We start from the raw sequence: 72089 nt of genomic DNA on the forward strand, positions 1-72089 counted from the left end.
AGCTTGTACTATTGTACTTGTTTGTTGTAGTGTTTTGGCATTAACTAAAGTGCTGAAGATGTACATAGCCAAAGTATACCTCTTATCTCTGTGTATGTACTGTTGTTTGCAAATGTGACTTGCCTGTTCATCAAATGACTCTTACATGCCCTTATGGTACAGAAATCTAAATCTTTGTTATCTGCCTTTCCTACCACTATTCTCCAGCAGCGTAACAAGTACATACTCATGCTATCTTGATTGAAGATATGCATACTGGCTTTTAAAAGCACTATGGACCTGTCACTATTAATCTGAATCGGTGTTGTGTTTGTACCAAATATCTCCTTCTCTTTGCATCTCAATTGTGTGAGTAGTTCCTCTATAGCTGATTGAGTATGTTCTTCAGAGATCATGAATGCAACAGGAGTTGATGAATTAAATGAACTTACTATAATTTCATAATACAAAATCCTTTTCTCTGTTAGTTTAGTCTTAATGATCCCCCCTGTGGCATCCCATGATGCCGCACATTGTGCTGTCGCATTGTGCCACAGTTTCACTCCTGCTTCACTAAAACATATAACCTTAAGGGGACTAACTTTAATAACTTGAATGAATCCTTTTACAACAACACTGTCTGTGTCTTTATCCTCCCATTCTTTTTTAAGGTCCATCAAAGCTTTGATCTCACTGTTATCCTTCCATCCTTTTTTCCGCTGTTCATATTTGACCTGCCTGTACAAAGAAGTGTCTTTGCCAACTCCGCTACGATTTCCAGCTATTAAAGACCTTGGGTCTGCAATGTTCACTGCCTCAATGTAGGCATTATGTGCAAATCGGTTCATCATTGATCTACCCAAGTTTGCACGCTCTGTGCTTCTAATGTATCTACCTCTCAATTTGTGATTCATCTACGCTGTCTTCCTCATCTCCATCGTGCACAACAACTGGCTTTATAGGCTGCTCATGAACACTGCTAGCTGTGAATTTTACACCTCTCCCGCTTAGCGGAGAGTGTGGTGTGGTAGAGGACATCTCCCCGAACGTGCGGGTATGTCCAGATAGTTGCCTCGCGGAGCCGTCTTTTGTCCAGTGTCCATTCTGGGTCCGGAAACGGTACTTTTTGTCAGCCTTGACCACAGTAAAAGGTCTGCTGCTGTGAATTTTACACCTCTCCCGCTTAGCGGAGAGTGTGGTGTGGTAGAGGACATCTCCCCGAACGTGTGGGTATGTCCAGATAGTTGCCTCGCGGAGGCCTCTTTGTCCAGTGTCCATTCTGGGTCCGGAAACGGTACTTTTTTCAGCATTGACCACAGTAGACGGTCTGCTGCTGTGAATTTTACACCTCTCCCGCTTAGCGGAGAGTGTGGTGTGGTAGAGGACATCTCCCCGAACGTGTGGGTATGTCCAGATAGTTGCCTCGCGGAGGCCTCTTTGTCCAGTGTCCATTCTGGGTCCGGAAACGGTACTTTTTGTCAGCCTTGACCACAGTAGAAGGGCTGCTGCTGTGAATTTTACACCTCTCCCGCTTAGCGGAGAGTGTGGTGTGGTAGAGGACATCTCCCCGAACGCGTGGGTATGTCCAGATAGTTGCCTCGCGGAGCCGTCTTTTGTCCAGTGTCCATTCTGGGTCCGGAAACGGTACTTTTTGTCAGCCTTGACCACAGTAAAAGGTCTGCTGCTGTGAATTTTACACCTCTCCCGCTTAGCGGAGAGTGGAGTGTGGTAGAGAACATCTCCCCGAACGTGCGGGTATGTCCAGATAGTTGCCTCGCGGAGGCCTCTTTGTCCAGTGTCCATTCTGGGTCCGGAAACGGTACTTTTTGTCAGCCTTGACCACAGTAAAAGGTCTGCTGCTGTGAATTTTACACCTCTCCCGCTTAGCGGAGAGTGGAGTGTGGTAGAGGACATCTCCCCGAACGTGTGGGTATGTCCAGATAGTTGCCTCGCGGAGGCCTCTTTGTCCAGTGTCCATTCTGGGTCCGGAAACGGTACTTTTTTCAGCATTGACCACAGTAGACGGTCTGCTGCTGTGAATTTTACACCTCTCCCGCTTAGCGGAGAGTGGAGTGTGGTAGAGGACATCTCCCCGAACGTGTGGGTATGTCCAGATAGTTGCCTCGCGGAGGCCTCTTTTGTCCAGTGTCCACTTTATAAAGTCCATGCACTCCAGTGAATAGCATTTATCCATTTAGATAACTTTTATTATTATTTAATTACTTATTAGTAATTTAATTACTTATTTTTACACAGAAACATAATGTGTGTCTTTACAATAACTGTAATGTAATAATAATACTAATTGTTATAATAGGTGTATTATTTCTTGATGAAATAGGAACCTTTATTGTTTGGATAGGAACCTTGCTTATACAAGTGCGTGACGCACGGTACGCACGGTGCCTGTTGTTGGTTGCACCTCTCGCACGGTACCCGTTGTTGGTTGCACTAGACTGAGCTGACAGGTTGTTTATTACTACTCTTAGCACGGGACCTTATAATAAACTATTGCCCGGCTGGGCTAAACTACAATCCTTGTTGGGTGATTCTTAACGAAAAGAACACACTTTTACACTAATAATGTAACGTAATAGTTATTTAATTAACGAATTAAAATATTATTTTATTCTGAAGGCAACCGGATGTCTTAAATCTGCTAGCTCTCAGAGCGGAAGTCTTAAATTTGCTCATTAGACGGAGCCTCTTCTACTATTAGTACTAACTTCTATTTCTTCTTTTGTATTTGTTTTTATGGACGGTAGGGCAATGGCATCTATAGCTGTTGCACTACCGCCATCTACTGGATTGTGATGTCTTCAGTCCATAACCCAAATGTTTGAGTTGGTGGTACCCAGCTAATATACTTCCCTCAGGCCTCAGGGTAGAATTATAATTAGAACGTCTCTTGACTCATGTCCACATTTATGTTCAGGAATGTCATGGCTGCATTCAACCCCAAATGATTTCCAATTAATGCAGTGTGTACATAATTTCTGATGAATTGAAAATGAAGGACCTGGCTAGCCCCTTTCGGCACCCTCGGTTACCTTTTCTGAATTTTGGACGGCGGTACCCTAGGGTCCCTGGCCTGATGTAAACAAGTCTTACAGCTTTTCATGGTTTCATCCTCAAAGTAGCAGTTTTATATTGACCTGTGCTTTCGTTTGAAATGTACCCAGTCTAGCCCTAGAATGTCTGTGATCTACTGATCTTGCATACATTTCATGTATTCCATAATTGCATACATTTCATGTATTCCATAATATTATGGAATACATGAAATGTAAGATCACAGACATTCTATTCTACATACTGTGAATAAAACAATCAAACTACACTGTGCACACACACACACACACACACACACACACACACACACACACACACACACACACACACACACACACACACACACACACACACACACACACACACAATGATCTTCCTCAGATCCATGTGTTGCAACACAATGTAGCATTTATTCGTGGTAATAATATACAACTACTATAGTTTGAATGCTGACAACTGCCATGATTTAAAAACAAGGAAGGTAAAGAAATGATAAAGGCAAACTAATTTCACACCATGCAAAGCCTGTTCTTAAATATACATGAACAGTTTATATATTGGGCGGCTGTGGCTCAGGAGGTAGAGCAGATCGTCCAATGATCCCTGGGTCGGCGGTTCGAATCCCGGCTCCTCCTGTCCACATGTCGAAGTGTCCTTGGGCAAGACCCTACATTGCCTCCAATGAGTTGGTCGGTGTGAGCTCGCCACCATGTGTGTGAATGTGGGAAGTGAGGACGCTGGCGTCGACTGTTCACCGCTTCACCTCCCAATGTATGAATGAATGAACCATTGTAAAGCGCTTTGAGCACTTGGAAAACCGCTATAAAAATGCAATTCATTATATCCCAGTAAACATTGGATTATCAGAAATTTCATTTAAAAACAACAATTAGCCTACTCAGTGCTGTGTGTTTAAAAGTGAACATTCAACCAAAATATTTCCCATAACTTGATTCTAATGTTGCTGTACATGATTCTGCGACCCAATATCTCCAGTGACCTGCGTTTAGGTCCCGATTGACAGTTTGTGCACCACCAAGGGGACAGCTAGCGGGGTCTTCAGCCTTTAGGTAGAAATGATGATTAGAATTATCCACAAGGAAATTTGTTTTGTTCAGGAGAATGCATCCGTACAAGACAATACATAAATATATACACCCAAAGAATTACTAAAATTCTATAAAAGGTAAGCTAATTCAAAATGTTAAAGCGTGTGTGTGTGTGTGTGTGTGTGTGTGTGTGTGTGTGTGTGTGTGTGTGCACAAAAGGTAAGCTAATTTTAAAGCGTGTGTGTGTACGCACGCCTATATAACAACCAGTACAATATTGAATTACAATTAAACATTGAACACAGTTACTATAAGCCTCAGTAACAACTATACATTTTATCTTTTCTTTTTTTCTTTTTTACACATTTCTTACTTTTCAGTGTCTATTATCATGTTGACCCATTCTTTGTGTGGAAAACTCTCCTCTTCAGGTCTTGGCTAAATGAAACGGGAAGCAGTTCCTCCACGGTCAGCTCCATATAGGATCCATCAGGTTTGGTCAAGAAGACAGACCACTGATCACCAAACTGTAGTGGGAAGTTTGAACGGACATCAGACAATATCCAGAGCTTCAACCGGCCATGGTAAGTCGTTTATTTTATTTTATTACTTTTAACACCAAAACGGACTGGGGACTTGTTTCTGTTGTGGTCCTATGTATTCAATTCATCAACATGGCAAAATAAAACTATACACTTTGTACAAAGTTTTCCTGATAGATGTTCTTTCACAGGCCAGTTTAGAAAGAAACCAGTGTTTCAGGGTGTCGGTGCATTCCAGATTTTGGTGTCACAGTAGTAGAATGAGAATTCAGCGCTTAAGAACGGTTGGCTGAGTGCAGGGGTCAGATTTTGTACCTCTTTAGACACCACTCAGCTCTCAAAGGACCAGGTCCTTTGCAAATGCAGTCTGTGCCATGCGATGCTGTGTAGGTTACTGGCATGGAAACCTGGCTTAATGACCGTACAACCCTAAGGGTCCTACCCCCCCAAGGAACCCAGAGGTTGCAAGCTTTATCTCAGAATGTTGTTCTGCATTGATTGATAACCTGATCTTGTACCTGCTCTACCACCTCTCGTTACATGTAACAAAAGGCAAAACTTACATCAGTTTTATCATTATAAGCCATAGACATTAGATATATTACCTCTCTCATAAACTGCCGGCAACCACCACAAGGAGAGATGAACTGTTCATCCAGGTCACTGCAAAATTGGTTTATTATTTTTTATAACATACTGTGCTCTCTCATCTATTCCAGTTAACACAAAAGTAATGCCATGCAAGCTGCAGTGCTGCAATTTCTAATAAGAACATTAACTAGTCTGCAGATGAGGTAGATTAATTTATTTTCAGGGCAATCTATTCCTTGCAAGTCCTGAGGGAAACAAAATATTTCTCATTCACACCACAACGCCATGTAAACATCCAACAACAAGGAGTTGCTGCAACAAGGAACAGCTTCAGTTTAATTAAAGCCTGAATCATGATGGGAATCAATATTAGACGCATTGCTTGAATCCAAAGGCAATGGCATACAGTATATTGTTGGTAAAAGTAGTACCTGGAGATGGCAATGGCTTTATAACTTCTGTATCCTTCAGACACAGCCTTGGCTATAGCTGTCCTTTCTGCACACAGACCAAGATTGTAGCATGCATTTTCAACATTGCAGCCTGTTGGCAGAGCAGAGAATTGAGTTTTTATATGAAACGGAAGAGATTCACACAGCCTCCATAAAACATAATACATAAAGTCCATAACTTTCTGTTTTTTAACCTTGATACAGATATACGACGTACGTATTCATTTACTAGATGCCATGGGTCTAGTAAATAAATACTGTGGGTCCACTCCTGGTTCAGTGAGACGTGACATTTTAGTGATTGCACCAGGTGACCTTTACTGTCTCTGGAATAATACCAAAGAGGAACAGAACTTTGAAACGGTAGTTTGGCATGTAGTCATGCAATACTCAGAAAAATCTCAGAATGCAGCTTAAACAACTGGTCTGGAATTGGCTGTGAGATGAGATATTGTAATATAGGCTACAATTACATATGTTACATGTGTATATACTATATAGTATATATTATATAACAATACAGTATATGACAAATTACAATACAGAGATTTGTGTAATGTTGAGTCTTAAGCAGAGGTTGTACTTTACCTGTGAAGACTGTGCCATCATTTGTCATAAGGGCTGCTCCTACACTGAATTTGCTGTAAGGACAATACGCAAATTCTTTGGCCTTCTGGGACTTGCGAATTAGTGGTTCAATCCAATCGTCCTTCTCAATGGTTAGCTTGCCGACTTCTGTCACTGCCTCAGTGACTTTGCATGCACTGATTTTCAAGTTTGCCATCCCATTCATTGTAAATGAAAAAAGTAAGGGACAGAGTGAGAGAAAAAGAGAGAAATATTGGGAGAGAGGGAAAGGATACAGTGCAGTGGAGAGATGAGTTTACAACTGGGCATAAACAGTTTTTTTTTTGGAGACACAATTGCTGTTTTTTTGGACCTGCCCCCACAGCTGGGCCACACGTGGTCTAGAGGGAGGCCCACACGTTCTTTAGGGTAAGTGTAGCGTGTGTAATGAGTTTTAGAGAGATGCTGCTGTTTTAAGCTGTATAAGAAGTGTGCTCAGTGGCTCATTATGCTCTGCTGTCATTGTGGTAGATGTGGTTGACGGTTGTAAGCATACAAATAATCCAAAACCCAAACATTAAAAAAAAATGATTTATTGTTGCTGAATGAACATCTGATATTTTGCTCATTGTGCTCTGCTGTCATTGTGGTAGACATGGTTGTAAGCGTACAAATATTCCAAAACCCAAATATAAAAAAACTGATTTATTTTATTGTTGCTGAAATTGAGAATCTGATATTTAGCTCATTATGCTCTGCTGTCATTGCGGTAAAATGGTAAGCATGTAGCCTACAACAAAATCTAAACCCAAACATAAAAATCACGCCTATGTGAAAACTGAGTGGTGCAACTATATGTTTATGTGATAGTTACTGTACTGTACAATGCTCTGTACTGTACTCTACTGGTACTCGTACTGTACTACTCGTACTGAACTGTAGTACTTGTAGTACTTGTACTGTACTATACTACACGTAATGAACTGTACTGTGCTGTACTTTGTATTCTACTACTTGTACTGTACTTTCACATGTTATGGGATTATTTTGCTTTGTGCACAATAGCATATTTTCATAGTTTGTGTTCTGTTCATAGTTTGTGTTCTGTTTTATGGATTAGTCATGACCATTTCCGATTAGTAGTGATCAAAGAGACAGCCGACATTAATAGCCGATTAGAAAATCATGAATTAATGTATTATTATTTTTTGTCAAAATATGCAGTATTACATACTATACCCTCAAATGTTCTATCAAATGCAACATTATAATCCCATAGCTCCCACATTTCTTATAAACTGAATTATAAATAAAACATGACCCTTTGGAATTTACATAATTATTGACACAAAGAAACTGAACATGTTTGCCAAATTAGTTTTCTTTTTCTTTTCAAAATCTTTTTCAGTGGCCGAAATCTCAGCGGCAGGCATACACAATGACATTTGTGATCTCAGATCCCCTTTTTTTTTCAAAAGTAAAATGATTTTTTACAGATGGTCAACCGGTAACCTATTATTAGTCCTATTAGTCCTAACAAACAAGGCAGAAAGACCCTGCTGGTTGGTCAGGGACCAATCAGAAGGCTGACAAATGGTGAATTCCCAGTTCCCCTGCCTCTATGAATGATCACAAATGTGTTTTCAATAACTCCAGAATGCATTGCACACAGGTGTTTTGTCAAGGTTAGTGTTGGTTGATTGTTGATTTGATCAGCTGACATAGTTCCTCACTCTGGTGTACACTTCAGGATAGTATGTGCTGTCACAACTGCTGCCCCATGAGACAATGCCCTCAAATTTCCCATTGCAGACAAGTGGACCACCTAAGTCACCCTGCAGAAAACAAGATAAATGATACCTGATGAACAAAGAGGTCTTTCCTTTTGTGAGATATGTACACACACCCTAAAGTACTGTTCTCGCTACTCCAATGTCAAATGGCACTGCTCATTTGACGGTGAATTCCTTATTATTGTTCTCCATGACAGTGATGGGATATTGTTTCAACACATTTAAAGGTGCGCGTGCGACCACAATAATTCATACTGGGGCATAAATAAAGTACTGCTGTGTGTATACTACTGTACTGTATGCCCAGATTGACAGCAGAAAGAAAGCCTGCATCACGTGTTTCCCTGAATTGTTTCCTATCTCTTTGATCAACCTTTTTCTTTGTTTTGTCAGAGCAGAATAGTAGATGTTTCAATTGTCCATTTATTTTCACTCCAGTCCTAACCACAGCTAACCATTGTCAAAACATTCTATGACATGACTCCATCAATCCTATTGCTGTTAACCAGATCATATACAAGATTACCCTCATGCCCCTTTTCCACCAAAAGAACTTTGGTTCTAGAACTGGTTAAGTTCTTTATTTGGTTTACTAGTCCTTACCTGTTCTATATCAACTACATGAACGGGTGATTGTGGGAAGTTGGGATGGGAACAAAAGTACATGGGACTTACATAAATACATCTGTGTGTGTGTGTGTGTGTGTGTGTGTGTGTGTGTGTGTGTGTGTGTGTGTGTGTGTGTGTGTGTGCCAGACACACACAGATGTATTTATGTAAGTCCCATGTACTTTTGTTCCCATCCCAACTTCCCACAATCACACACACACACACACACACACACACACACACACACACACACGTCCCAGAATTGGTACCTATGGAACTGACTAGATGAGGAGTTTTCTTTTAAAGCACACATAGCAAATTTAACTAAGAAAATCAAACCTAAAATTGGCTTCCTCTACCGTAATACATCATGTTTTTCTAAAGAAAATAGAGATGAATTCAAGCAACAATCATGCCATTGATGCCCATATTTGATTATGGTGATATTTTATGCATGCCACCGACAGCATTTTAAAACCCTTGGATGCACTCTATCACAGTGCACTTCACTTTATTACAGGAGCAAGTTTCAGAACTCATCACTGCACACTAATGGGGGTCCCTGCCATTATCTCTTCAAAATGTCGTAATTAGTGTCAATTCGGGGGTCCTTGAGATGAAATTGCGGGCTACAGTAGCCTACAATACAAGGTCTGCTAAAGAAATCACACCCGTGTGAAGTGAGGGGCACTAATATATTAAACTGAACTAAATGTTGATTAGCTGATGTAATCATGATGTCAAACAAATGGTGCAATCACAAACATTAAACGCCATTAACAATCCTCATATGACGTAAATGACACATTATGACTTACATTTTCCCTTCATTGTCAACGCGTTTACAAAACAAACATTGAACTAAACCTGTGTATAGGAGGGGCTAGCACCCCTCAAAAATAAAAGGATGAAACCAAGCATCTCTGCATGTTTCCATTTCATGTAGTCAATTCATGAAAATAAAAAAAACATTGACAGACAAATATACACAATACTACTTTGCAAAACCATCATAACAAGTAGGAAACCAACAACAGAACATTCATAACAAACTCGGGGGACGGGGGAGGGCAGCTCCCTCTGGTGTTTGTTTGTGGACTATTGATGTTTTTGAAGTTAACAAACTAACACAGATGGCAGTGCTGCTGTCATTAAACAAGCATATGAAACCTAGGAAAAGGTTTAATCTGCAACACAATTATACAAAACGTTCATTCCCATATGCCACTAAAATGTGGAACACCCTACCAACAGCCATTAAGAAATGTGAATCCCTATAGACTGCTATCAATGAGCACCTACAGACGGCTAGCTGCAATACAAAACTGGCCCCTGTAAAAAAAAGTCAAAGCCCCCCCCCCCTTTTTCCCATACTGTAGGCTCATAATGTTTTTCCCTTTTTTACTTTCTTTATATATGATGATTTCCTGTTTTTCATAGACATATAGGCTATAGAGCGTCGCAGTCCCGCCCCCTACCAGGGCCCAGGAAATGATTCTCCGTTCATTTTCCTCATAGACATTTCAAAAAGTATTTATTTAAAGAGGTTTACGCCGCGGACAAAGCCAACTCTTGTCGTGACAAATCATGACAACAAACAAAAAAAATTGGGCCGAACATATAATTCTTCAAACTGTTAATAAATCAATCAATCAATCAATTATGATGCCCTGGACCATGTTATAATTAGTACTCACGGCCTCCAGCATTGGACAGCAGTCACCACCCACTGCCTGTGGACCAGGGTCCCTCCACAGTAATGTGTCCACACGCCTTTTTGCTCAGACTGCAGAGAAGCCTGATATCCAATTGAGTATGGTCTAGCCTCGATACCCAGGCTTTCATTTTGTCTAACCTCCTGACCACCAATGATCCTTTTGTGTCTCTTTGGGCAACAAGGTCAGAATAATAGTCAAGCATTTGAATACATCTTTCACATGAGTTCTATAGATTGTTGTGAATTTCCAAGGAAAATTGTCTTTGGTCTATACGAGAATATCTAAAATAACTGTTACATAAATGATGTAATACTTTTCAATGTTTCCCATCTGATTTCAAATGTATGAAGCATCATATGTACCCGACCACAGTCACAGCCTATGTCAAGTCTCAGGTCAGGTGATATTGGTAAATATTTTACGCAGTCTGTGAAATGTGTAACATTTTGTAAAACAAACAAAATGCAAAGGAATCTGAAAAGTTGTGGTAAAAAGAAAAAAACATTCAGATATCCTTTAACCTGGGCGCCCGCTGGCCAAGTGGTCCAGGCACATGCCACATATAGGCTTTTTTCCACTTGCACTATTGTAATATAAGTAAGTCAAAAAGTGTAGGCACTATATAAGCTAGGAAAGTACAGGTATTCTCATAGTTGGCATTGGGTGTTCGAGTCCGCATTGGGTGTTCGAGTCCGCATTGGGTGTGCGAGTCCCGTTCATGACGACCTTTGCTGCGTGTCTCTCCCCTTCTCTCTCTCCCTCTTTCCTGTCCATCTTCACTTGATACTTTCAATAAAAGCAGAAAAGCCAAAAGAAAAAATTATAAAAAAAACATATCCTTTAACCTATTTATTTTCCTGTAACTGATAGTTAAATCCATATCATTTCATAACACCCAGTAAGCATTATGGAATCAATATCAGTTTCTAAGTACAACCAGGAAGCTTACCTGTTACAGAGAGAGACAAAAGTAGCAGCCAGCAATGAATACCTTACTGTCCGTGTCCGACCCATTTTTCACTCCACCCTGTAACATACAGTATAGGCATGTAGCAGCTGGTACAGGTATAGATTTACGACATGACAAAATAATGCATTGCTTTGCGTTAGATTATCACCAACAACCTGATAGCCCATCATCAAATTACCCATCCTAGATTTCTCAGCGACACCGCAAAACGTTCAATCTGATAGATGACATATTCCTCTTCATATTTGCTAGTAGTTAGTTTAACACCACTAATCAAGTGTAACAAAGGTCCCACAGCACAACCTGTACAGCTTTGTAAATATTACTACCTATATTCCAGCACATGTATGCAGCAATCTTCGGGGCATCTCCAACTGAACCAGACCAAAAGGTTCCTTATATAGTGTAACTGCATCCTTGCCTACTTTTGTTAAACTATCTTTTATCCCATAAATGACATCCCAAAATTAACAATGAAGGTGACCTAGTATATGACAAAGCCATGGTGTCACACACCTGTCTATTTCTAATCTTTTAATGTTCTGGTCGTGTCTTTGGATATATTGTTTGACTGTATCGGTAGCTGTAAACTGGACACCACAACATGCCCATGATATGAGCAGGTGCATTTCAAAAGAAATGCCCATAAGAATGACATTCTGGGGCAGTAGGCATTGTTTAGCAACACACACACACACACACACACACACACACACACACACACACACACACACACACACACACACACACACACACACACACACAAAGAATGAATTCTTGGTAAAAGTTCAATGAGGATCTTTTCTATCATGTTTTTATTCATCTGCTACACCTACATTCCACTGGCAAGTCGACCAATATGGCCAAATATGGAGAGTTCTCATTTCTGTAGCATATTTTGGCTTACGCAATTTTGTTATAGGATATTTATCAGATAAATTGGCTGTATTCCAGTCATCATGAATCAATGTGTACGTCTTCCCTCTTTCAATGTTTTTATTGGATTTTCTCAATTATTGACATACATTACATTACAAAGACGTACATAAAACAAAAACAAAAAACAGAATCAACAACATGCCAGCAAATAATAATACAGAAACAGGTAGCAATCAAGTATACTCCCATCATACAGTTGAACTCATACTATTCCATTCCTCTTTTAAGAATCTTGCAATAGGTGACCTATAGGTGTACGTCTTCCCTAATAAGTGCATCTCCCTTTGCCTGATGAAGGCACATTTCATTGTCTTGAATCAAAGACAAAGATTTGATGATTTTGGGTTTGTTTGTGCTGTCAGGAAAGTGTGCTGAGGGAGTGAGGTGGTACATTGACCTCATGACCTCAATTACACCAACACAAGTTACCTGAACTTTGATCATTCAGTGGGCTTTCTGTGGTCTGGAAGCCTTTTGAGCTGCAATGAAAACAGGCAAACAGACCTCGACATCTGCTGGCAAATCCCATTGACATATATGGGATTTGTGGAGTCTTACATCACAATCTACAGGAAACTCAGAGCACTTGTTTGAGCCAGAAAACCACAGAAAATCTACTGAATGTTAAAAGTTCATTTTTTTTTAATGTCACAATCCCTTTAATGGATTATCCATGGAATGGATTTATTGATTATTTATTTATTTATTAACGTCTTCATACAAGGCGCTTTACAATGATTGTGCAAATGTGCATTTCATTCACCCATGCACACACATTCATACACTGATGGTGTGGTGGAAGAAACCATGCAAGGCACGACCTGCTCACAGTGTCTTGCTCAAGGACACTTCCACACTAGCCTCGATACCCAGGCTTTCATTTCGTCTGCGCGAAAGATGAAAGCCTGGAAAAGCCGTGGGCTGAACCAGTCTAAAAGTGGGAGTCAACCCTTCCGGGTGGGCGTCGCTCTAAATGATGTGACGTAGCGCTGCACTAGGGGGGAGAGGAGGGGCCGGGGGTGACGGACAGATCGATGAGATCCAATCAGGGTGCGCGCATTTCTGAGGCGCGACCCGCCCCTCTAGACCAGAAATGTCTCTGCTTAGGTCAGGCTACTTCCACACTAACTCCGAGGGAGCCCGGGATGGAGCTGGGAACCTTCCAGTTTCCTAGCAGCTGCTCTACCTCCTAGCCATCAATTGAAGCTCTTACAAGGAAGAAGGAAATTGCCTGCTGTACCCATTAGTTGCCCAGCAGATGTCGCAATTTCACCTCCCACAATACACCCCATCAAGTGAAGAGGTTTTGGCTGGACTTTACACTTGATTTTATTACCATACCTTTACCTTCACAAATACTTTGCTTTTAATCGCTAGTTTAAAGTTTTTTTTATTTTGTATTATTATTTAGTGGAGGAGCATAGGCATATTTCGCGCAATTTATAAAGCGCCAAATTCTGCACAGATCTAGTCCAGGGCATGCTCGAATGATTTAGCTAGGGCGCCCAAACTGGTGACCTTTGGTCACCACAGTGGCCAAATCCATACCGCCACCATTAATTATTTCTATGCCAACTATGAGAATACCTGTACTTTCCTAGCTTATATAGTGCCTACACTTTTTGACTTACTTATATTACAATAGTGCAAGTGGAAAAAAAATATATATAAAAATAAATAAAATAGAATAAACTTTTTCTTTACAACAGGCAAGCAAAGGAATACAATTGGTAGAATCATATGGAGATGGAAATGATGCATTATAAAAGGTTTATGATGATGTTTTATATTTTTCTACTATATTACCTTTAAACATTTTCTTGGAATTTATAGATTGAATTTTTGTGGTCATTATCACAACTATTCCATATTTCTGCTGCTATTACAGATGGACTTCTTTTTTTAATGTTAGTTCAAACATCAGTACACTTACTTTCGGTTGGAACAGCTTCTGAATGCAGTCAGGGAGCAATTTATGTTGCGCTTTGAACGCCAATAAAGCTGTTTTCTGGGTTACTATATCGTTGGATTTTAGTGTATTATATTTAATACAGAGTTTATTGGTAGGTTCATAATAGTCAGATCTGGCCCGGTTGCTAGGCAACACCTTGCATAACCCCAGCACCAGGAAACGTGTGCGCACATCCCTCCCATATAAGTACAGTAAGTAGCCTTGCCGAGCCATGAGGCCCATAGGGCAGGAGCCTATCTCCTGTTTCTGTAGCCATGAGGCCCAAAGGGCAGGAGCCTATCTCCTGTTTCTGTAGCCAAGAGGCCCATAGGGCAGGAGCCTATCTCCTGTTTCTGTAGCCATGAGGCCCATAGGGCAGGAGCCTATCTCCTGTTTCTGTAGCCATGAGGCCCATAGGGCAGGAGCCTATCTCCTGTTTCTGTAGCCATGAGGCAGCTTGATGTAGTACAAGTACACCCCCTGGACATGACGCTAGTATGTCACAGGGATTTACCCTCAATCCAACCCTTGATGCTGAGTGTCAAGCAGGGAGGCACCAGGTCCCATTTTTAGTCTTTGGTATGACCCGGCCGGGGATTGAACCACGACCTCCCAGTCTCAGGGCGGACAGCTCACAGTCATTCGTCAAAGGACTTCTGACCTTTAGATCTCTCAATTATATGATTGTATGAATTATATGATCCACTCCTCCTCTATTCATTTGTGCAGAAGAGTCTGGACCCTGCCTGATTGGCTGACCCCTTCAGCCAATCGGTGTAACAAAAAAGTGACATCTTTATTGCTTTTATGGCTTGGCCCCGTCGTATTGCTGCTTATGCCTACTGTGCTGCTGTGACACCTGACTTTCCCTCAGGATCAATAAAGGCCTATCCATCGATCATACAGTGTGCTGTATAAGACATGCAGGTCATTGCAGGACTGTTCATTGGAATGTCATCACTGATAAATTAGGATTAGTCAAGTGTACAGCTGATTTAAACTTGCATACACAACAGTCATGAAAAAATAACCACATTTGCTTCAGTTTATATATTTTACAACTGACTTACAACCATCAATACAAACAAACCAAACAAAAGGAATTCTTTAAAGGACCACTTCACCACTTTTCAACCTATCTTCATATAATAGGTCCTCACTAATAATCATGATAAAATGGCACGATTGTTTTCTACAATAGCTAGTGGATAATAGCTGGTGTTTGTTACAATTCTGGCTGCTGCGTTTTGGATTAGTTGTAGACGGTCCGTGGTTTTTTTGGGGCAAGCCTGTATAAAGTGTGTTGCAGTAATCTAAACGAGACAATACAAAGGCATGGGTCAGTTTATTGGCGTCCTCCAATAAGAGGAAAGGTCTGACTCTTGCAATGTTTCTTAGGTGGTAAAAAGATATTTTTGTGACATTACTAATTTTCAAGGTTTAACTCATGGTCTAGAATGACACCCAGGTTTTTCACAGTTGGTTTAACCTGTGAGGACAAGTTTCCGAATTTGTTCGTTATTGAAGTCTTTTGATCATCTGTACCAATGATGAGGATTTCAGGGTTTTCTTGGTTTAGTTTAAGGAAGTAATCTCTGTACGTATGTAATTGTATGTCTTTAATCCACATATCTCAAAAACGATCTGGCTGGTCGATGTCAAACTCGGCATGCGTGTCCTTGCCTACCCGAGGGAATGCCGTATACCCGGTGTTGAGTCGGTCAGATAGGTTGTCCAGAACCGCCAGAAAAGGTTCTGGCCATGGCCTAAATGAGCCAATTCATTGCCTTAGCAACCCCAGCCTAAGCTTGATTTGGCAAATTCCCCAAACCTGTCGAATTCCCCAAACCTACCATTTGATTACTTATTCAGTCCACGTTCCACAGTCGGTTGCACTCTTCAGACATTCTCAACACATTCTCAACAAACATTTACCACTGCACAGGGATTTTACAGAACCGCAGATACCCCGATATGGTCATAAACGGATAACTTCATGGATCTCCATATAGGGCATAAAGGGATCAAGGACATCGTTCCGAGAAGGACAACAGGCACCAGTCTAGTATCAGTAATTAGGTGTGTGACTGAATTATAACACAAACGTGTACTATGTCCACTTCTTCCTCACTCGACTTAGATTGCTATGCTGTTGCCAGCATGACAATTGTGGTCACTTGATTGACCTACTGTATACAATGGCCTGTGGACCTTCATATATAGAAAAAAAGGTTACCTATGTAACCATTAAATGGTTACAAATGTTTTTATTTATTTATGTCGTTTTAAAGCAGTGGCTCATTCTCCTCTGCTGTTGTGGCAGATTGTGGTATACAGTGGAGCCAAAACAAAAACAAACATATTGTTGATGAATGCTTACCTTTATTTAATAAAGAAAATCACAAAAACAAAGAAAATCTTTTTTAAATGCTTTAACATCAAAATAAAAGTATTACCAGTCTTTTGTACACAGAGTTTGACAATCGGCTACATTTGTCTAATGTTGTTCAATACAACCACAGATCACATGACAATGCTAATGTGATTTAAAACCTAATAGTGTCAAAACCTAATTGGCATGCTATTAGTATTAACTAACATAACTAACAATGACGATTAGAAAAAAATGTAATGGTGAATCAACTTAATGATTAAAACACCTAGTGAAAACCAAATTTGAGGTCCTTATGTCTTACATTTATAAGTGTGAACAGTTTGTGAACTTGTTGGATGTATGGAGAGCATTCAACAGCATTCAACAAATGTTGGCAACAACATTCAGGGCTAGCCTACTGATGATCATTTCCTCCAATTTCCCGAAAATCTCAAGTTATCTTGCTAATAACAATTAAACACACACAAACAGGACCAATTACAATACCCTTTCATTCATTGCTGTGGGCAAGTAAAATACAAAAAAGGAATAAAATCTATACGGGCAGTTCGTTATGAATATTAACATATTGCCTGAATCTGGTTCGTTATAGGTGTGCTCAGCAGGAAGCCATCAACTATTTTAAATAACATAAAGTAACAATGAAAGACAACCTAGTTCTGTTCTGAATCACCATAAATCACATCTCTCTGCTGTCAGGCAGAAACCACCTAACTCCCAAATGTTCATTTTTCAGGAAATGAAAAAACAAAACATCCAGCTCGTGGTTAAGTGGTTAATATCATGAAATTTACACAATTATTGACACAAAGAAACTGAACACATTAGCCAAACAAATGTGTTTTCAAATAAACATTTAAATTCCAGGATCCATTCTCTCACTATACCATCTGGGTGGAGCGGTCTCTTTATTAGTTGTTATTCGTTATTCATTGATTATCGATCAGCCATCGCATCCAGCTGACGTAGTTCCTTACTTTGGTGTACACGCCTGGGTAGTACGCACTGCCACAGCTGATGCCCCATGAGACAATTCCCTCTATTCTTCCATCGCAGATGAGTGGACCACCTGAGTCACCCTGTGGAATACCAAGAGATGATAAGAGACCTGATGAACAAAGAGGTCCTCCCTTTGTGAACAAACACACCCTAAAATTACTAGTTACTATAGTGTAATTTCGAGAATAAATAAAACTTAAATGAATGAAGCAGTGGTTCCAAAACGTTGTAGCTCGGGGTCCCAAATGAGTGAAAACAGAAGATCTACAAGCTCACAACATGGCACGAAGGGACGTGTTGTGAGCTTGTAGATCAGCTATTTGCATTACTTTAGTACTTGTTGTTTTATAATTTATGGATTTATTTTAATTTTTCTTTGGTTTCTTCTTGAAATTACTGAAAGAAACAGACATTTGTTTTTAATTAATGGAATATATATATATATATATATATATATATATATATTTTTTTTTTGGGAATGTTTTTTTAAGTAATAATTAAAAACTAATTTAGGAAACAAAAAAATAAAGGGACACATACAAATGTGTCCATGACCCACAAATGGGTCCCGAACCAGTGTTTGGGAATCAGTAAGTATTGTTCTAGCTACTCCAATGTGTTTTGCTTCTCAAAATATACATTACATGCATACACTGTACATACTCGAATTGAACCCTTGTCTTTTGTTTGTTTTAGGGAAGAATAGGAGCTGTTATACATTCTAAGACAGGATTTCATCAATCATAAATGCTGTTAAAGAAATGGTTTCTGTACCTGGCAGGAGTCTTTGCCTCCATATGCGGAACCAGCACACAACATGTTGTCAGTGATCCTGCCCCAGTAGTAGTATTTGCACCAGGGCCTGATTTGTACGTTCACAGCACGTAGAGAGGGAGAGAGGTAGTAACTGTAGACATGCGTAACACCCCAGCCGCTCACGCTGCAAGAGCTTCTTGGCGTTAGCCTGGGGGTGCTGTCATCAGGCAGCAAGGCTGGCTGGACGTTGATATTGTACTGTGCTGGTTCACTTAACTGAAACACACCAAAACAAAGAGGGCTCACCAATGAAATGCGAAATGAATCTGACTGAAGAGAGTGTGTGTGTGTGTGTGTGTGTGTGTGTGTGTGTGTGTGTGTGTGTGTGTGTGTGTGTGTGTGTGTGTGTGTGTGTGTGTGTGTGTGTGTGTGTGTGTGTGTGTGTGTGTGTGTGTGTGTGTGTGTGTGTGTGTGTGTGTGTGTGTGTGTGGTCTTAAAGGACAAGTTTAGTTTTTTTCAACCAATGTTTTAGGTTGTTATTAGAGAAAGTAAAAGATCAGTGTTAGAAAAAATCATTTGCTGCTTTCTTTCGTTTTAGGGATTTTAGCTGTTTTTGACAGGGGGGCGGGGGTATTTGAGCATGGGGCTAAATATGTATTTTATTTTACATCATTTTATAGCGATTTTTTTTAAACAATTTATTTTGATTTTTATTGAAGAATAAATAAAAAAACATATGTGTACATTTTGTTGTATCCGACATGTAAATGTCCCCCCCTCCCCCCCAATCAAGGTCTGAACAAGACAAATAAAACAAAAACAGACAGTACAAGACAGTAAAAGTAATTAGTAAACTAGTTTTGAAAGAATGAACATAGTAAGAAGAAGAAAATAATAATAAAATAAAATAAACAGCATTTTCCATCAGGGTATGGTATCTAGGTTACATACATTGTATACATCTTTCAGTTTAGATAGTAAATTGCTCTATATCCAACTGTCTACTTACTGAGGGCCTCTAACCAGAGGTCGCCCAATGTCAGGTTTGGTGTGAGGTATCAGATTGTACAAGGGAATATGGGTTTAAGTGAAAGGTATACTTTCTACAAACTCTATGAAAGGGGTCCAAGTCATAAAATGTATCTATCTTTAGAACCATTACGGTTGTACCTTAGTTTCTCTAGGGGAATCATGGAGAGAACCTCTTTGACCCACTGTTTGGGGGGGGAGGTTTCCCCGACTTCCATTGTCGAAGTATCAATCTACGAGCCAAAAGCGTTGTGAACTTGTGAATGCCACAGCGTTTGCCTGAAGACCCGTAAGCCGTTCCTCGATTGGAGACACCCCAAAAACAGCAATCACCGGGCAGGGATCCACCGTTCCACCACATACATAAGACACCGATTTATTTTTTGATAATTTGCTATAGTCCTACTAGACCCCAAGAAATTACATCTGGCCACAAAAGTTCACAGGATCTACTGAATATGAATGGGGGGAAGCCACACTGTGTCATAGGCTCTCAATATGTCAGTTTGACACATTCAGTACATCCTGTGATCATTTGTGGCCAGATGTAATTTCTTGGGGTCTAGTAGGACTATAGTAAATAAAATAAAATAAATCGCTATAACATGTTGTAAAGAAATACATATTTTGCCCCATGCTCGAATGCCCCCGGCCCCCTGTCAAAAACAGCTAAAATCCCTAAAACGAAAGAAAGCAGCAAATGAAAAAATAAATTACACTCATCTTTTACTTTCTCTAATAACAACCTAAAACCTTGGTTGAAAAAAACTAAAGTTGTCCTTATAATAGCACTGCTGGATCTAATTCAGATATAGTAACACTTACCTTTAGCATCATGATGTCATTATTGAAGGTCTTGTACACATAGCCGTGCAATTGTGTCTTGGAGACATTGTAGATCTGCTCAAAGCCTTCGTCCACCCTGAGGCTGTGCTCACTTAACACCACCCTCATCAGAGATTGCCTGGGGACGAAAACAGATTAAACATTGGTTGAGCCTTTCATGTCACCATAAATCACACGATCAAAGCGTCATATGTTTACCAATTCTACGCTAGTATAGGCCATGCACGCAAAGCACTATAAATATATAACAAAACAACATCGCATGGATGCACCTGGGACGTATCCTCAGTGATGTATCCTGAGGTCAACGGCGTTTCGGGTCTCTCAACATCATACCCCTCACTCAGGCGACCCAGCCGGGAGTGATCAAGTCCCGACTTACGTCCCAGTAGCTACCCTCAATCAGTCCCACTAGGGAAAAACCAGGGGCACACAATCCGTTGGAACTACTCCAGAACTACTCTGCCAGGGCTGGGAGGTACACTTCTGGCGCATGGAGGGACTAGGCTCTGTGGGTTGTCTCCTGTCCGGGCCCCTCCTACGTCTCACCAGGTCCACTCCTGCTCTCACCAGGCTCATAAATATAACAACTATAACCTGGCAAGTTTGGTCAACATTGACTCAGTTATTCAAGTACATTTGGTAACATTTTAATAACCGTAGACATTTTAAAACACAAATCAGAAGATGAACTCATCAACTACAGATATGGATGCACTGCAGTATTTTGAGCATAAAGCAACACAAAGCAATTGCTGGTTGACGGTGCAGCCAGTGTTTGTGGTGCCCCCGGTTTTGGAGAATGCTTGTAAACAAAGTGTCGAGAACATTAGCTATGTCTACTTTGTGATAAGATAATATATTAGTCTAACAATATGTCTACAGTCATAACAATATCGTGTTATGACTGTGTCCTGTTTTTTTGGGAAATATGGAAATAGGCCCCGCCCACACATCCTTGAAAGCAGAGGGGAGGGTTGATCAGTTCTGTGGGCTTTATTGATGCCAGGATGTGAAATGGGTTCCAACACCTCTGCCACCCTAGCCCTCAATATAGGAGTCCCTCAGGGCTGCATTATGAGCCCTAGTAAGTAGAGTGTTCAGTTATTGGCTTCTAGTTGTGGACACCCAGGAAACTACTGTACTGGTGGGTGGTGACATCCACACCTTGCTTCTAAGCTCTAAAAAAAAGAGCTGTTGAGGAAATAGAGCTAAAACATAAATTAATATAGGAAGTTCAGGAACTCTATTTTTAGGAGTAGGATTTCAACGTGGCTGAAATAAATGGAAGAATGTCAGGGTTAAGGGTTGATGACATTGTGGTTGGTTATGTTGCGGGCCGGGTTTCATTCATTTCATTTCATTTTTTAAAATTCAAATAGAACAACATAGCCACGATTCACGATGTTTGAGAGTAGTGTTGCTTAGTAAGTTGTTTATCGCTTTTATAATACAATGCTGTTCCCAGGAGCTAGGGAGCTAGTGAGCTACTGTTGCTCTTTGCCTCCTTTGGAGTTGCACACCAGGGAGTTGGTATGGGGTAACAACATACAGTAAATAGATGATCAACACTATCCCCTGTGCATCTATCGTTGCCCAAGCGTATGCAACTGTGGACTGCATATGTACAGTATCAGACTAGCCCTTGCCTAGTGGCTCAGACAGTTCCTAAGCCACTACGCAAGGGCTGATGAGCCTGCCCAAAGCTTAAAGGGATAGTTCAGATTTTGTTTTAACTTAAGCTGTATGAAATACTTGCCATTGATATAGTGGTTGCAACTGTATTAATTGATTGCCCGAGTCCCGTGGTGGTAGTTCCGGTAATTTTGTGGGGTGCACAGGGGCCCACGCAGTAAAAGTAAATGAATCCACAAAACTAACGTCATTTGTATTGTTGACCTATTTCTAAAATAGTAGTGCGACATTTGTTCATTTTTACCCCTCTATCACACGGAACTATGTTTTTTTTTGTGTCCATATCACTACACCCAAAAAATACTACATCCAGCAAATCTAATGTTTTTCTTTGGCCTGCATTTTATATCTTGCCTACCAGCACCTCCCCACGTGTATGTGCATGAGAAGCTATCTGTATATATATATATATATATATATATATATATATATATATAATATACGTGCAGTGATTTTGCACATTTACTGTAAGAAGTTCATATCAAAACACTAATGAGTCACAGTCACACTAATGTCAAACAAATGTTGTTATAGTTTCTAATTATAACTCTAGAACAACCACAGATGATAACTACACTTTGCTAAATGCTAACAGCCAAAAGGAATAGGCGTTAGTGTGGGCTAGCCACTTACTATTGTGTTACTCTTCATTTATATTACAAGTTATAACTTCTATAATAATTTACATATAAATGACATCCTCCACTTTCTTTTCCTCTCTCAAACATACAAATCCAGTCCAGATCACTGGTCTGTATAATAACATTGCTAGTAGTAATAAGTTAGTACTCACGGCCTCCAGCAGTGGGCAGCAGTCACCACCCACTGTCTGTCGATCAAGGTCCCTCCACAGTAATGTCTCCACACACCTTTCCTTATGTACTGCAGAGAAGCCTGATATCCAATGGAGTATGGGATAACCTCCTCTCCACCGATGATCCTGTCACCTGGTGAATTCGATGCAAGTGTCTCTGTGGGCCATGAGGACAGAATACAGTAAGGCATTTGGATACATGTTTCACATGAGATCTGCCGAGTTAAGTTTCTGTTCATTTAAGGAAAAATAGTCTTTGGTGTTTGGTGGACATCAGGAAAAAGCTAAAAAAAATTAATAATAATAACAGCTGCATTAATGGTGTAATCATTTTAAATCTTTGCCATCACACTGAATGTGTGAGGCATCATAATGTCCTACCTGACCACAGTCATAATAAAACACATTCCCTCCCGGGATTGTGAGGCCAGTGAAAAATAAGCAAAGAACCACATCCGCCCGACCCAGAAGTGATTGCCCTCCATAGCTGTAGTCTAGACTCGCTCCAAGTTGTGGACTAACGCCCGGACGATAAATATTCTTAGTGCGATTAATGTTAAATTTTTTAGTAGTCTCTAAAGATGGTATTTTATCCCATTTTGAGCACAAGGACCACTAATAACTGCGTGTGTGTGCGTCTGCAGTGCACCGACGGTCGGGATGTAGGCGGTTTCATCATGTGAGTACTATATGATTTTTAAAGCTGGATTAATGCTCTTTAATCTAATCTCGTAATCTCGTGATTGGAATATATGGATCAAATAGCTATCCACAAGATATCTCGAGGTTTAGCATGGAACAAGTTAACTCAACCATTGTGCAACTTTTATTTGTGCTTTTATTCCCATGTAGGTCACTGTCACATGTCCTTTGAGAGCCCCATCCCGCTCCCTCGGGTTGGGAAATACCAACCTCCCCCCCCCCCCCCTTATTAAAGTTGTTTTTATTCTGTTTCTGTAAACATATCATCTGACATTCTGCACCACACAATGGAGCTGGTCTGTAGAAACTTGCCTGAGTCACTTTGTCAGAGATTAATAAAGGTTTTTAAACCAGTAAAATGTCTCTGGTGATAATTGAGTGGAAAATAGAACAACCAAAAGTGACACATCTAAAAAGAAGTAGAAAAAACAACAACTACTAGGTTGGCAAAAAAGCTGTAACAATTTAAGAATAAAAAAGTGTCCAGTCACCGCAGTAACAAAAAGTTACATTATGTCAACTTTTACACTTGGAGCATCAATCAGTGTGCAGTCTCTTTTCATTCTTTCAGGTGATAATTGAATGATTCATGAAAACTATTTAAACTCTTCTTTGAAATTCATTTGTTAATAATAATCCAAATCAAAATGCAAAGCAATTATGAAATCAATACGTTGAGCACAACCAAGAAGCTTACCTGTTAAAAAGAGAGAGAGAAGTAGCACCGATGCCAACCTTACTATCTGACCCATTTTTAAGTCCACCTGTAACATAATAAGTCATGAATTATAGTCGGCATAGATTTACAACACGATGGCAATCTTACATATATTTGACATTGTGTCTTGTTAACTGACTTTGTTCCTTACTCCTTCTTTATTTTTAAAACTGTAAAGCATTGGGAGCTTGTACATAATATAATTAGTTTCACGCAATTACAGTATACCTGTGAACTTGTCATGTGATGATAATCTGTATTACAATCAACTTTATTGTCACATCGCATTCGTTTTTGTGCAAGCTCCATCTTTTTTTTTTCTCCAGGAAAGGGTAAGGGGGGTGGTCGGGGAAGTCAAGGAGAAAAATAAATTGAACAGCAAAGAGAAACATTGGATAGGCCTTGCCAAGGGCGCCTTGGCACGTTGAGGAAAGTTGAACCTCAAATTACTCGTCCTAGATATATATATAGTCGTTGCCTAATAGCCTAAAATCTACACGTATGTCTATCAATGGACAGATGGATATCAGTTCCTATTTGCTAGTTGTTAGTTCAATACAGCTAATCAAGTAAAATAATGTCCTACAAACACAAACTATACGCAGCCTATCTGGCTTTAGAAATGGCAATCTCATAATAGCTAAATCACATTGAATGACAGGAGTCAAGCAAATTCACAAAGTCAGAGATACAACGATAGTTATAATGATACAATTGTAAAGATTTACCACATATAATCCAACAAACGCATGCACCAACCTTCAAGATATGTCCAACTGCATACCAAAATCCTCCATGTTCCTTATATACTGTAACTGTATCCTTACCTACTGTACTTTTGTTGAATTATCTTTTTATCTCGTTACAGTTGGGAACATCCCACAAATGAACAATGATGCTGACCTAGTATGTGACAAAGCCACGGTGTCCACTGTACTGTGTTCTTTTTTTTTTGTCTTATCTTTGAATATATTGTTGCCTTACGGTAGCTGGAAACTAAACACCTCCAAAGTCATCATACACAAAATATGAGCAGAATAAGAGTTCAGCTGTAGCTGTTTATTGTTATAATGGAATTGTTCTGAATCAAATTGGTATATGAGCAATTACAAAAAGTGCTGTGATTATAAAAAGTAGAGAAAGTAAGGCTTGCATTGGGTGCAGTACTAACCTCAAACCCTAACCTAACCATAACCACAAGCACGAGCAGTGCATGTTTGCCAACCTTAACGCATGTTCGCCAACCTTAATCTGGTCGCCAACCTTAACGCATGTTCGCCAACCTTAACGCATGTTCGCCAACCTCAATCTGGTCGCCAACCTTAACGCATGTTCGCCAACCTTAATCTGGTCGCCAACCTTAACGCATGTTCGCCAACCTTAATCTGGTCGCCAACCTTAACGCATGTTCGCCAACCTTAATCTGGTCGCCACCTTAACGCATGTTCGACAACCTTAATCTGGTCGTTTTCCGCATGTCGGACCAATGACTGGTCGGAAAAGGTTACAGATCCCTTTGCACTTCATGTTTTGTATTGCAGGACAGAAGGGTGCATAGCATGAAATTAACACAAAACATTTTGTTGCTTGGACTTGTATATATGTTAGTCACAAATAAAATCTTCTTGATTCATAGTTTTGTCTGCATATAGAGAAGTTGTCTTAATTATCCAACATAGACATTTGCCCAGAAGTTGCTCTTTGGCAGGGAGCATAATGGAGCTGCACATGCAGTAGGCTACTGTTGCATCACTTCACTCACTTTTACAGCCTGTTATTTAGTTATTTAGTTTAAGATCATTGTGATATGTCCAAGGAAAGAACAAGATGACAAGAACAAGAACAAGAACAAGAACAAGATACAAATGTAAGATAAGATCATAACTTCAAAACAGCCCTCTGAAACTGTGACCCAATTCACACCATGTCTATTAAAGTTACCATCATTAGTGTGGAGTTTGCATGTTCTCCCCGTGTCCCCTAGGGTAGGTACCCTCACAAAAAACATGCAGTAATCCTGGTCACTAAACTGCCTCCCCCTGGCCAGCCGGGGCGCCTGATGGAGGGGAAAGGAACTGGTTGGAATAACGCGTTCCTTCTACGCGCTACGTCCAACCAGGGAAACTCCCCCCTGTCAGGTGTAAAGGAGCAACTTGGACACTCAGGCATGAAGGAAGCATGAGTTCAAGTCCGTTACGTTGCTCTCCCCTTGTCCCCCATATATGGGGACTAGGTTGGTGGAGGGTGTGTAGAGCCCAGGATCACATTAGATGATTGACACAGGGGTGAAAAATGGGTTACAAAATCGTGGGACAAAAAATATATAAAAAAAAAATACCATTATTTCTATTTTAATACTTTGATTTTCTGATAATTCAAGTCAACGTCAACCTCTACAGGGCCCCTGCCCAGTGTCCATATATGGAGCTGGCCTGCTCTGACATCATTCTGACGTCTGCATAGACTCCATATTTGGGTATGCCTGACACAGAACTCTATATTTAGGAATATAGCATCACAGGGAGACAGAAACAGAAATCTCCATATATGGGCATAAAAGGGACACAGACAGACACATGTGTTCTGACATCTGCATATACTCCATATTTGGGCATAAAAGGGACACAGACATAACTGGGTGGGGCATGTATTTCCAACTGATTGATTTTCCAATCATACAGTATGTATATGTCTGTGTGTACACATACACACACACACACACACACACACACACACATTTTTGCACAATGTGAGGTTATTCCTTATTTCATTTACACAATAACACACAATTTACACACTTGACACTGCACAAAATATGACTACCGGTATGAATATTTCGTTAGTATAGTCTGGCGTAGCAGCATGCCACACAAACAGTACCTTCACCCAGGAATGAATAGCTGAATAGCTTCCGGCCACAGTAACAATGAGTGGAACACAAACCTGTGAATCCCAGTGAATCATCATTACCTAACAGCAGTTGACACTTCAAACGGCATTGGACGAACTACACAAACTATCACATAGCCTGTTATGTATGTTATGTATGTTAATCAAGTTATGTAACCCATCTATGGTCCTCGTACAGAGTAAAAAGCATGCAACGGCTCAGAGTGGCATATAACGATGCCATGAGGTTACTTCTACGTGTTCCTAGGTGGCACAGTGCCAGTCAGTTGTTTACCTCTGTTGGTGTGCCCACATGTGATGCTTTGTTAAGAAAACTGATGTATAACTTTATGCAACGTCTGGAGGTGTCTAGTTACAGCATAAGCAATGTAGAACTGGGCATAACGGGCAACGGATAAGGGATCTCTTAAAGGCAATGACATGTGGCACAGTGATTGGTTTCATTATTGTAACGCCCAAACCCCACCTATGCATAATGTAACGGATAGCGGAGGTGCTTTAGGGATTTAGACAGGTGACCAAAATAGCCACTTTAGTACGGGAACGCCCCTTCCCCACTGCTAAATCCCCAAATAGTGTATTTAGAATGCTTGAACGAAAATAGAGCCCGGGCCCTAACCTCTATATAGAGGTCTAGCTCGGAGGGGACAGAGACTGAGGGGACACAACTTTGCTGCTCCCACAGCAAAGTTGCAGCTCCTGAAAAGGGAGTATGCACAGAAGTTTGTGATTGTGAGCTAATATTAAAACCTGATGTAGGGCTGCTTGATTTGCCTGACTGACATGCTAGCATTGTAGTATATTTTTGTATAGATATTTATATTCAACACATTTTGTGGAAAGTATATTAAGTGCAAGAACCTATTAATTCTCTATTATTAATACTATTAAGTATTTTTGTAGGAAAATAATTTTGTTTTCTATTGGTGTAAGCTTTATTTTAAATGTTTTATGGCTTTCGTCTTCATTTTTTATATTTAAAAGAGGGGCGGACAGTAAGTTGACACAAGTCAGCAGTAGGTTGCGCACTCTGCTCGTGCACAAGTAGGCCATTCATGGCCAACTTGAACTTGTGTGCAGAGCACAAGTTGGCAGCTCGACAGAGTGCATTTCTAGTTGTTGTTGCTGCTGCTGCTGCTCGCTGAGCAACACGGAAGTAATACGGACTCGACATTCACTGACGCGTCGCTGACGAATCCTTGATACTTTCATTCGACTGAACAGAGTCAACTTTACACCGCTGTTTGGAAAATCCTCGCGTACCAGTGGGACATGTCCCGCGGACCGGCATCGCTCCGCGTACCGGTGTTTGGGAACCTCTGGTCTAGAATTTGAATGGACAGGTATCAGTCAAATGTATGGCTATCCAGGGTCCAGGGTTTGATGAGGTCAGTGACGTGATCTTCATATATGGAGATGGCCATATATGGAGCGTGTCACAAGGCGTAACTGATGGACTGACACGAGGCGTAACTGACTGACATGAAATTCAGGTTTTCATAGTAAACGGTATACAATAATAGTTTTTATTATATTTTGCTTTTATTTAGTTCGTGTAGTCTGGCGTATCATGCCAAACCAACATTTCCCACACATTATTGTATGAATGTGATAGATACTGTACAATCTCTTGAATCTTGAATCGGCTTCCTCCTCCCAGACCGTAACTTACATCACAGCAACAGTAAATGAATCCCAGATTCCCAGAATCCCAGTCGCATTACCTAACAGCCGTTGACACTTCAGATGGGCATGGACAAACTGCACAAACTATCACATAGCCTGTTATGTATGATATGTTATGTTATGTATGTATTATGTAACTGTTTTCAGCCTGAGGTGAACCAAGATGGGTCAATGTAGAATATTTATCTGGATTAGGGATCGAGGTTAATCAGATCCAACTCAAACTTGCCCAGCACATGTAAAAGCTCTTAACAATGAGAAGTTCTGAAACTTCAGGAAGGGTTTTTTTTGTAACTCAATTATACATGGTGAAATCTGCCCCAAACCTTACATGTTTGATCATTGTCCCAGCTTGAAGACATCTACAGTACATGCCAAGATTGAGTTGAGTCAAAACTTTACTCCTCCAAGCAGGTTGATCAGATCCACCTAAAATGTGGTGCAAATTATGACACTTTCTTGTGAAGAGTGTGAGTTTGATCAAACTAGAGGTTCGCTACACAGCCCTCACACCTATGTAAATAAAGCATACAAAATACACATGACTTGCACAAAAGAAAAAGACAAGAAAAACAAACAAAACACAAAACACAACTAGCAGTAAAAAAAACCCCCCAAAAAACAATGGATAACACCCCTCCATATGTTGTTGACAATAGTGATTATGTCATCTGTAATGTATTACCAATCGGCCTATCTCACAGCCCTTCCCCGCCCCCTTTCCACGCCCCCTTTCCAGACCTAGTGGTGTTGACATTCAAACTTCCATTTCAAACCAAAAATGTCCCTGAACTGCACTCTGTCGAGTAAGCAAGCAGAGCGTGCAACTACTGCTGACGGTTACAGGTTTCAGATCGTGAAGTAATTAAGATATGTTTCAATATTGGTTGGGTAACAATAACAGATAATGTATACATGTATGTAACTTTAAAGTAGTATACTGTGGTTGGCTGGACCGACAGTGGTGTGTGATATGATATGATAGACGTGGTAGGTATATTATATAACTTGTAATAGGCCTATCTCACAGCCCTTCCCCGCCCCCTTTCCACGCCCCCCTTTCCAGACCTAGTGGCGTTGACGTGACGTCACTCCATAGACATTACATGTTAAAAGAGCTACATTCACACAAGAGGGTACGCCAGTGCTTTAAAGTTTTACACCATTTGGCAACCTTTTTTGACACACATTGAGAGGATGAACGCGGCTGACATCAACAATCCTTAACTTATTATACTGACCCTACTGTAATTTATTTTTATTATTATTATTGTCTTTATTTAATTTTTAATTTTTTATACATATTTTTTTATTATTATTATTATTTGTTTGCATACTTCTATTAGTCTTCTATTATGTCTATGTATATTTGTATGTGCCTTTTATTTCATATGGTGCAAGATACCGGGGTTGTGGCTCTTTCAGAGCGGGAACTCTGGGGGGAGGGGAGGGAAAAAAGGGGGAAAAAAAGTTCGAAAAATGTTGTATAATATTTTCGTGTGAACATTAATAAAAAAACTTTGATAAAAAAAAGAAAAAAAAGAGCTACATTCAGAAGCCATAAACAACGCTTTTTCTGAAGGTAAACTTTATTCTATTTGCTTTAGCGGTCTTAACATCTTGTTCTTCTTCTTCATAATAATATTGGTCGTTTACATTTTAAAAATAGGAAACAGACTTAAATGGTAGGGATGTAGCTCTGGTCCATGAGTAAGGCTATGGACCAGAGCTACATCCCTACCTGCTTTCTCTGCACCATTTAAGTCAGTTCCCAATAAATTGACATTGTTCCTCCTGGCAATTGAGTATTCGAAAGATGCAGTTTCAGTCATAAGTTGGGTCCAGTCTGTGATCCCTGGCGTAGCTAGAGCTCTTCCAGTTTCTCAGTATCAACCTGGCTGCAGTGATAAGACCTGCAGTCAGCATGTTGTGCCTTGGTGAACCTACGTTGAACCCCGATCCAACCAATAGTCTGAGTAGTGTCGGGGCCAGTTGTAACTGTCCGTGTCCCTTTCGTGCCCATATTATATGGAGATCTCTGTATCTATACTGTATCTACGTGTGTTTTTTGTTGTTGTTGTGGACGTGTGCTTTTAGATTTGAGCATGCGGAAGGGGTGCAAACTTCTAGTCAGTGTCATACTTTCCCCCGAGCATGACGGACAGTAAGAGCAAAATGGCCACCGCGTGACTCAAATATTAATCAGCCTAGTACCTCGCACAAAATCAATGTTATTGAGATTTAAAGCAGAGTTCAGGGCTCAGAGCACAGAGGCACAGCTATATATCATTATTATCATTCCAGCGCCAGCAGAGGGAACGTGAGAGCAGGGACAGCGGCCCTGTTGTGCAGTGACATCACTGGAGGCGAGGAGCAGAGCAGGTCATGTGGGAAAAAAGCGCTCTGGTCAGCAGCCAAGGGATGAGAGGGCTACAGCGAGACGAGCTAGTCAACAGTATCCGGCGCATAGAGGGCCATTAGCCAGCTGAGGTCAGGAAGTCCACAACAAAGGGAGGACGTGGCACTCATGAGCCACATTCGTGCTCCATTTTTAATGACAGCTGTCCCTGGGAGCACGCAGCTCCAGTTTGAGATGACCTGACTAAAAACATAGTTCCTACTTTACAGTTAAAGCAAGGTTGGACTTTTGGGCTGTATTGCTGCCTGGGAATGATATACGATACTGTATGCTTCATGTAGATTGAGATTATTATTGAGTGATTTTTACTTTATTGTTTTGCTTATTTATTTGTGTTTGAGTGTAGACAAATGACCTGCACCTGGGCATGGGTGGGGCCGGTTATCAAGACTCAAGAGGCGGGGCTGGCGAAAGGGCCTTTCTGTGTGGAGTTTGCATGTTCTCCCCGTGTCCCCTAGGGTAGGTACCCTCACGGTAGCCATGTCCTCGACACTATAAGTGCCACGACCACGACCCCCAGAGTGTGCGCCCTTGCCGTGGAGGGCCGGGGCTGCCCAGAGACGAGATATGGAAGGCAGCAGATGCGGGCCGCAGCACTACCATCAACCATGCCATAATCAGAAGGGCTCAGGTTAACGCCTGGGCTTGTCTGTATAAGTACCCGATTTGTAGTGTTGCCGACGTGTAGACCGACCTGTACTTCCATCATTAAAGTAGGACATTGTGAAACGGATGAACTGTGCCCAGTGCTCTTGTGTTCCAGTGACCAGAAGAGTAGAAGAAACGGATGAACTGATTTCAACCTTTGACTGTCCCCACTGCTCCTTGCTATTGTTGCACAATTGTAGATTTGCACACAATTGCAGATTTGCACATTGTGAGAAACCGTATTTTAAAGTTGTTTGGTTTTGTTTGGTTGGTTTTGGTGACCTTGAATGACGAGTGTCAGAGTTCCCTTTACTCTGTTGTTTGATCAAAGGGTGGTGTAGTTGGCTACATTTTTAAATGGGTATCACAGTGCAAATGCACACGCACTTTATAACAGTGCACTTTATATATGTCTGTGTTCTTAAAGAGTTGTTTATAAATATAATAGTTTCTAACAATTCCATTAGCTCTCTCATGCTCATGGGCGGAGTTAATGGGGTGCAGGGGGGGGGGGAACCGCACCTCGGTTTTCTTATTTTTTTATTTCTTTACCCCCGGGTGGTCGCAACCCACGGGTTGAGAACCCCTGCTTTAAGAGACCGGCATCACTATGGTTACAAATCTGCCGTAAAGCAGTTTGTCTCTGGGTGACTAACGTGCGTTCAGTCAGACAACTCACGAATAGATTAACCAATATTTATTGCAGAATGAGTAACAAGTGTGTATATGATATTTGACTTGGCATTCGGCTCTGCTGGATTTCTCCCTGCTCGGCACGATTAAGCAACAACATAAAACATAAGAGCAGGGAGATAGATAATACAATAACCCCCCATGGGGAACGATGAAGCAGACCCCACTGGTGGTGCTGGGGAGGCGGTGGGAGCAAACAGGCGCATACCAACGGTCCGGGGACACTGACAGCAGGAAGAACAGAGACTGAGGTGAGCTTAAATAACATGACAAATGGTCAGCTGACTGCCGCGTCAACGTAGGCAGGTAGGAAGGAGCATGAGTGTAGTACCTTAGTAATACACGTGTATATGTGTCCGAGGGCACGGGCATGGCAAGAACCCCCTTGAGGTTGACTGACTGAACTGACTCCGCGAGCTGCGTTTAATTTGTATAGTGACTCTTATGTACATGCTGCTGTGTTGTTATCCTGCCGAAGCTTTTCAGTAAACTTTTTGATTATAATCATTGTGTGGACATTCAAGACATATTACAAAGATGCCCCCGCCAGCCCGCCCCTCTGCAATGAACTAACCTACTTATTTCCGCAGTTTTCTAAAGTGAACTATAAGGCAACACAGCAACCGGGATTCCCCCCAGACATTCGCACCCCCTGGGGTCAAGTTCAAGCTACGCCCATGTTCATTCTATGGGATAAACACTCACAAAGCAGAATCCTGGCACATTTTTTTTCTTAATATAATTGGTCCCCACTAATGCTCATTATAAAATGGTAATTCTTTTTTGTCTGTCCCAGAGGAGGGTTAGGCAGTTCAGAAACCCACCTACCAGTGGTCGCAGGGTAATCCAAGCTAATAAAATATACAGGGTTTCTGAAAGTTAGCATGCTAAAATAAAAGCAATTGTCCCCACAAAAATGCAATTTAGAAAAGTAAATCACCAAACCTGCCAGGTGAATCAAAATTTAAATCAAAATTTGATTCACCTGAATGGTGCTAATGGTCACTACTACTTCTTTGTTGTCTCCACCAGGCCGAAGGCATGTGGGGAGAGTATGTTTTGCACTCCGTCCGTCCGCGTGTCCGTCCGTCCGTCCGTGTGTCCGTCCGTGTGTCCGTGAACAGCTAATCTCGGCCACCGTTAACCCGGTCGATGCCATATTTTGCACACACACTCCCTGGATGCCAACCATGAACCTCTGCCCCAAACTTTCCAGAACGGCCTGTTATAGCGCCACCAGGAGGCCGCTTTGTGCAAAACAAGTTTTTCGATGCCATATTTTGCACACACACTCCCTGGATGCCAACCATGAACCTCTGCCCCAAACTTTCCAGAACGGCCTGTTATAGCGCCACCAGGAGGCCGCTTTGTGCAAAACAAGTTTTTGCACAGTACACCTACAGATTTTGTCCAAACATCACGCAAATTGGTACACAGTCTCTCTAGAGCCATTCAACGAAACGGGTCTTTCAGATTTATCAGACTCCATCCTGATTGGTTAAGATTGGCTTCCAAAGTTCACAGGAGTGCTCAGTTTCAAACAAAATGCTGCAAATCATGAACACATCGCGTGATTTCCGTGAAATTGTGCACCCACATTCCCACTAGGCCGAGGACGAAATGCCACATGAACAATTTCAACTCAGCCTCAAGGTGGCGCTATAACTGGCCAAAAAGTGTTTTTACCTCTAACTGCACGGATCTGTGGATAACCTGGTGGAGACCTGTGCCCGGAAGGGCACTTTTTCTAGTTTAGGGATGTTCAGCAATACAAAAGCAATGCATATACACAGCGCATAACCCAAAGTCTGCAAATACTTTGAGAGTGCATATTCCCGATGTACAAGCTCACAATGCATTGCATTGCACCGCATTGCGTTGTGAGATTGTTGATTGGCTATTTTGTTGATTGGCTATTTTCTGAGGAGACTTGAATTATTATAATGTTTCTTCATGACCACACCTCATTTGATGCATGCTTTCAAGTGAGGCGGGTCAATTATTGGATGTAGGCCTACTGTACAGCAGCATACAGTAAGACAATTGCACATGGGTTACAGTATGTTAAACTACAGTCAGCACCCACTCCATTCTGTGGAGTGGGAGGTCTTTGGGGTACAGTTTTGAGATCACAGTTAATACGCTGTGTCGCTGTCTTACTTTTGCCTACTAGAGGAGGTAACAATAGGAGGTAACAATAGCCATAATACTGATTTGAACAATGGTATGGTAAAGCTTAGAAGGTCAACGAGAAGGTGAGGCAAGGGGGCGTGCTGTGCAGCTTAAATAATATATTGTTCCAGCACGGGAAGGAAACCGTGGAAACTGAAATCGGAACTATAATAAGAAACCTGAGCATACTGTTGAGATACTGCCTTAGATAAATAGATAGGCTGGAGTGCACAGTGCACCTTGTCTCATCAGTGTCTCATCATGGATCTGCCCACTATTTTGCTCTGTATACTATTGGAACTCTTGGATGTGAGATGTAAGTATTTCACTCATTTGCATCTATCTATCTATCTATCTATCTATCTATCTATCTATCTATCTATCTATCTATCTATCTATCTATCTATCTATCTATCTATCTATCTATCTATCTATCTATCTATCTATCTATCTATCTACTCATTTGCATCTATCTATCTATCTATCTATCTATCTATCTATCTATCTATCTATCTATCTATCTATCTATCTATCTATCTATCTATCTATCTATCTATCTATCTATCTATCTATCTATCTATCTATCTATCTATCTATCTACTCATTTGCATCTATCTATCTATCTATCTATCTATCTATCTATCTATCTATCTATCTATCTATCTATCTATCTATCTATCTATCTATCTATCTATCTATCTATCTACTCAATTGCATCTATCTATCTATCTTATCTATCTATCTATTCATTTATAATTTTGGGCATTCTTTGTATTATGTTTATTTGACGTGGACATCACAATCACATTGGACAAACCAGCTGTATTGCTTAAACACCTGTCCACAATGTCATATAGGTCAGTGTAGTAGAGTAGAGCGACAGGAAACCAAGGGCAGAGAGACGGGAGACATGGGTGTGAGACAAGATGGGGGTCGGATTCGAACCCAGGTCCTTGCGCTTATACAAGGAGCATATGGTCTGTGCACTGGCTGAGACACCAGACACCCATTATTTCCGTTTTAAACGTTTATATGTGTATAATAGAGCTTTGTGAAATGTTGGCATAGCTGGAGAAAAGGTAGCCGTTTTGAAAACATCACACCCGTGTGAAGTGAGGGGCGCTCTTATCATCGTATCATCATGACGTTAAAATAGACACTAGACAGTGTGTGTGTAGTGTGTCTAGTCTAGACACACTACAATAGACACTCAGACACTATGACGTAAAATTTTGCATTCATTGTCAATGGGAATTTTGTGTAGGACACAGTTCTTGCACACACACCAAAAGCTGGATATAGGAGGGGCTAGCGTGGCGTCCCTCATAAACTGCTGTGAAATTTGGGGGGCATTCTGGGAAATGCTTGCCTTCTTACCATATGGCTACTGTATGTAAACATTGCATTACATAAATGTTTATACAAAAGGATGTGATAGCTATCCTATCTCCTTTATTAGATAAACAAACAACCCTGTGTGCTGCCCTCTTGTCAGGATGCTCCCTTGAGAAATCCTATAACAAAATAGCTATTCTCTGTCTCAAAGCCATTTGTGTTATTGAGGTCAGTATCATGACACAGACAGAGCCATAGGGAAGAATTTGGAACAGTAGCCTATATTTTTCATGATCAGGAAGACTTGAGAATGACTAAATACATAGTAAGTACTCTATTTACCTTAAGGACAAAGTGTGAATTACCTAACATACAATCTGTGACAATAATAGTATTTAAGATTGAGATTCCTTAGAAATAAAAGTTAAATTAAACTTTTGTAGGTAGAAATTGGAACCCACTTGTATAAACACATGGGAAAGTTAATAACAATAATTGTGGACACATTTTATGAACTACAAAAATGACAAAGAGAAAAAAGTGAGAAAGGAGATCTGGGCCTAAACTGAGCTACTTATACTTTCACTAGAGACAATACTTAGATGTCATGACTCATGACTCATGATGGAGACTATATGATGAATTCCTGTTCTGTTCTTTAACTATTACAGAAGTGTCTATTTGTACGTCTCTAAATGTTTTGATGAATTGAACATGGTGGACCCTGTTGTAAACAAGTGTAATGCTTAATTGGGTCGTCCACTCACAGTTAACAGTCTTTGTATTGAGTTTGTGCTTGAAATGTCCTCGTCACTGTTATTAACAATGGGCTTATTCATTTGTGTCAATAAAATAACCCCAAAAGTCCTAAACCGTACTGATACGGTACATTACTGCAAGTGTTTAAACCCTCAGTTTGCATTTATTTGGCTTAGTTTTTATTTGGCTGTTTATTATTTTTAAGCAATCCCTTGCTGTAAATTCTGAATATCGCAGGCCTATATGTCATAATTGTTATATGCGTACACGTGTGCAGACGGCATGCGCCACGTCGGAAGAAAAAAAAGCCCCAGTGGGGGGGGGGGGGGGGGGGCTTTTGCATGGCGGTGGGCCCATAATTTCTAGATCCGCCTATGTCCAGGGCGGACAGGCATACAATAGGTTCAGAGTGGGTATAAATATCCCACCTTTCACACCTGTGACGTTCAATAGAAGCTCAAATAGACTTTTACGTGTGCATTTCTTTCACACACCCAATACATTCAATCAGTATATTGTATAGAGTTACCCAGTCACATGAACCAGACGCTAATTATAGTGCAGGATCAATGTCTGAGAAGGTAATAGAGAGTTCTCTTTTATGTCTGGAGAACTAGCTGCATATTTTCATACAACAAATTGGCCTTAACAGTGAAGTGAGTAGCTGTAACAAGGGTATTGATGTCTCTAATGTAGCCTTCAGGTTCTGGAAATCTGGCCTTCACAATCTATGTACTTTAATAGTTCCCTTGAGGTCCAAGAGAGAGAACCATTCACTTAACAGACACTGCTTCTAAACTAGGCCTTGCCAAACATTTTCTGTCCATTACAAAATACATTTGTAATGTAAATTAATTGTAGGAAGAACAATATGGATGAATGACATAGCCCCAGTATACTTTAATCAAAGTATATACTCCTGGTCAAATGTTACTCGATTACAAATGAATGTTGCTCTATTAAATGTGTGCTTGTCCACGTGACGTCAGGTGTATCGGAGGAGACATTTGGTTTTCTTGTCTGCACGCTCACTAACACTAGCCAGTACAATACACGGGGCAGGGGGAAACGATATCACAAATAAATTGGGAGAAAAGAAAAGGCATGATGCTCTGTTTTAGAGAACTCCAGGGATCTTTTTTTTAATACTTTTATTGGTCTGTAAAGCAAGGAGCATCTGTGCTATAAAAGTCTTGTGTTTTATTGATGACTTGTGCACTGATCTTGCTGCTGCTGCAACTCCTGTGATATTGTTACTGTGTGATTGAACAAGATCTGTCTCTTCCTTTCATGGTGGAGAACGATTTAGAAGATCCAATCTTATATTCTCAATCTCTATCACAGGTCGAGGAATACAACTGGACCCAACGGACCCAAATGTACGCATTGTGGGAGGATATGCTCCCGTTCCACATTCTATCAAGTACAGTGTCTCAATACAGAAGAGAGCCACCAATCAACACATTTGTGGGGGCACTGTGATAAACAAATTCTGGGTGCTCAGTGCTGCACATTGTAATATTGGGTGAGTTGATTTTGAAGCCTGAGTTATACTTAGTTGTGTGTGGGTCTCTCACACCGGAAATAGCAGATCTATAGTACAAGCTTTACGCATTAAGAAACTCATATGAAAGGGCATTTTAACTTTTATTTGCTTGAGTTTTCGACATTGTGTAGGAGTTGTAGGAAAAGGTGTTTTTTGATGGCCGAAAATCTTAACGGGGTGAAATGGATGTTGCCTGGAAAGTTGCCATGTTCCAACAAATCCAGCTGATTTTTTTATTGTAGGCTACAAGACGTATAGGCCAAAGCGTGAAGCAGCCTGTTAGCGCCACAAAGATTTGAAATATGTGGGGCAGAGGTTCTTCCATTTTTAGTTAGTGTGTAGTGATATTCAGTGAGAACTCTTGTCACAGCATTGTAAGTGAAAATAAAAGGGCTATTGACAATGGTGACTTCAACTTGACATCTTGTGTATAGCAAGTGTCTATATGTAGGTTTCATTAGTGGATTCTGGAGACCATGAAGGCAGATCAGGTTATCATTTCTGTAGCCTATCAAGGCTGAGAGGAAGCACATGAAAATTATACTTAATAAAAAATCACCCCCGTCATGTTGATTAGATGATGAAATGGTGATGTAAAACAAACGGTGTCAACACAAACATTCAATGCCATTAACAATAAAGAGACAATATGACGTAATGAGTTACAAAATGACGTAAGTTTTCCCTTCATTGTCAATGGCGTTTATTAAGCAAACATTGAACTAAAGACAAACATTAAACCTGAGAGGCTAGTGCCCCTCATTCAGCATTGTGCATGGAATCTTATATCACTTAACTCTGGCTCAAACATCTGATGCATGAGGCTACTTTGCTGAAATACCTTTAGATACCATAATACAAGCACCTTGATATAAGAGGAAGTATAGTCCTATAAACAATTTACTGGATATTAATGTATACAATATGAAATTGTATTGTGAGCAACATAAAACTGAACCTGTTATCACCGCACCAACAGTGATACAACCGGTCAGGAACTGTCCCTTTCTCCAGTTTTGTATTGTGTTCAGTTACAAATGGGTCAAATGATTACACATGAGTTGTTTTGTTCTGTTTTATCCTTTTATTTTACCCGTGTGCGCATGTTTTTGAAGAGCAAACATACAGTATGGACTACATTTAATACCTCATACTGCTATTCTTGCGTTCTGTCTAAGTGTAATTTATTTGTCATCCTCAGGGTAAATAACATGAGGCTAGTAGCAGGAGACTACGCCCTGAACATGTATGAGGGTACAGAGCAGTTCCGGCTAGTTCACCTATTGATACCCCACCCCCAGTACAAGAACGATTCCAACGACATGGATATTATGCTGATAAAGGTAGAGTATCCTAACGGAAGCAATAATATACTACAGTGTCTGTAGTGTGATATGTGAAAAACATTCCAGTCAGCATTATTACATTTTGACTAAGCATAAGGCCAGTGTAATTTTATTTCTTATCTTCAACATAGCCTACAAAAAGTCCCAAGACCAAAATTCCAGCTACTCACTCACTGAAGTGTGGTCCATCTTGCCCGAACAAACGTAGCTCATATAAGTCACAGAACTCTAGTGTTGTCCTAGAGCACGACACAATTTCAATAAAGTTGTTGCAAATTTCAAATAAAAGGCATTTGCAGATGAACCTCCTTCCTTCTCAACAATAGTTTGGTTGAGACAAGGTGGAGTTGGGGCTGGAGGTGAGTTGCATGCTACGGAGCCCCTAAGATGACATGGTGAAGAAAAAGAAATGAAGTCGACTTAAAAACGAATTCCTTCACTATGTCACCTTAGAGGCTCCGTAGCCTGAAAAAGTATCAGAGGCACTGAGGCAGTGATATTTAAAGGCAGAGTCCAAACGCCAAGTGCTCACCTCTCAAGCTGAACAGAGATCTTCCTTACTTGCGCAAGCAAAGCACACAAGTATTGTGGTCGGCTGGACCAGAAGTGGTATGTATGTGTGGTAGGCGTGGTTATAATCGGCTGTTGATGGTGACGTCATTAAGATAGGTTTCAGATTACATTACCTTTTACCCACCTGACATTGATACATATCTTAATTATGTCACCATCAACAGCCATGGTGGGCTTTTTATGAAGGTAAACTTTATTCTATTTGTTTTAGCTGTCTTACCATCTTGTTGTCTTCATAATAATATTGGTCTTTTACATTTTAACATTTGGAAACGGCCTCTGGTCCATAGCCTTACTCATGGACCAGAGCTACCTCCCTCCATCCCTACCTGCTTTCTCTGCCAGACCAATATTAGTTTACCTTCAGAAAAAGTGTTGTTTATGGCTTCTGAATGTAGGTATTTTATCATGTAATGTCCATGGAGTGACATCATGTCAACACCATTAGCTCAGAAAAGGGGGCGGGGAAAGGCTGTGAGATAGGCCTATTACAAGTTATATAATATACCTACCACGTCTATCATAATCATATCACACACCACTGTCGGTCCAGCCAACCACAGTATACTACTTTCAAGTTACATACATGTATACATTACCGGTTACCCAATCAATATTGAAACATATCTTAATTACGATCTGAAACCCGTAACCGTCAGCAGTACTTGCACGCTCTGCTTGCTTACTCGACAGAGTGCAGTTCTAGTCGAATTTACACTTATAGAGCTACATAACCAGGGAGATTTTTGGTTTGAAATGGAGGTTTGAATGTTTACTGTTTTACTGCTGCTCTTTTTTTTACTGTCATTCTGTACTGCTTAAAAGTCAATGTTGGTTTGTTACACTTCATCTGTAATTGGATGCGTTTGATCTGGAAATCTTCAAGCTTTCTATTGTCTCCCCGTGCAGGTGAGAGACCCAATAATCCTGAACAATTATGTAAGTATTGCTCCGCTGCCCAGACATGGTGCCCCCATAGCGGAGGGCAGACTGTGCCGGGTGTCTGGCTGGGGATACACCAGCTCCGAAGGTGAGCAGCCCTCGACCCTTCGTACAGTCAAGCTTCCCATCATCTCCACACAGAAATGCAATAGCAGTGAGTCCTACAACGGAATAATCACTGAAAACATGATCTGTGCTGGTTACAATGCTGGAGGAAAAGACTCCTGTAAGGTACGTCATATTGTTCGACCTATACTGTATGACTGGGTTGAGATTGAGATGCAATATTTTCACAGAAAAATTGTTAATATTTTGATGATTGCACATCGGGAATGCAAATCTAAACCAATTATGTTAGCACAGCTACCATTGCAGTGATAGGAAGAGTCTAGATAGCAGGGAGACTGGTCGGAATAGAGCGTCGCAGTCCCTCCCCCTTTCAGAAAAACGAGTGGCCCAGGAAATGAAAACCCAATGGATTCTCCCATAGGCATTTCTTATTTAATTTATTTAAAGACCTTTTAAGCGCCGTACGAAGCCAACTCTTGTCGTGACAAATCATGACAACACACACAATTTTTCGGGCCAAACAAATAATTACAAAGAAGAAAAACAAAACAAAAAAGTGTTGTAACCTGCCGTTTTTTTCTACTTTCTAATTCTTTGTTTGGCCCGAAAAATTGTGTGTGTTGTCATGATTTGTCATGGCGCTTAAAAGGTCTTTAAATAAATTAAATAAGAAATGCCTATGGGAGAATGCATTGAGTTTTCATTTCCTGGGCCACTCGTTTTTCTGAAAGGGGGAGGTTCTGCGACGCTCTATATAAGGAGGAAATAAATAACACACACGAGTAGGCAGCAGCGTCAGTTGACATCATCCACTCGTCAGCAATGTTGACACACAACAGAACCAACGAGAGCGTTTATTCAGCCAATAGGCTATATACACACAGGTTAATGGGCACTTCCTGTTAAGCATTGGTCACGTCAGAATAAGAGCCTTGGGTGTTTTGTTTTCTCTCCTTGCCCCGCCTTTGTCTCCCTCGCACTAAACCAGGAAATAAATCACTCACAATAAAATGTATTTTGTTAGTAAAATATATAAAATATATTGTTAACCATCAATTAGTTGTAGTAACATTGTTCATGTGCAGTACTTTGTTTATGCGTATTTACTGAAATGATAAAAATTGCTGTCAATTGCGCTCTGATCGATCTCCCAGGCTGTCACCATGACCTTTCGGCTGGGGCTTAGAGCATCTCAGAAGGGCTTTGTGTCCGGGTGAGATCGTGGGGCTGAAGGCCTATTCATAGTCTGGATTTTCGGTGGTGAGGTGACCACCGCTGAAATAACGTTGAGTGGTGGTGAGTAAAAACAGAGAGAAGGGCTGGAGCGGTGGCGGTGGTTTGCTCTTCACGGCGGCTCGTGACGTCATGTTGTAGTTCGGTGGTCACCTAACCACCGAAGATCCAGACTATGTATGAGCCTTGACACAACGCAACAGTTCCCCTTTAAAATAAAGCCCACGTCAACTCAATTTCATTGTAACTAAGATATTCGATAGAAATTCATAATTATTTAATGCCATATCGAGCCAGTACGACGACAATTATTGTCCCATGCAAACTGCAGTGCTAGCCTAACCTGGCTGCTAGCCTACTAAGCTTAGTAGAGAGTGCTCAGTGCGTTAAGAGGCGAACTCAGATCAAATGCCAGTCAAACTGTTTTCACAGAGACCACGTGATGTACAGTATATATTTCGGGCCATGTCATACACTTTGCAGAGTCCTGTAACGGGTCGGATACCCGCGGATACGTCGTGGGTACCCGAGTTTGACGGGTGAAAACATACTTTTATAAGTTAACGGGTGTGGGGACGGGGGCGGAACGTAAAAAGGGTGCGTGACCATTTTTAGGGTCGATTCATACTCCTATTTTAGAGCCGAATAAAAGTCGGTTCGGCGCTGTAGAGCCTACAATGTGACGTCATTTGAGGTTCGGGAGGGCGGGTACCTTCCTAAAGTCGGCTCTTCGGTGCTACTGAAATTTCTGACGAGCCGAAATCATTTCGGCACTACAGCGCCGAAACAGTGGTAAAATAGGAGTATGAATCGGCCCTTAGTCAGAGCGCACCCGCACTGCAGGATGTTATTTAGCAGCTGGGTGCTTCTCAACAGCGGAGACAAGTTAAGTCCGTCACATGCCCAAGGAATCGACAGTGATGTCACATCACCAGCTCAGTGGCCTTGTGGTTAGAGTGTCCGCCCTGAGACTGGGAGGTCGGGGGTTCGATCCCCGGCCGGGTCATACCAAAGACTCTAAATAATGGGACCCAGTGCCTCCCTGCTTGACACTCAGCATCAAGGGTTGGATTGGGGGTGGGAAGTGAGGACGCTGTCGTCGACTGTTCGCCGCTTCACCTCCCAATGTATGAATGAATGAACCATTGTAAGCGCTTTGAGTAGGCACATAGTGCATAGAAAAGCGCCATAAAAATGCAATTCATTAAAAATGCAATTCATTATCACTGCCGATTCCTTCATAATGGCATTCTGTTTCTGCTGCTGTGATTAGTGTGCTACTTCCTTGTTGCATAGCAGTGGCATCACAGCCGAATCCTTGCTTCCTTATCATAGTATTTCACGCGTGGTGTTTATTTTTTATCACCACGAAGCTAACCCAAGTAAAGGGCGAATAACAGGTCCATTTTTTGAAGGGCAGGGCGGATCAGGTTTCGAGTTTATATAAATCGGGCGGGTTGCAGAACTCATGATTGACGGGTGGGGCGGGTGTGGGTTTAGAAATTTAGACCCGTGCAGGACTCTGCTTTAGGGTAGAATTTCCCTATGTATTGGTGTGTGTGTGTGTGTGTGAGTGCACGCAAAGACAAAAAATACAAAATAAAAATAAATCACAACTTGTTGCATGGTTGTATACTGTATATTCCACAACTAATAATTTGTGGTTGTCACAAAATCCCTGGACTTTTTTTTGTGGGGGGGGAATCGTTGTTTTAGAGAACATAACCAGATTTGCCGCTGCATTCCTTCTGTTTCAGGGGGACTCTGGGGGGCCATTGGTGTGTGAAGGCCGCGTCTACGGTGTGGTGTCCTGGGGAACGGGTTGTGCCGATCCCCAGTTCCCTGGAGTTTACACAGCGGTGTCAAAAGTCCGCCGGTGGATAGATCGTGTTATATTTAACTACTACAGCAGATGTGACAATCATTAGACCAGCGGTGGCCGAACGGTTTGCGGAGCGGTCTTGATACCGGAAGGTCGCCAGTTCGAATCCCCGGACCGGCACGTGAGCAAGGCATTGAACCCCTACCATGAAATGTTCTATGAGCAGGGTGTGGCTGTAAACAAGCATCTCGAGCTTAGTCCACTTCCCTGGGTAAACAAAAAGAACTTTGCTTTGCTTTGCTTAGCGCTGCACTTTTTTAAACTAAAACATCAATCTAATCTAATGTAGCCTTTCTTCTTTTTAATATATTTTGCACATTCAATTATATTATAATGTGTTGTGTTTTAAGCTTGAATATTTATCAAATGGTTAGTGATGATGGTATTTAAAGGTTTTTAAATGTCATACAGATGGCATCTTCAAAGAATTGTAACTTCAGTGCCATATTGCTGGTCATGTTTTTCCAGTCTGAAGCCTTATTACAAAGTGTTATGAACAACTGTCCATCCATGCCCAGATAGGGTCTAACATGGTGCTTCAACACCAGCCTGATCTTTCTTCAGGTAATTTGTCTTTTGTGGGGAAATATTTTAACTGCATCTTCAGGAACCATAGATTGTACATTCAATAAGCATGCAGTGGAGCATATGTTATGCATGTTATGTGTTTCCATTTGCGCATGCCCATGTACGTCATCAACACTACACATCAGCGGTTTTGAATGACATACATTGATTTGGTTCCTGAATGTAATGAATAAACCATTCCCACTGGATTTAGTTGCCCATCCCTATCTTGGTCATTTGGATTGTGTAGATTTTGTGTGTACAACTGTTTTGTACGCTGTCAAGAGGAAACCTCATAACTCCAAAATGTTCATTTATCAGGAAATGAAAAATATGCATTTTTAAGGAAATGAAGAAAACCTTTTTAAACGATGCAATACTGCCTCATCAAAGTTGGTGTTGTGATATTGTCAATTACGTGCATGAAAAGGAGAGAGGTGGTGGAGTTAGCTGTTTTAGCAGACAGTTTGAGGGTCCAATGGAGTTAAGAGGTTTTGTCCAATGTGGGTTTTTTTACTACTTTCCATTGGTTCAATATTTTCGAAACAAGGGTGTTCAATAGCACTGTTTTATGGGGGGGGGGAATCAAAAACCTAAACGTTATGACGTTTCCTCCGGACAGCAACGATATATACTATATGTGATCAGGAGGTAGGTGTCTATGTGAACTTGAAGCTTGAATAATAGATAGATCGAACACTACACAGTAATAGCTGTTTACTGCCAAGTTTATGTGATCTGTTATTTATGGAATTATAGTGTTACCAACGAAGCACTACGTACCTTTAAGTACGAGAGTTGAGTGAATGTACCGAATAGAATAAAAGTAATTGAATTTGTAAGTGTGCTATAAAACAATAATGTGAACTTGTTGTTTGTTTTACTTGTTTTATATAATAAATCAATATATACCAATTCCATTCCTGTCGCAGCTTCCTTCAGTAACAAAAACACCATGCAGCTATTTGTGTAGACAACCAGTGAAATTCTCTTCTGTGTAAAGTTTGTAAGTGACCAAATTCAATACAGAGATGATGATTACATTTAACTCAGTTTGCGAATGGAATCAAATGTACCCATGCCGAGTCCATTTGGAGAGTTAAATTAAACAACATTTTACTGTGTGCAACAGTCCTTAATTATAATAGGTCAGAATGGTTGCCTTGTTTACTGTATAAATGCCATACAGTCTGTAGTGTTTGCCTGTCAGCAACCTCAGTAAAACAGCAAAAAAACGAATTGTCCCCAAACTGGAATGTCTTCATGAAATATGCATGGACCCACATGTCTCCCCTCTGAGCAATTACGTAGTTCCTGGGGCCTTGCTGGGTATTCTTCCTGCTCGCAAGGAAGACGGAAAAAGGATGAGCAACACGGTGGCACAACACTGATTCCAGTAAGCCAAGTCAAACTCTGCATTTGGCAAGGTGAAATCTGTACAGACTGCTTCACACCTGATAGGGCCTCATGGCCACATCAGAGGTCACAACAGAATGAATAGTTTATGGTCTACTTTGGTTAAGATCTCTAGTTTCACTGCTTGGCCCCACAGCTCGGTGATGATGGGCATGTCATTGCCATGTTTGATTGATTACTCGGCTGTGATTTTACAGGGTTAGTTACATAAAGGCAGATTCGTATCACGTACAGTATGTCTTGTCGTCACAAGACCTCTTGGGGAGGCATCGTGGTGTATCACCTGACATGGCTGATGGTTACCTATAGGCTCCCGGGTTGTAACTGGGATTGTCACAACGCGTGGGTTGGTGCGTAGTATTGATTCTGGCGTACAAAGAAAGTGAGCATTCCCTGGACGCTGTCTCCCAAAGGACAGTGCTTTGTGGCTAGCAACACAAAGCATGTTGTATAGCTGTTTTGAAATGAGAATAGATCCCTAAAACTAGGCCACTATCCATCTATTATTTTCCATATCCTGGCTATTTTGAAAGAACACATCAGTTTACATTAATGCCTTTGGCAGAGATACTGTATAGGCATATTGGGGCCAGTTTAGAGTTCACAAAGAATAATGAATTATGACGTGTTGAAGGACAGTTCTCAGCACCATGGTATTGTGTGGGATTAAAGGATGAAAGAATCATGTTCATAACAGGTTTATTTATTTTCAGGCAGATGTTTGAATATTAGTCAACATTATTTGAAATAGAACAGAATAGAAACAGTCCTACACATTCCATGTGGATTTATCGAGATGAAAAAGCATTCATAAACTATAGCTCACAACACCAGGGGGCTTTTTATTATACCATGAGGCAGAAAAGATGCACATCCTTTTCTTCTCCAACGCCATCCTCTGTGGGCCTTCTTTGCTGTGAGGGATCAGGATGGCGGCTACTGTCAGTCTGACTAGTCTTCTTAAATCATGCATCTTCTTCAAAAATCACTTCTGTGCATGCCTATCTATTGCACTGCCTGTGTGTGTGTGTGTGTGTGGAGCTAATCTTGGAAACTACATCTCGTGCATGCTGCCAGTAGGACTCAACCACACTGTATTTTTTTCTTCTCCTTTGAACTCAATGGACGTGGCTGCCATGCCCTATTACTTTGAATGGTGTGCTTGTTCTTGATACGAACCGTCTTTATTTTTATTATTTTTAATTTAAGATATTTCTGTGGCTTTGTAGGCTGACAGGAAATGGGGGGTGACACCTTAGAGTATATATTAATAGAGACGTCACAGGATTTCTCCTCCTATCCACTTGCATTAAGTTGCTCAAAAGTGCATGAGGCGATTTCACTCCTCCTTCCGGGTAGGAACAGAACAGAGTGCATTCTGGGATTGATTGGGCCAAACACATGAACGCGCTGCCGTTGACTATCATTGCATGTGTTCAGCGATCACGTGTCATCATGAACGTGCGCAATGATAGTCAACCGACCAGGGCGTTCATGTGTTTGGCTTCACCCGTTCACCTTACAGTACAGCATCTGCGAGATTTCAAACAAACCATAGTTAGAAAGTTTAGAAACACAGACAAATATTTCGCTCCACATTGTTTAAACAGTGGTGAAGTACCTGAGGTCAAAAACCATTTCCCTTCCGGGTCTAGCCTCCCTACCCATGCCCTGAACCTGATGCTTGTAAAGCCCACAGCGCCACCCCATGGTCACACAAATTCACCAGACATAATTATATAATATTCCGTCAATTAATGTTTTATATTGATGAAGTTTTATAGTTCCCCGTCGTATTCTACATATGATTAGCTCTGGATTGTTAAGCGGTCAGTAAACAGGCAATGACCGCGGGATCCAAGATGGCCACACCCGTCGACTTGCTTTTGGTTAGATTTTTTTAAATGGCCGATAACTAAAGCGTTGCTGATCACGGTTACAAAAGTATTTTTCGGGTGAAAAAAAAGGAGAGATTTAACATGGGCCAGTTCAGGACCTGAGGAAGTTTTCGCCTTAAGCAAAAAGCTCAGAATGGAAAGACATCGGCAGGAACTAATGAATTAATTAATACCTGTCAGGATAAACAGGAACTTGGGTTTGGCTTCTCCCCTTTTCAGTCCGCTCCATCTGAGGTTTCTCCACAATTAAAATCATCATAATTCGCTGAATTCTCAGACGTTTTTCAAGCAGCAGACATGTTATGTGTCATACCTAAACTATCTAGATAATAAAGCAGGGGGAAATTTGTCTCAGGGACTTATACGACTCAGGCATATATTCCTTGCCGTGGAGCAAACTGCATACTGCCCTGCATTTATCCCAGTGGTGTGATATGTCCTATTGCACGTCGACCCAAGTGATTCAACTGGTGCAATTCAATGGCCCATATACCACACCAATGGGTCACCATTGGTGTGGTGTGTGTGCCATTGGTACTTGCAACCGTTTGGTTGTATGTAGTTGCATGGCGACCCATTGGTGTGGTTTGGGCTTAAGATGAGGGCCGTGTTGATTTGCAGCATAATGGCTAATGGTAATAGCCATGTCTATGTGCCTTATTGTCCGGGGGAAGAAGCAATTTAGCAGTCTACTGCCAATGGCTCTGAGGCAATGAGGCTACTTGCCCCTTGGTAGAATTTAAAACAGTAGTTTTGGAGGAAAGTATCTTGTGATAAGCTTGTCAGCTTTTCTGACCCAACATCCTGGATGAAGGGATCAAGGTCACAATCCACTAATAGTAGCCTACCTCTAGAAGACCCATATAGGACTGCATTGTCTGAAAGAAGCCAAACAAAAACAACTTGTAACAACTAGAAAAAGGGCCCTTCTGGGCACAGGTCTCCACCAGGAGGATAGAAGTGTGTGTGATGTTTGGCAAAATGTTTAGGAGTAATATAAACTGTGTGTGTGTGTGTGTGTGTGTGTGTGTGTGTGTGTGTGTGTGTGTGTGTGTGTGTGTGTGTGTGTGTGTGTGTGTGTGTGTGTGTGTGTGTGTGTGTGTGTGTGTGTGTGTGTGTGTGTGTGTGTGTGTGTGTGTGTGTGTGTGTGTGTGTGTGTGTGTGTGTGTGTGTGTGTGTGTAACGCGCAGCGGTGGCTCAGGGGTAGAGTGCCTGGATGTGCAACCGTAAGGTTGCCAGTTCGAACCCGGGCTCCCCCAGAGTTACTGTCGAAGTGTCCTTGAGCAAGACACTGAACCCCTAATTGCTCCCGATGTGCTAGTTGGTGCCTTGCATGGTTTCTGCTGCCATCGGTGTATGAATGTGTGTGTGAATGGGTGAATGTAATGCACAATCTCTGTAAAGCGCCTTGGATAAAGGCGCTATATAAATGCACCATTTACCATTTACCATTTAACGCGATTTGGCCTGTAGTAGCGCCACCTTGATGCCAATTTGAAAACAAGTGGCATTTCTTCCTCAGCCTAGTGGGAATATGCATGCACAGTTTCACCACAATTGGAGTTGTGGCGATTCGTACAAAGCGGATACAAAGCGGGCTACTCCTGAAAACTTGAGAAGCTAATTGTAGCCAATCAGGATGGATTATGTGAATTCAGTTTGCGTGAAATTTGGATAAAATCTGGAGTAATATTAGAAAATGTGTTTTACATATGTCGGCCTCCTGGTGGCGCTATATAGAGCAGATGTGAAAAATTCCAGGCAAAGGTTTTTCCTTGGCCTCTAGGAGTGTGCATATATACAAAGTTTTACACAGATCCGTACAGGTAGAGGTAAAAACACTAATTGCCAATTTAGCCAATAGCGCCACCATGAGGCTGAGTTGGAAATGTTCCAATGGCATTTCTTCCTTGGCCTAGTGGGAATGTGAGTGCACAATTTCACGGAAATCACACGATGTGTTCATGATTTGCGGCATTTTGTTTGAAACCGTGCACTCCTGCGAACTTTGGTAGCCAATCTTAGCCAATCAGGATGGAGTCTGAAAAATCTGAAAGACCCGTTTCGTTGAATGGTTCAGAATAGCTTCAATACAAGCTAATAAACCTTTAAAAAACAACAACACACTGCTAATCTTGTCCTGCCATGCTCCAAACTGTGACACACAAAGCCAATTTGATAATAAATCAATGGTCAGGGTCTTCTGTTTAAACTTGTCTTATCTCATTTCTCGGACTACACTCTCCGACATTTACGGCCAGGCAGCACTGTAATCCATTACCTCTAAAATGGGCTCATTTGTTTCCTCTGTTCACTGAGAAAGCTTGCACTGTGGATAAATGGAGACGAATGTCTCAAAATCCTGTCAGTTTTGGCAGTGCACACCTGAGACAGTGCAGATGTGCATTTCTATCGCCGACACTTTAGACTAGAGCCTACAAAATGGTCCCGGATGACAAGTGAAGAGAAATGACACTTCCTGCAAACACCTTGTCCGTTTTTCCACTCTCCGAGTTAAATTACAACGACAATTGATATAATACATTCACACTTGAAGCACTGGAGCATCACAAACTGTTAAATGTACTTTTTTATTTAGGCGCTATCATGATATAGCACCAAAAAAAAGGCAATTAACAGTCTGTATAATGCTCCAGCGCCTCAACCCTTTATTCTATAATTGTAACATTGTTATAAGTAGATTATAATGCATTATTATGTATTAAGTATGCATTCTAGACATAGGGTATGTACATGTGTGTGTGTTAACACGTATCCATTGCATTTGTGTATACCCGACCTATATAAACAGTGGACGTGTTTATTATGATCTGCAACGTGTTGAACGTGTGTGTGTGTGTGTGTGTGTGTGTGTGTGTGTGTGTGTGTGTGTGTGTGTGTGTGTGTGTGTGTGTGTGTGGTGGGTGGGGGGGTTGACCCCTTTAAACAGCCATTATGTAACATGCAAATCCTATGACAAAAAAAAGCCTGTTTAACCCCGAATGTAAATTGCAAATAATGACTTCCGTGTAAAACAGTAAAACAGAGATTGGAGGCTGAGCAGATATCACATTCAAACAGATGCAGACCCAACAGAGTTCTGGTGTAGAGGATGATTAGTGTTCAGGCTATAGGCCTATGCTATGAGGCTGATCATTTGCAGCACTTCTAGTATTCATGAAGGACATTATGTCGCGACATTTTACAGCACCAGTCTGAGAAGAGAGACGTGATATGTGTGTGTCATCTAATTTCTCTATTTTCAGCCCTTAGACAGTGAAAAAAAGATGGGAGGATTTGGCTGAATTTATCCCAGCATTATTACGGTACCCAAACACATCGTCCTTTCATTAGGACCTTTTTCAATTTTCGGCCACTCAAACCACACCTCCCATCTTTCTTTTGTTCCCCTTCCATTTCATTCCATGTCCTTTATAAAGTGCTCAGCTGTAGATTTATCAAGTTTCCCCTCGGAGGATTAACGGAAAGTAGAGCACTTTAATCATGTTTCCTAAGTTAAGGCTGCCATCAAAGGGATGGTCTGCTTTGTTCTCGCACGCACGCACGCACACACGCACACACGCACGCACACACACACACACACACACTGACACACACTGACATACTTTCCTCCACACGGCATACCCCCCACCGCGACCACACACACACACACACACACACACACACACACACATGCCCACACACGCACAGCCACACACACACACACACGCACACACACACACACACACACGCGCGCACAATCACAAAGCAGATATGGTTATTATTATAAGTGACATCTTGTGTTAGCACCATGGCACTTCTAATGAATTTGAATTTAATAGCGTCCGGTCGAGGCGGGGTTGTCTCTTGTCTGTACCAACGTGCAAAAGCTAATTATGTATTATCATGGCCAAGCATGAGTACTAATTTATAACTTGATGAGATGGAAGTGACACTCGTGCCTGGAAGGGACACTCACTGCAGACGCTCATGTGACACTCATATATATAGCTGAGTTTAATATCATTTGTCAAGAATGCAACCACTGATGACCAGACCCTGTTGTTTTTAGACATGCTCATATACATGCTCAGTTTAAAACCCGTCTTCTAAACCTACAAAAATAACGGAGAGATTCTGAAATCTATAGATCATTGATCACCTTCCTATAGTTTATTACCTCTAAACAGACAAACAAACAGATCTGCTTCAACAAGGGAGGAACAAATGTAAACGAATTTACTTTGTATTTTGTAATTGTACTTTCTAACATGCTAAACAAAAAATATAAGATGGATGGTAGGAGAGAGGTAACCTGACGCTGCCAGATGGGGGCGGTATTGGGTAACCATGTTCCCCAACACAGCACTCATCTGGGATCTCTCAGGGAGTTGAGCTGACACAAATCCGTTCCGTACCGAACCAATCAGCGTGAGCTAAGGGCGGGATATGTGCGAAACCGGATGTGAAGCTATATAGACACGTCAATATGATTGGTTGTGTTTGCACGCCCACACGGTGATAGACAGACGGTCCCATCCAATCATCTACCAAGTATCTTGAAAAAAAGGAACAGCCCCGTCATCGAATTTGCTTCCGCGATCCCAGATCCCAATAAGCTGTGAAACAAATTTGTGTAGCAAGCTTCTTGGATCTGGCAGCGTCAGGTTAGGAGAGAGGCACATGCGATGCAAATGAGAAGAAAGAAAGAGAGAATGAGAGATCAGTTGGCAACAGTGTGAGAACTGTGTGTTACTAGCTAGCAGTGGTGTTCTTCAGCGGTGGAGGATAACTGTATCTTTAATAATAATAATAATAATAACAATGTAGACGGCACCCCGGGAGCAGTATGGGTTGGCGCCTCAGCCTGCCTCCTCCGTGAGGAGTAAGCCCAAAAAACCTTTGATGAGGCCTTTAGGAGGGCCATTCGAGCCGCAAGCGGAGCCTGCAGTACCACCGTTGCCCAGGTGGAGCCTGCAGAACCATTGCGGCTCAAGAATCCACCACACCTGAATGAAGTGTCTGGTGCTGGGAGTCTGGTGCAATGCACAGGTCCTGGCTGCACCTGGTGAGACGTAGGAGGGGCCCGGACAGGAGTCAAGAGCCTAGTCCCTCCACATGCCAGAATTGTGCCTTCCAGTCCCAGAAGTAGTTCCGGAGTGGTTCCAACGGATTGTGTGGCCCTGGTCTTTCCCTAGTATAGGTCTGATCGAGGGTAGCTACTGGGACGTATGTCGGGACTTGATCACCCCGGCTGGGTCACCCGAGTGAAGGGTATGATGTTCGCGAGACCCGAAACCCCGATGACCTTGGGATACATCACTGAGGATACGTCCCAGGTGCATCCAACGCGATGTATTTTCGTTCACAGCATTCACTAAATTCTGTTTGTTCCAGTTGGGACTCTGAAGATTTATACCTATAGCATTCCTATATGCTACTGTATGTACTGTAATTCATTGCTGGTGAAAGAAAGCTATCGAGAGGAAAGAGCAATATTAATCTCCGCTCTAGATATCCAGTAATTGCCTTTGAAGCTGTCTGGAAAAAACTACAATCACACTCGCATCAAAACCAGGAAGTGAGGCTGTTGCGGCAGTCTGAGTTTTCAGAAGCACTTGCATGAGAAACGTTACTTCCTATCTAATCCCGGCCTATCATACCAGTCACAAAAGACTCCATGCGATAAACATACAGTATACTACATTTGTTCCTGAGGCACCTTCACCTGAATATTTCATATCTTTGCCACTTGGTATAAATGTCTGGTCATCCACCGGTCAACTCTGACAGTGTACAAATAATTTTTAAGGACAAGTAGTCCTACCTGAATCTCATATACATAATGGGCCTGATTCACTAAGCTGACTAAAAGTGTGTGCACAAGATTATTGAAGCCTTGATGTGTGTATCGCAGGTGCTCCTCATTTTTGTCTGACAGAGGTGCCTTCATGTGGAGAATAATTTGCAGTGCTCCACACCCCATTTAAGACCAACCAACATCCCATGTCCGAAGTAAAACATCAACACTCCTCAAAATGAACACATCTACAATAAGCTTATAAAATGGGGGCGGCATTGACTTCACAACTTGTACTGTAGATCAGCGCAAGCGAACATTAGCCGACTCTCACGTGCAATGAGAATTAGAAGTTTAACCTCACAAGTCACGACCAAAGGCTAATAAAACTTGGAATGGATATGTAAGCCCCCTTACTGAACTATTGCTCACTCACCTTTGCCGAGGTAGATCAGATGATGCTGGAATCTGCCAATATCCGATCAAAGACATTGATCGATCAGTCAATCAAAGACCAACAAAAGTTTTTATTGCACAACCTTATAGGCCAAAATCATCAGGACATGCGTGAAAACGGACCTCCTTACGGATTGCAGCTTTAAACTACAGGATCATCAATGCTGAGAATGTTCATCGCCAAACTACCAAAATATCATACATTTTCATTACCCAAACTTTGTGAACTCCTGGCCAGTGCTAAACCAATAAAGTTAGACAGCCGAGGTTGCTGTGTTAAACCCTATAGTGGATGGCTGGATGCTACTCAACCGAAGATGTTCTCCTTGTGTGTGAAAAGCTCTCCAACCGTGTCTCAAGAGATCAAACAGTGAGTTATTTCCCCTCCTGTGCCCCCAGCAGTCGCAGCACTTCCAGCTGCGGTGATGGCAGACAGATTGCATCTCATCCTGTATGCAGAACACATCCTGTAAGGATAGTGCTGTCATTCCCTCTCATCCTCATCTCACCCTCTCACTGCCAGCCAGTGATTACCAGCAGGGGGGGGGGGGGGGGGGGGGGGGGGAGGAGGGGCCGCGATCGATATGGATAAAAAGGAGCTGATGTGATATGGGAGTACGTATACACCTGCAGTCTGATCTAAAACAGATCCACATTACTGCCCCGACCCTGCTATCCAATTCCAAACAGAGACAGGTGCTGTGATGAGGCCCCTATGGGTGATGCAGACTGAGGCCCTAATTTGATGGAGTTCAGTTCCCCCCTTGAGTGCCAGGGCAGGATTAGAGCGAAAATAAGCAAGGAAGAAGGTGCAGTCATATGATGTACCTGCATGTGAGCAACATGACCGTCGGGAATATCAGCTGTCTAATTCTGTATAACTGTGTTCTATAGAACAAAGATGAGAATGTAATAAAAGGTCGCTAAATTAAGCACTGGTAAGCTGCTAGATTTTCTGTTGGAGGTGAAACATGCACTGACAATAATACATGTCTGATTTTGTTAATTGTTTTATAAGAACAGTATTTGCATGTGTGCCTTAGTGCAATATTTGAGACATATGTTAGTGTCTCAAAAACCTTTTTCCCCCCAAAAGGGCACCCCCAAAAGGGCACCCCCTAGTGTCTATCTGTGCACGCCACTGCGTCTCTCTTTGCTGTGAGTATGTTGCCACAGTCTGTTGGGTGCATGTGGCGTTTTTTGGGAGGGATGGGCATAAGGAGGTGCTGCAGGGTAGGAGGAAAGCTGGTTTGTTTTGAAACTATACACTAGGGTTATCATAATTCCCCTTATACCTTTAAGTGCTTTGCATACAATTACAGAGGCACGGAAGTGAGGAAAAGGTTATGCAAAGATCATCATTTGCAATCCAACTAACAGTACTGAATTAATTAGTTGACTTAATATTATGCTCTAGCATTCACTTGATCTAGTTGCACATGGGCTTTTCACATTATAGTGCTTATTTCCTCCAATGACTTTAATTATCCACTAACATGCAATATGGACAGATCTATTGCCAAGCTAAGCAACACAATATTTTATTCATTAATGGTTCGGGTCCTTCATAGATTAATAATTATACAGCCTACAGGGCAACTAACAAGACTATGCAGCATGCAAACCCAACAAACTACAAATTATGATGCACACCACAATTAATCCAAGAATCAATTCGTGGAAAATGTACTAAATGTCTTTACCAAGGCAACACTGACATATGGCAGGTGCCAGCCAATGCTATTGACAATTAATCAAAACTAAATGATATAGACTTTCAAACAAATACTACACCTGCTGGTGGTTGTGCCTGATGTATTCTCTTTTAGGGTCTACCATACTGTAGGTAAGACTAAAAAGTGCCATAACAGTTTGAAAAAGAATGCATCTAGCTACAAAACAGGGCTATATACAGTAGGCCTAATAAAAGTTTTCAGGACACATATTAGGATTAATGAGCCTTCTCAGTAAAATACAGCTTTCACTATTCACTTGATGTCTAACTAACAAATTTGCTGAAAGCTGACAATAACCTCTTTCAGTTCAATTCTGTTAAAGGTAGTTGCACACTGGTGCGTTTTTTCGCTGCGTTTTGTGTATCCGGATTCCGGAAGTAGTAGGCTATCACTACTACACTACACTATCAACTTTATCCGGGCAAAATATAGGTTGATATCTTTTTTGCATCCTCAGATATTCGGCCCAAAATACACCTTAAAGGGGCTGTCTTGTGGGGTCTAGTGGGGTGACCTAGCCAAATATAGCCTACTATTTTCGAAAAAACGCACCAGTGTGGAACCACCTTTACATTGAAGAATGTAAAGGTGGGACTCCCACTGAGTCCCTCAATTGGTGGATGAAATAAAAAATAAAAATAAATCGAAGCTTCATTTTACCCACAGTTGTCTACACTGCTGGGGCATTATGATAATTATTCATTGTTGTCTCACAGCCCTGTGGTTGGTAATGAGAACAGCACATGTTCTCATCAGCAAATTAAAATGGCATTTTAACTGCTTTATAGGCCTACCTTGTTGCTTTTGAAGTATCCTTCTGTTATATCCTCGCTTTCGTTTTACTTTCTATTCACATTATTGTATTGTCTGAATGACCTTTGTTTCAGACAAACCAGCTGAAATGTGACTTGCAGAAAGATAAAACCTCTCTGGCTACAGTCCCATTCACCATTATAATTAGCCTTTATCATGTGGGAGAGAGAGAGAGGGACCAATACATCACCACAACGAAGTTGTCATGTCAAAGGTACACAACTGAATTTTCCATTCTTTCCTCTTTCATTTATTATGTGCCTTTATAACCACCTAAGTTATAATAGTTATAATGTGCTGTTCCACTGGTGCGTTAAAATGACCGGATTAAGGTTGGTGAGGGGTGCGTTAAAACGACCGGATTAAGGTTGGTGAGGGGTGCGTTAAAACGACCGGATTAAGGTTGGTGAGGGGTGCGTTAAAACGACAGGATTAGGTTTAGGTGTGCTGCCCCATGGGAGGTTATAGGGTTAGGGTGAGGGTTTGAGATAAATTGACACGTTACTGCATGACAGCACAGTGAACAGTTAATGCGTGGAGTAGTTGTGTCAAAGTACAGTAGGCTATTCCTTTGTTGTGCGGCCTATATCCAACTGATGTCATGGGCTTCATCACATTACATCGATGTTGTTATGCTATTGGTTTCTGTGGCAGGAGAGAACTTTCGTCAAGGGTGATCGTTTGTACCAGCATCAACTAAGATGTTGAATGAGGCTCTGAAACAGCAGTAACTGTGTGAGGCTAGATTATCCACATCATGTGTGCAATTGTGTAATGTTGTGTCTTCCTCAGTGTTGGGGAGTATTAAGCTACATGTAGCTGAGCTACGTAGCTGAGCTACATTTTGCTGTAGCTTGTGGTATTTTAGCTACATTCATATTTGTGTACCTCGTCAAGTAGCTCAGCTACCTTTTGGGTCATTTTTTGTAGCTTAGCTACTGAAGTTACAAGCTACAATTTTGGGCAATAACATGAAAGAAATATATAAATTTTGACCATTGGTTGCTGTGTTAATTCTTGTACTAGAACCCCCTTTGAAAAATCAAGGACTGTTCCTTTTTCTGATTGCTTTGAGGGCATATCAGCACTTGACAGCTGCCTCTAATTGGCCTCTGATTGGCCCTGGTATCACAGGGTGGGAGGGGTCTCCCAGGGGGGAGCAGGGGGAGGAGGGGTCTCCCAGAGGGGAGCAGGGGGAGGAGGGGTCTTCCCGAGGGGAGCAGGGTGGGAGGGGTCTCCCAGAGGGGAGCAGGGGGAGGAGGGGTCTCCCAGAGGGGAGCAGGGGGAGGAGGGGTCTTCCCGAGGGGAGCAGGGTGGGAGGGGTCTCCCAGAGGGGAGGAGGGGTCTCCCAGAGGGGAGGAGGGGTCTCCCGCATGTACATTCTCAATTTAACGCTGAAAAATAAAAAGTAGCTGAGCTACTTTGAGCTACTTTTTCCATGTAGCTGTAGCTTTACAAGCTACATCTCTCCGGTGGTAGCTATGTAGCTTGATCAAGCTACTGCCATGGTGAGCTACTTGTAGCTTTACAAGCTACGCTTTCAAAGTAACTTGCCCAACACTGGTCTTCCTCTGTAATGTATTTTTGTTGTCATTGATGTTTTATGTGTGGCTGTAGCTGGGGTGAAAGCCCAAGACAAATTTCCCTTGTGGACTGAATGAGTTTAATCCTGGATCTGAGCATGCTAGATTCCCGACGCAGCTGGGTTGTTCAGTATATTTATTATTAGGAGCCATGTGTGGATGCACTGCCACGTCCATTATGTTTTGGAAGGGTGACCGATGACAATGCCATGTTGTCTTGTCCTGTCTTGTCTTGTCTTGTCGTACGTTTGTCTTGTTTTTGTTTCAAAACTTCATTCAGGTTATGTGGTTTGTATCAGTGTCACTTCCATGTTAGCATAGGACTATGCAACTTTTTTTTATTTCTTTTATTTTTTAATGCTACCACAATATTTTGTGTATGGTGCTCACAACATTTTGTACATGTTATCTCTTTGATATGTTCCATATGGGTGTGTCACATATACTGTCATTATTTGATTTACTGTATACCTTGAATCTTGAATAAACAAAAAAATCCCTTGTGGACAATAAAGTTGACCTTGACCTTGACCTTGTGATATACAGTAAGTGATTTACCATAACTTTGAGTTCTGGTTCCTCTTTCATAGAGCGCAGAAGGAACAGATACAGTATTACAATATTTTGACTTATATCACACCCAGGTAGCTACAGTGTGTGGACCCCAACGTTCAACCCCAACGTTCAACATCTCTATTTTTGTAGCAGTAGAACTGTGTCATGGCTTATAAAACAAATGTCTCTCAAGTTTGTGTACCAATATTGTTTCCAATCATCAGCTGGATGAAGACTCTGTTGGTTGTTGCAGGTGTATAGGCCTATTTATGTTGTGTCTCTATGGGTCACTTAAAATGAAACACATAGGCTTCTTTATGAGGGGGAGCCGGGGAGGATATCTCTGTGAGCCGTTTAGGGAGTGTGTGTGTGTGTGTGTGTGTGTGTGTGTGTGTGTGTGTGTGTGTGTGTGTGTGTGTGTGTGTGTGTGTGTGTGTGTGTGTGTGACGTGCGTGCGTGCGTGCGTGCGTGTGCGCTCGCTTGTGCAAGAAAATTGCAAACCATTTCTCTTTCCCACATTCAACAGTAATGTCTCACTTGGGCTCCTCCATTCAGATTGCTCATTTTCCAGTTGATGCTTTTTAATAGGGAGTCTATACCCTGTGAGATTGAACAGTAGGTGAAAACCAATAGAGTGACATTTAATGACCGGATCAGTGCACTATTTGGACTTGTAGTTCAGAAAAGTGAAGTGGCGTGACATACACATCACAGCATTGTTTTTTGTCTGGACCAGTCAGGTCAGCCCATAGAGTACAGTATAATAGAGAGGTAACCGGAAAGCACAGCCCATTCTACCCCTTTTTCCATAGAGCGACAGCCCCGCCCCCTGCTATTCATTTCAATGGAAGTTGCTCAGTGGTGTTTTGAAGCACCTGAGAGAACGCTCTACTTCCGCATTTGACCACCAAATTTGGTGGTCAAATGCGGAAGTGCAAACGAGCGCTCAATGTTGAACCCCAGCTGCGCTGGTTTTCCTTGTGCTAAATGCATGGGCCCGCCTGCAGTTCCATCTTCGACCACTACGTCTCGGCAGCTCTTCTTCTACGGCTCTGTTATATCTTGAGGGCGGACTATTCATTTCAATTAAAGGCGCACTAGGGTTTCAAATAGTAGACGCACGCACAGTAGCATTAATGCAACTATTAAGTGTTGCTATCCATACAGATTTGACCACCAGGCGAGTGCCGCTTAAGTTCTACCTTGATTTTGTTGGCTTGCTTTTTCCTGTTCCAAGCCTGTTGGCTTGTGGTGGATTTTTTTGTCAAAATTATTTATTTGCCACACATTTATTTGACCTACAAAATGAGTGGAGAATAATATTACCAGAAACACACAAAGAGATAGCCCTGAATGACTGACTCTCAGAGTTATGGGGGTCCCTGGACTCCCTGCAAATAAAACTTTGGCGGACCACTACTAGTGGACTCAAAATGTAAATAGTAAATCAGTGTCATATTATATTCTGAAGAAAACCTGGAGACATTCAGTAATTGGGTATTATGATGAAGGTGTGTAAAACAGAAAATCTAAAATTTCATGCATGAAAATACTAAACACAAATATCACCAGTAAAATGGTTTATCAGCATGCATTATTGAGCAAACATTTGGTATGAGTGAAAACAGCTAATGCAACTAGATGTGAATATTTAATGCAATTACACGGCTGTTCTGTGCTTCCAGCTGTGCTCCTGTTATGCTCATTTGAGTCATTTAAAAATGCAGGCTTTGTTGTTTGCTCAGACAAAACAGAGACGGGTGTTCACAAATTCATTATTTTTCTCTCTAGTAGGCCTATCTCCATATTCATGCAGAGAGGAGAGATTCCCATTCATATTCAGTATTGATATCCAGTAACTAAGTACCAGTAACCAGTACTTTTACTTGAGTATGTACCATACTGTAAAATAGTTTGTTTTGATGAGGGCTAGGTATTAACAAACAAAGTTCCCATTCCCCACATTATCTCTCATTGACTATACTCTAAATATTCCATTCCTGATAGTATCCGTTCCATTATACAGTTTCAAGTAAAATGCAAACTCCCCTGTCAAGTGGTACGTTCCAATTACTTTCCAATTACTCTGTAAGTGCTGTTATTAAAATGCTTACTTTAAGAATACTAAAATAACTCAAATACAACAATTCATGGTCATACGTTCATAAAGCATAATTAATAATAATTTCATGATTTATAATAAATATGTGGTTCATAATTGATTTCATATGAGGTTACAAATGATGTGACGATAACTTTCTGAGGCAGAACCAAGTTCCCTGTCTGTCAGTAGCAACACTGGACCATGATTGATTGACTGATTGATGCATGATTGACTGGCATTGCACACAGGTGGTACAAACTTTGTCTCACTCACTGACTCTGGACTGCATGAAGGAAGCAGCACACACAGTGTGTTACGATCTGTTTAAAGTTGTCTGAAGTCAAAGACAGACGGTCAAAAGGACATTCTAAATCTAAAGACTATATGAATTGAAACTCAAGATTCAAGAACCTTTTCCACGACAAGCGGCCAACGAGGTATTCTATATATTTAGATTAGTATTATTGTTGTGTTTGTTTTATGGACACGTTCACCTGCGCATCGCGCATATCCTTATATGTTTCATTTGGTCAATATTATGTACTGCGATGCACTTTGTTGATTGTTTTATGTGTTTATTATTTTTGTGTGAACATACAGTTCTCACGGCATGGAACAGCTGGGATGAGAAGAACGCCCAATAAATGCCCGTTTATAAAGAACCGACCTGTGTCGTCAATGTTGTGAGAAGAGCTACTCCTTGGAGCCTTTCCAAGGAGTCATAAAGGAAGTAAGTATGTGTTGGACAATGAGCTTCTGTTAAATCAATAAATCTAGGTTTCAAGCAAGCTATTGTCTGCATGTGTATCATTGGTAACCTGAAATGAATATCGTTGCTGTTGGGAGGAAACCCCCCGGCCTAACACAATTTTTGTGCTATTGAACACCCTCAAACTGTCTGCTAAAGCAACAATAACTCGATCCACCACCTCTCCCCCTCTCATGCAAGTAATTGACAATATATAAATTTACAATAAACTTTGAGGCAGTATTGCTTTGTTTATTTTTCATTTCCTGAACATTTTGGAGTTAGGTGGTTTCTTCCCGACAGCAGAGATGCGTGTAAATGCGCACTTGGTCAGCATAGGATAACAAAGTCCCCGAATACATATGTATAGTGTATCTAGCTAGCATACGATGTAGCATTCATATTGTTTGGTGCTGGCTGACCTGTTACCTTTTCTGAATTTTGGATGGCGGTAACCTAGGGTCCCTTTCTGGTTATTCCACTCTCCATAGGAATGATAGGACGCAGCTTTTTGATTGATTGAAATATTTATTAACAGTTTGCAGAATTACAGTACATTTCAAGTACAACTCAATACAAAGACTGTTAACTGTGAGTGGACGACCCAATAAAGCATTACACTTGTTTACAAGGGGTTTACAAGGAGGGTCCATCTTGTTCAATTCATCAAAACATTTAGAGACGTACAAATAGACACTTCTATATAGCAACAGAACAGGAATTCATCATAAAGGAGGTAAAAAGGGAAAAGAAACATATACAGTGAGGGGGGGAAAAAGGGGTGGGGGGGATGGGGATTCCGATTTTACGGGGGCCAGTTTCGAATTGCAGCCGTCCGTAGGTGCCCTTTGAGAGCGGTTTTGAAGGAGTCAAGGGATCTGCATGTCTTAATGACTGTTGGTAGGGCGTTCCACATTTTGGTGGCATAGGAGTACTGAAAATAATTTAGTCTCTTGTTTGTGCCGAATATGGGTTGTACATGGTTTGTTGCACTCCCTCTGGTGTTGTGGGTGTGGACTTCGTTAACATTAAGGAAGTATCTAGACAGGTACTGTACATGGGTATCTTGGTGGTGTATCGAATCTTGTGGACCAGACCCATTGCAAGATGCTGTACTCTGTCGTCGACCCTAAGCCATTCCAGCCTGTCCATGTGTGCAGGGGTGAGGTGGGTTCGGGTGGTGAGGCCAAGTAACCAGTTTGTTTTGGGAAGTCTGGAGCCTTGTTTTAAGGGCCTTTGAGGTGCTGTGGTACCAAGAGGTGCATGCATAGTCGAAGAAACCTTGTAATCTTGTTCTTTGATTTACTTTTTTGATTATGTTGGTGGCCATTTTATCACCGGAAAGATTAGCCTCCAGGATGGAACCTAGGTGTGGTAATATTGTCACCCACTCTAACCACGAAGCCATCTGCCTTGCTGAGATTACTATTTGATCCGAAGAGAATGGATTCAGTTTTTCCCAGGCGTAGAGATAGTTTATCAGCGAGCCAGGTGCAGATTCTAATGAGTTCAGAGCTGAGGGCATTTTCAACCTGCAGTTTGTTCCTGTCCGAGACCAGCAGTGCTGAGTCATCTGCGAACAGGAACAAGTTGCAGTCACAAGCTGATGTCATGTCGTTTACATACATTAGGAACAGTAAAGGCCCTACCTTCCTTCTGTAACGCAGCTCACAGCTCACTGGGAGGGGGGGGACAGTGTTCCGTTCACCTCTACCATCTGGAGACCAGCATGGTCGCTTGAGTGTTGATGAGATGTTTCAAAGATGCATAAAGTTGCAGTAGGAGCTTATTTTCAGTGGAGAATGCGTAGTTTGAACCTTGTTATGTATTGGACAGTGAATTAGCGTGGGACCAGTTTAACATAGTTATAGCCTAGGCTAGGCATATGTAAATGACCTTGGGACCGTATCGTCTTCTGTGCCCAGCCTCGACAGATTAAATATTCATTGTTGCCAGATAGCCTATATTGTTGTTACCATATCCTTGTGTGAGTGACATCTCTGCCTCGATCTTTAACATTTATGAGAATTAAGTATTGCATATGAAGACAGGAAAAATTCTGTCATATATTATTAGACTTCAGGAATTTATACATCTGAGAATTGCTTTTCAGTGGGTATTTGGGTTCATTGACTGAGACTGTAGCTCCTCACTCTGAGTAAAGTTGAAGATACATCTTAACGAGACAGGCTTTTAATGAACAGAGAACCCATTGGGACCTACATGGTTCCAAGTTGAGACACCCTCATAAAACCGAGTTATGCTTGTGGTTTTCTGGCCCGGCCTACTCTATAGGGAATGTCTGTGCAGGCTGCTATATAATCTCCGGTTTGACAGTAAATATTTAATCAGCCACTCTCCCTTTAATGTTAGGCGAGCTCTAAAGACCTTTAGAGCCTTAACTTAAAGGTGTGAATAGTTTCACTGGGGTAAAATCCCAGTGGGAGTTGACATATCAAGGCCTACCAATCGCATGTCATCTTCTTTTGAAAAGGCTGCGTATCAAAGTTTCCAAATGGCAAAAAAATGAACGGAATGTTTCAGACGGTGTCACTGGATATTTGGCTATAATGTGAATCATACAAAGTATCCCATTTCCACTATCTAACTCAGAGGTGGGCAACTTTGACGATGGAGAGGGACACTATATGTATACAGTCACTCCAGAGGGCCACATTGCATATTACGGTCGTAGCAAAGATTGCTGATCTACAAGCTGAAAACGTGTCGCAGTGCGACACGTCTTGAGCTTGTAGAGCAGCTATTTTTGCTATATTTCAATTTAAATCCTGAACAGTATTTTAGACTGAAGTAATTAAAGCCGGTCATGTTTGCATGATTGGAGTTATAACAGAAATGAAACAAATACTTTATCAGTATTCCAATTTTAACCTGAGGGCCACATTAAGTGAAGGTGTGGGCCGCATGTGGCCCCCGGGTCGCCAGTTGCCCATGTACTGATCTAATATTCATAATCTTTTCCATCAGCCGTATCAATTTACAGGTCACATGTGTTATCACACATGTGTAATATTACAGGTGTAATATTCAGTGTGACATACATAATACAATGCATAATAAAATGCACTAGAGTATTCTAAATGGAAGAAAACACACAATCATGTGTCATTCAGGTGTCAGGTGTGACCCAACATAATAAATGTGATGTGCCTAAACTAATGTTGTAGACTATGACTAACCCATATTTCTTTTTGTCGGAAAGTCACAGCAGTCATCCAAAACCACACATGCCTGAATAATAATGAGGTAGTGTGTGTGTGTGGTCTATTTATGAGTGTCAACGAGACATGAGTCATGATTCATGAGTCATGATCCATGAGTCATGTAGTGGGAGGGGCTACTTTGGCAACATCAGACCATTTTACTGTATGCCACGCTCATTCTCTCAATAAGGCCACGTGTCAATTATCTGATGGTGTCTCTAATTCAGTTCCAGCCCACGTTATTATTTAATTGTGGCAACAATATAAGTTATTATAAGTTGTTTCAGGGGGGGGGGAACATACGTTTTTCGGGCTCCCCTATGTGTTTTCTATCCGCACAAATACACAATTTTGAACAATCAGGCTTTCACATCATATATATATAGGGGCCCAGAGGAAACCCTGAGGCGAAATGGACATAGTGGCCAAATTTGGTATTGCAGCGTGGACATGAACACATGAACGCGCTGGTCCGTTGACTATCATTGTGCACATTCACGACGGCAAGTTCGTGCGCGTTCGTGCATGTTCAACGGCAGCGCGTGCATGTGTTTGGGGCAAATCCATCCCAGAATGCACTCTGTTCCTACGCGGAAGGAGGAGTGAACTTGCCTCATGCGCTTTTGAGCAACTCAATGCAAGTGGATGGAAGGAGAACTCGGATGCCATTGCCATCTCTATTCATATATACTCTAAGGTTGAGTCCAACATGGCTAGGAGGTATAGCACTAATAGCAGAGCAGAGCAGTGAGGAGAGCTGCATGGTGGTGGGGATCATTTCCTGCTCCGAGAGGGGCTTAGCTCTGCAGCTTGGCAGCCCCTGCCTCCGACAGCTACATTGTTTAAAGCTTCAGAAGATTAGCTCAGCCATAACCGCATGCCAGTCCCTGATATGACTGCAGCCGAATTTACAGCATGGTCGGCCCGCTGAATTGTATACTTGGGCCCTGGCCCCTGGCTCTCTGGGGACAGCCTCACACTTGACAGGCAGGTGTGCTTATTCCAACTGAGTGTTGACTGTTGAGAATATGAAGCAGGAAAGCCTATGCTTAACGCCTACTGAAAATGTCTGCAGCATTTTTACAGCAGGGAGGGATGGCAGAGGTTAGCGCCCTATGGTGATGCCCTCCCCCCCCCCCCCCAACCACCACCAGGCAATCTCATTTTAAAAGGTTCTCATTACCTCCAAGCCACTGGAATCAGGTATATGCTATAAATCCTTCGGATTCAATTTGTTTTGGAGTGGCCTGACGTAGAGATAATAACATGACTTCCATCCTCTCCTACCCACAACATTTGTAATACCTGCACGATTAATTGCTACTTCAGGAAAGCACTGATAATCAAATAAATCAATGTGGGTAATCAGGTGGAATGTTAATCATAATGTGCAGTAAATTAATTCTTCACATTCAGACAAAAGCTTAATATTATATAATGCATAACTGGTGTTCTGCAATACTCAGCTGACCTGTTGTAGTTTAATTAATGTGGGATTCCGAAACGTCAAAAGCTACTACAGAAGATGCTTCATCATACAGTAAAAAAGTGGAAAAATACATTGGTATAAGCAAATCAATATCAAAGTACTGAAATTAATGGAGCATTATTTTTTATTAGACTTTTTTTTCCCCAGGATCAGTTGTGAGTTTACATAGTGTTCATTCAGACACAATTCCAGACTAATGCAGTATGGGAGAAATGGAGTCTACCGTGGCTTTATCTTCTAAGTGGAGATTTGTTGCCGGGCTAATGCAAAGCAGAGGCATTTTTACACGGTGATATTTATACTGCAGATGTGATCTGCATAGCGCTGGCCTTTGTCATATTTACATATTTTACAGCCCATCAACTAAGTGAAGTAAGAGTTAGGGCAGCTTTTGTTGTTGTGCTCTCAGAGAAGACATCAAATATAGCTCATCGACAAATGCTTGCATACTCACATAGTGTATTTACTGCATTACTACAGCTCAGCATATGGCGTAAAAGGCCCAGGGCTTTGTGCAACCAGCCATCAATATGAGCAGGCCTTTCAATGGGAACATAAATAAACACCTTCTTTAAAGAGAAAATGCACTTGCTGATTTTTTTATTTTTTATTTTTTGAATTTTGAACAGGAAAAAATACCAATGTGAGTAAGAAGAGAACCTAGTGTTGTCTAATGCCGGTACAGACACCATACTAGATAGACTAATAGACGTTAGAAATTAATTTGGAAATATTTTCTGGTTGTCTGGTTTAGCACTAGGCTACATGAAAGCTCATTTGGATGTAATGCCAACTACTAAATATTATCTTTGTTGCCCTAAAAGTGGGACAGTCTACACTCTACACTACAGGTACATTACAACATTAGAATGTTGCTCTATCTGGTTTCTAGGGTTCTGAGAAATGTGTTTAAAACCATTGCCGGAATTGTAATGGATCATGGGTATAGGTTATATATTAAGCACATTTATATGCTGTTAATTGATGAATGATGGAGTTGGCAATACAGTAGGTCAACAATGGTAAACAATATAGGTTTTTCATCACTATAGTTTAATTACTATAAAAGCATAAATGGCTAATGAAAGTTGTTGGTTTGTTTTGTGCAGCAGTTATTCTCTGCTGTTAAATGCCTTGTTGGCACATTCAGCACAGCATGATTTGAGGTAATTGTTTTTGCCATGCATCACTGCAATGCTCCCACAAGGTAATAAAGTGACACTTGGTGATGACAGGCAAAATGGCCTCTCAACATTGACAATTATTGTGCTGTGTGTGCGTGGGGTTATGGGTTATTAATGCGATACGTTTTTTTCTTTCTGGTCTGCTCCTGATCTGCATGCAGTCACATTGTCTCGACTCGAGGCACTGTGCAAACATGCAATTTCTTAGCACTTATTTGTATCAATCTTCACCAAAGAGATTTTACGCCGAAACTACAATTATACACTCCAGTCCATCCCCCATTCTGATTCTATCACTCACACTCCCTGTGTTAGATGAAATATTGAATGCTACAGCGTTATGTAATGTGACTGGTTACAGTTTGGGTTGCAGTGAGCTCCATAGTATACAGTATAGGGTCACGGCTCTGTGGTTGCTAAGCACGTAACGACAGTTGAATCTGCTCGCAGGGACTCCGGGGAGATTGGATGGGAATCGCACAGCAAGGTTTAGCTCATGGCTATACACAGATGGGCACACTATAGTGGGCACACTAGTGGGCTGGCGATGAAAACAGTGGTCCCAGATTTAGCAATGGCATTTCAACCATAACCACTGGGGGAAAAATGTTTTGAGAGGTATTGAGGCAATATAAACAAGATCAAGTTGGAAGCATCATGTAAAACACAATACCAGAGTGGAATGTTTAGAGTGCTTCCATGACACAGTGGACAATTAACTGATCGGGCGGGTTGGCAGCTCTGAATCATGGCCTTGTACAACAGCAGCATCTTGAGAGCACTCTCACATTAGTGCATGCAATAAAACAACTCGGCAACACAACACACAGTGACTGCAAATGTTACAATATGCACTCCCCATTGATGGACGTTATCCCTCTGTTTTATTTTGATTTGATTAGCCATGGTCATCTTTGATCAAGGAGTTTAGTGTGTATAGAGAATGGATTGTGGTTATGGCTAAGAGCATGCTGAGCAAAGACTGAAAGCATGCAGTCTGGTAGAGAGGAGACATCACCTACACACTGAGGGGACAGAATATCTGCCTAGGGAACAGTGGGTAGGTTGGAATAAAAAAAATATCATTAGTGGTTGGAAGCGCTTTTGAATAAATTAATGAGCTCTTTTTGTTTAGTCTCTCTCCATTCTTGTCTTGTCTTTCCTTTCTTTATTTTGTTTATTCTCCCTTTGCTCTCTCAGGCTCAGTGTAATGAAGATGTATGCATACAGACGGGCATGCACGCACGGACGCACAGACGCACACACACTGCTACTGACTTGCATTATCGTTTTCAAGAGAATATTAAACACTTGGTTCCCTGCTATGTACTAAACTGAATAGCTCCAACTCATTTGTCTTACTCGTCAAAAGCTGATATAGATGACAAGTCTTGCCTCCATTTTTCAGGTAAAGTTGACCAAGACATCAATTTCACACATAGCCATGGTTGAACGAGTAGAATGTATGCCTACATTATAACCCTCTCCCTTCATTAATCACTTTTCAAAGTAGACTCCTCCATTTGACTTAGAAAATCACAGCACATTGTTGAACGTCGACGGAGGAGAATTTGACACAGAGGCTACACACTACTTGTACTTGGAGTAAGACTCCATTTAGGCAGGCTCGTCACGAACTGGTGCGTGCGTCTATTCATAAATCTCAATAACTTCACAGTTGATATTGGAAGTTCAGTGAGCTGGAAGTCTTTGAGCTTGCTATTACTTCCACAATGCACACTACACACACACACACACACACTGTATATGAAATGGGATTCGAATGATCTGCCATAGTAACGTAGCACAGTATATTATAGGATGGTAATAACTGTAATAGTATAGTGCTTGTTGACGGTAACAGAGTAAGATGAATAGTCTTTTGTTTGGTCAGTAGTTAAACTTTAAAGCCAGCACCAGACATACTGTACCAGTCTATACCATATGATGTCAGCCATCATATGGCATGCCATGTACAAAGTGAAGATGACTGATCTCCGTTTCAATCTGTGGTAGTGGCTGTGTTGCTAATGCAGACGCAGGAGGTGACAAGCTTCATAAATTGCCACTAGTAGTGAGTTGTGTGTGTATATGTGCAAGGGTTTGTGTGTGGGTGTGTTATTCAGCTCACATTTGTATTCCCCTCCAGCTCGTGTCGAGCTCTTCAGACGCAGGTGTCATTGCCCAGTGAGGGAGACAGATGGAAAAATTGATACTTAGAATATAGCAGGTCCTCATCTCATTCACAAGGACACACAGTCTGCAATTTGAAACTGGCCCCCGTAAAAGCTGAATCCCTCTTCCCCTCACTGTTTGTTTTTTCCTATTTCACCTCCTTTTATGATGATTTCCTGTTTTTGATTATATAGAAGTGTATATTTGTACGTCTCTAAATGTTCTGTTGAATTTAAAATGGAGGACCCTATTGTAAACAAGTTTAATGCTTTATGGTGTTGTCCACAGTTAACAGTTTTTTTTATATTGAGTTGTGCTTGAAATGTACGGTAACTCTGCAAACTAAATACTTCAATCAATCAATCAATGCTCAACTTAGAGCTGTTGAAACACTGAATTAAGTTTGACTGGCTGGCTGGCTGAATTTAAGAATTCATGCCTTTATGTTATCTGGCATGTACAAAGCCAGACTCATCTGGCTTTTTGGCACAGATAAACCTTAACACTGTGTAACATCTTGCATTATTAAACCATCTATTCCTCTGTGATGGTGACTCTCAACATTACAGGGTTGCTTCCTATAAGCAGATTGGCAGGTTTGGTAATTAGTGTTGATCCCACATGAATGTGGACTGCTGTCTGAGAGAAGCTGAGGGATTTGCCATGTAAATTGCCAATGAGTGGGGGGTACTGCATGTACACCAAGTGGAATGCAATACTTCATGTCAGCTTGTCATTAGCCTGACATAATATAGCTTAAGAGAAACAGCAGTTAAGCAGTTCAAATCAATAGACGATATGTCATTTAATATAGATGTGGTATAGACACCGTTGAAAATATGAAGAAAGAAGAAAGGTATTTGTGAAAACACGACATGGCAACCCAAACACTGCAGAGCAGTTTTGTGTCTCTCCACTCTCCATGTTTGTTCAGGTACTGCGGGCCGTGGCTGCGTTCCATTTATGACTCTCTGTCTATGGGGTCGGGTACAGTATGTGCCAACCCACTCAGCCAAGTCCATCCACTCCAGTGCTCCCTTCTCTCCACCTGCCACTCTGTGTAGCTCATCAAACTAGAGTAAAGACTTTATGCTTAATTTATGTCCTGTCGTTAAATACAGAATACCGAAAATAGCTGATCTATAAGCTCACAGCACGTCACATCCGCAATGCGTTGTGTTCTTGTAGATCGGCTATTTTCAGCACTCAACAAAATCGTTATCTTGCCGTGAAACACTCTACGTGGATGATATATGCCCACTGTGTGTGTGTGTGTGTGTGTGTGTGTGTGTGCGCGCATTTTGAGTTTCGCCTCAGGTCTGTCATATATGTATTTGTACAGACAGAGTGCAACGTACTGGGTATAAGCTGAGCATGTGTGTCTAAGTGATTAATCTCTGGGCATCTTGTTTTATGTTCAGTCCCAGGTAATGTTGGGGACTTGCTTGATTGTCTTAACTTGCCATCCAAGAAAGGCTCTATAGGGTTAAATCAGGTATTATTGTTTAGTAAACAATGTTAAGACAAATTAAATCTCTATAAACCTGACTGCACTCAGGATAGACTTTCAATAATTATTTCAAGATGATGTACAAAGAAAAAACAGCAAATTATTTGGACAAGGCAAGTTTATTTGTATAGCACATTTCAACAAGGCAATTCTTTTTTTCACTTAATTTGTATTGATAAGACAACAAAACAATACAATACAAAAAACTAAAACAGAGGGGGAAAAAAAGGGAAACAAAACAAAAACAAGGCTGCATTTTTCATATTACAGGATACATTCATTGAAAGCCTCATACATTATCGCTAGGCTGAAAGAAGAGATCCCACTTTTCCCATTTTTATAGAACTTATCCTCTTGTAGTATGTATGTTAGTTTTTCCATGACATACAGTTCCTCAGTAATGCCCATCCAATGTTCTTTCGTTGGTGGGTC

General features: G+C 41.4%; 3 protein-coding genes across 3 annotated transcripts; 1 reads left to right on the forward strand and 2 right to left on the reverse strand.

Annotated features, from left to right (window-relative positions):
- Positions 1 to 4489: 4489 nt before the first annotated feature.
- Positions 4490 to 6469, reverse strand: cdaa (cytidine deaminase a; the record flags this gene model as incomplete). The annotated part of the gene is made up of 4 exons (XM_083769647.1): positions 4490 to 4627; positions 5248 to 5305; positions 5665 to 5776; positions 6274 to 6469. The coding sequence occupies 4 exons, from the start codon at positions 6467 to 6469 to the stop codon at positions 4490 to 4492; spliced, it is 504 nt and encodes a 167-aa protein (XP_083625773.1).
- An 11087-nt stretch (positions 6470 to 17556) lies between these two features.
- Positions 17557 to 31811, reverse strand: LOC310861912 (trypsin I-P1; the record flags this gene model as incomplete). The annotated part of the gene is made up of 4 exons (XM_083769648.1): positions 17557 to 17706; positions 18401 to 18658; positions 20237 to 20375; positions 31675 to 31811. The coding sequence occupies 4 exons, from the start codon at positions 31809 to 31811 to the stop codon at positions 17557 to 17559; spliced, it is 684 nt and encodes a 227-aa protein (XP_083625774.1).
- Positions 31812 to 38264: 6453 nt separating this feature from the next.
- LOC310861913 (trypsin-3) lies at positions 38265 to 44445 on the forward strand (the record flags this gene model as incomplete). The annotated part of the gene is made up of 4 exons (XM_083769649.1): positions 38265 to 38333; positions 39556 to 39697; positions 41183 to 41446; positions 44275 to 44445. Exons 2-4 carry the CDS (start codon positions 39566 to 39568, stop codon positions 44443 to 44445), a joined length of 567 nt encoding a protein of 188 aa, XP_083625775.1. The 5' UTR covers positions 38265 to 38333; positions 39556 to 39565.
- Between the last annotated feature and the right edge of the window lie 27644 nt (positions 44446 to 72089).

The sequence above is a fragment of the Protomyctophum parallelum genome, assembly GCF_964188405.1.
Source record: "Protomyctophum parallelum genome assembly, chromosome: 7".
Lineage (NCBI taxonomy): Eukaryota > Metazoa > Chordata > Actinopteri > Myctophiformes > Myctophidae > Protomyctophum > Protomyctophum parallelum.